Here is a 65,861-nt window from a genome sequence, read left to right as displayed (position 1 = left end):
AAGTATTAACCCAGAGTATATGCTCAAGTCCTAGAGTGGGACTTGAACCCAGAGCCTTTTTCCTATTCTTTTATGGGATGTGGGCATCGCTGGCTAGGTCACCATTTGGTGCCCATCCCTGACTGCCCTTGAGAAGGTGTTGGTGAGCCACCTATTCAATCGGCTGCAGTCCATGTGGTGTAGGTGCTGCTAGGAAGGCAGTTCCAGGATTTAGAAGGAACGGCGATATATTTCCAAGTCAGGATGGTGCGTGGCTTGGAGGGAAGCTTTAAGGTTGTGGTGTTCCCATGCATCTGCTGCGTGGATAAGTCTTTCTAATCTAGGTGGTAGAGGTCACAGGTTTGAAAGGAGCCTTGGTGAGTTGCTGCAGTGCATCTTGTATATGGTGCACACTGCGGCCACTGTGTGTCGGTGGTGGAGGGAGTGAATGTTTAAAGTGGTGGATGGGGTGCCAATCAAGTGGCCTGCTTTTCCTGGATGGTGTCAAGTTTCCTGAGTGTCGTTGGAGCCGCATTCATCCTGGCATGTGGGGAGTATTCCATCACACTCCTGTCTTGTGCCTTGTAGATGGTGGACAGGCTTTGGGGAGTCAGGAGGTGAATGACTCACCACAAAATTCCCAGCCTCTGACCTGCTTTTGTAGCCACACTATTTATGTAGTTCAGTTTCTGGTCAATGGTCACCCCCAAGGATGTTGATAGTGGAGGATCAGAGATGAGAGTGCTAGCCATAGAGCCAAGGGGTTAGAGTCAAACATGATGCACAGCTCTATGATGCCACTGTAATCAGAATCACTGCATGGTTACCCTATCTACTCTACTGTTAAATATCAGGTTAAGGACAGGCTATAAGGAAAAGTGTAAAACTAACTAATGAAATATTTCTTAATTGTGCTTGTTCTTCTGCCGCTGGGACCATTAAACTTCTTCGGTGATATTATACATGACAGCAGTTTCAGGCATCTCCCTCAGGAGATTAAATAAATTGGATCAAGTAGGTGATTGGAGAAATTATACCTGATATGTGGAAGGGTTAACTTGATGGGCCAAATGAGGATGTTTAGTACCATGTTTTACTGTTAAAGTACGCCATTAACCTCAACTGACAAGTCAATGTTAAAGTTTATTAAAGGCATTTGCTCTATTCTAAATGCACAAATTGAAACTAGCTTATTCAGAAATATATAATTCTGTTTTAAACCACTTGTCTCGTATTCTTCGTCTAACCTCAAATGAAAATGCACATACGTACATCTGCATAAGTGACTTATTACCTTGAAACATCCCAAAATGCTCCTCGCAGTGACTGTTGTTGTGCAGCATTTCTCTTTTGCAGACTGTTGGCCTGTGGAACACGAGGCGACGAAGTTTTGACTCTTCAAAATGCCAGAGTCCACCAGTTTACAGGTTAATCAACAATGGTGATATTTTAAGTTATTTAAATTAAGCCTCGCGTGTATCTCAGGCCTCTGATGTCTGGGACTTGACAGTTAATCAAGTGATGAGGTCAGTGGCGGGGCACCCGAACACGTCGGTTAACACTGTTTCGGAGGGACGAGTGGTCATTACCAGCTCTGAGGTTGTTATTTCTGTCCCCAGTAAAGCAGGAGAGTAATGAGAAACTCTACCTGCTAATGATCACCAGCCCTGAAAAGAGCGATGTCATTTTTATAATGTGTGTGTGGCCTTTCTTGCCGTTTTCCTCGTGCTGGTTAGAATTTGTCGTGCTTCCTTGACAGTCTCTTTGCAGTTAGTTTTTGAACCATCTGCACTCCGACCAGCGCAGCTTCAGCTTTCCTCTTGTATCATTATTGCCTCACCAGCTCCACGTGACTGGCTGCTGCATCTGCTTGTTTGATGCCTGTCCTATATTTCATTAATATACATCAATTATTAGCCCTCAGCTTGTAACCAAAGATCAATCCACATCTGAAAATATATCTACATGGCTATTCACAAATTGCATTATTTGTTTCACACCTTGTGAGGTGCCTCGGGATGTTTTTGCTATCTTAAAGATGGTTTATAAGTGCAATTTGTTATTAATTGAGTGTTTTTCTGAATGTGTGGACAACCTTCGATATTCCATTTACAACTAGTGCATCCAGTGAAACGTATTCTGGGGCATGTCAGACTTCTAAGTGAGAGATAGCTCCCGGTACATTCATAGTTGCATTTCAGCTAGTTACCAGGACCCTTACTCGGGCAAATTTGTAAAAAAAAATATTGTAACTAAATAGAGCCATGGTATCTGGAACCTGATCAATGCATTGAATGGAAATTCTAAAGGGTTGTCCATCCTTTCACCTCTTGATCGGGTTGCCAACTTTCCAAACTTGCCCTGGAGACTCCAGGACACTGCTATAAGCAACCTAGGAGGAAAATCGGAGGAGCAATAAGAACAATTGTGTTTTCTTTTACTTTTCTTAGAGCTCTTTGGTTTACTATTTATAAAACTATTGGACTTGAGTAAAAAGGCTATTTGACTCATAGTCAAGAATAATTCAAGCTGATAATGAAAGTTGGATGGGAAGGGGTTGAACTGTAAGGATGGCGTATTCGATGACCAATGAGAGTGTGGAGGTAGGACGGTAGGAGGCAAGGGGTCATGTGATGCCATCTCCAGGACTATGGCCAGAGTTGACATGTCTAGAGTTTCAGCTCTGCACCCTTCTCAAGTGAAAGCTTCAGACTGTAAGGTTCCCATGTGGACTAAGTTTGGGTAGGCTCATCCCAGTTTCTAGTGGGAATTGGCCAAAGTGCAAGCCTTTCATCATTAGGCACTAAATGGGAGTCTGACTCAGGAAAGCCACAAGGATATGGAGAAATGGACATCGTATGCTGGTGCAGTGGGTGTGCTCATGTCTAGGGCTGTGGAGATGGACAGAGCTTAACTTTGCACCAGGTAGACAGGACTTGCTGCAAACACCAGGGCCTGAATTTTCAGCTCAGCGGACGGGTCTGATCGGCGGGCCCGGTGTTGGCCAGGAAACGGACCGCCGGCCGCAATCGGCCCCTGACCTCGATTTCACGCTGGCTGGCCAATTACTGGGGGTAGGAGCAGGAAGAGGGCGGGCGCTGGCGTCAGTGCAGGGGGCACGGGTCAGCGCAGAGAGAAAGCTCCCTGAAGGCAGAGAGCTGCCTCAGGGAGCTGAGGACCTGAAAAATCAAAAATAAAGGCTTCAGAAGCTGAGAAAAGAGTCCACGCATCATAACCAATCACCTGAAAATTTTGGCGAATGAAAATGAAAATTTCTTTCATCGTGGCAATCTCACCCCGCCCACGCACGAGGTTTGATGAAAAATGCAAAGGCTGGCCTGGCTGATTCACCTGTCCGACAAGGATGAGCAGCGAAAAATCGGAGTCAGTCATGCTGCTAACGGAGTTAATTGCCCTCTTGATTGTCGGCGGGCACGCTTCCGAATTTTGCGCGCGCCCACCTGCCGAAATATCACCCGAGCGCAGGATGACGTCGGGAAGCTCGCCCGGCCCGCTTCTTACGCACGGTCAGGTCTGGCGCGCACCCACCCGCGAGGTGTGAAATTCAGCCCCGTGCTCCAGTAGCAACATCCCTCACCTAAATCCTAAACCGCACTGCTGCAACTGGGGTGAGCGATGGGCCTCTTGTCATGCTGTACTTTTCAAAGTAATTTCTCATTTAAAGATATCGATGCCGCGTTTACAAGTCTGAGCGTTGCAGAGTCGAGATGACTGTGCTTGAGGTTGCTAGGAGCGAGAATTAGTGGGAGGCTCAGCATGATAGCAGAGCAGGACACTGATTGCCGAAGCATTGTGACAGCTTCGCTGATGTGATAAATCACTCATTTGATGTTGTTGTTCTGCAGCAGCTTCTGAACATTGTCAGGTAATAATAGCTCTCCAGACAAGTTTGTACTTACTACTCGGTTTCATTGTGGAGCCGAATAGCAGCGCTTGTTCTCAGCCTGAGAGATTGTGACCTCAATCCTTCGCCAATTTCTTAAATGGGATGGGAGTCACTTTGCAAACCATTCTCAGTCCTACTGACAGGCCGGCTGACGAGGAACAGGGGACAGAACTCTGCAACTGGAAGGGCTGGGGGTGAAGCTAAAAAGATTACAGGGTCAGTTTTATGGGCGCTTGTAACTGGCGGGCAGGGCCGGTCGCACATGCCGGGAAATGGGAGCTTCCTGCCAACAATTGGATTTCCATTAACGTGTAGAAAATTGTGAGCATTGATTTCTTGATCTGCACAGGCAAAGGGGAACAGCTCCCCACCTGTGTTCAGCACTCTGTGACATACCTTATTCTTTCATGGGATGGTGGGCATCACTGGCAAGGCCAGCATTTGTTACCCATCCCCAATTGCCCTCAAAAACGAGTGGCTTGCTTGGCCAATTAAGAGTCAACCACATTGCTGTGGATCTGGAGTCACATGTAGGCCAGACCAGGTGAGGACGGCAGATTTCCTTCCCCAAAGGGCTCTTTTTACAACAATCGGCAATGATTTTCATGGTCACCATTACTGAGACTAGCTTTATATTCCAGATTATTAACTGAATTTAAATTCCACCAGCCGCTATGGTGGGATTTGAACCCAGGTTCATTATGGGCATTAGCCTGGTCCTTTGGGTTATTCATTCAGTGACATCCCCACAAAACCATCATCTCTCCATTAGGAAGAATGATGAGAATATGGAACTCAAAACACAAGCAGATCAGCCATGATCTTATTGAATGGTGGAGCAGGCTCAAGGGGCTGAATTGCCTGCTTCTCCTCCTATTTTGTCACATGAGCAGGGACATGTTTTTTAACACCTTAAAATTCTTTATTTTTTATTTTCAAAACTGTTCATCTCCCTGAGGCAGCTCTGTGCCTCAGGGGGCTTTTCCAGTGCGCACCTGCACACATGCGGAAATTCGCACTCACCCTCCTCCGCCCCTTCCCCCCCCACCACCACCACCACCCCCCACCCCCCTCATCCCCTCCCCACCCCCAACAGACAGCACTAAGCACTGAAGCACACGTTTTACATGGTCTGGCCCCGATCATGGGTAGTGGTCAGCTTCCTGACCACTCCCACCCGCCCCCGCCTAGCCCACCCAACAAGGGAAAAATCATGGCCAAACTTTCCTTTATTTGTAAATCAACAACTTGAGGAGAATGTTATGACAGGAACATTTTACTATTTTCGGTCACCAGTATAAACATCAAACACACCAAGGTCTAGGTACATTCGGAATTAGACAGAGAATGCACTAGCAATGGTCCATAACCCACAGTTTTAGAGCAAAAATCTTCTACTACACCAACGTAACATTTCCATTTCCATCCTAGTGGTATGTGCATACCTATGGACACAGGGTGAATTATTTTTGCACAGTGGATTTGAGTTTAAAAAAAAAACTGGGTTTAACCTAGCCAATTTTTATTTCACAAAGGATGCTTGGGCATTTAGTACAGGAAGATTCCAATCCTTTACACTGGTCTGAAATGAAATCAGCTCATGACGATGACCGTATCTTCATTTTGCATCCCTTGTGCAATCAGTATCTGGTGCATGTTAAGCTTTTTAAGTAGTTATGCTTAAAAGCGTTACCATAACGTTTCTCGGTCTTTGTTAGAAAATAGCGGAATAATACAGATTAGCTAGTTACAGACAGGAGAAGCTCACCTTATCACCATGAACATTGGTGAACAGCTACTTTACTGTTTGAGGCCTGGTATGTTGCAACAGAATCATCACCAGTTGGTTGCTACTTTTAATCTCGCAACATTTGGCATACATTACAGGGGAATGCGACCATTACACTTTATAAGGAAACCCTCAACAAGCAACATCATAGCCTTTATGGGTCCCTTTCATCATGTTTCCGTTGCCGGTACCTCCTATACTGCGTCTGGATGGTTACAGCTGCTCTATCAGAGTTGGGTTCTGTGAAACTGCCCTTTTCTTCTGACAAAGGATGTGGTGTACCTAAAGAAATAAAACGAAAACGCACTTTATTTTATTTTTTAACAAAACAATGATTTTCAATGCTTGTGACCGCATTTCAGTTTAACTTTTTAACTTAAACAATTGGGCGGACAAATGCAAAACGCTGAAGATGCTGGAAATCTGTAAAAAAAAAAGAAAATGCTGGAAACACTCAGCAGATCCGGCAGCATCTGTGGGGAGAGAAACAGAGTTAATGTTGCAGCTGGATGACCCTTCGTCCAGAACCGGAAGAAACTAAGGACTCGGCAGTTTTTCAGTAAGTGCAAAGGCAGGGAAAGGGGAGTGGTTTACTGGAGAAAAGAGCGAAGGGGAAGGTGGGAAGGAATAGGGTAATAAAAAACAAAAGATGAGTCCAGAGGAGGTGAAAATGGGGACCATCGCTAGCACCTGATGTCAAAGAAAAGGGGAACGGTGGTTATGAGCTGAAAGTGTTGAGCTCAAGGGAAACTCGAGAAATGTGGCCCCATTTTTTTTTAATGGCTGCGTTTGCTGCCAAAGCGGTGGGTGTGCAGTTATACTGTTTACTCCGTGACATCATTGGCAGTGACAGAGTATGCCATGGCCAGGACAGAAATAAAGGAAAATAAACTTATATCTTTGGTGAGGAATCTCGGATTTAGCCTTCAGTTCTAGGCACGTTTTGGCACTCTGACCTGTTAACCCAAGCTTCTGCTCAAATGCTGCAGGAGCTGCTCATTCTGCCCAGCATTTTCTGTTTTTAGTTTATTCTTTCTGTATTTTACCCTTTTGCCTTTTGCTTGTTTTGTTGTTGGAAAATTACATCAGGCAACTGGAGAGCTGACACAGACTGATATTAAAAAAAAATCTGCAGTATGAGGTGTGAATTTAAAAAAAAATATATAAAAATAAAAAGTGAAAGTAACATTTAAAACGTGAAATAAACAACAGAAATTGCAGCGAGTAACTCACCACCTGACTCCCCAAAGCCTGTCCACCATCTATGAGGCACAAGTCAGGAGTGTGATGGAATACTCCCCACTTGCCTGGATGAGTGCAGGTCCCACAACACTCAAGAAGCTTGACATTGTCCAGGACAAAGCAGCCCGCTTGATTGGCATCACACCCACAAGCATTCATTCCCTTCACCACTGATGCACAGTAGCAGCGTTGTGAACCATGTACAAGATGCACTGCAGGAACTCACCAATGGTCCTTTGACAGCATCTTCCAAACCTACGACCACTACCACCTAGAAGGACAAGGGCAGCAGGTAGGTGGGAACACCACTACCTGCAAGATCCCCTCCAAGTCACTCACCATCCTGACTTGGAAATATATCGCCGTTCCTTCACTGTCACTGGGTCAAAATCCTGGAACTCCCTTCCTAACAGCACTGTGGGTGTACCTACACCACATGGACTACAGCGGTTCAAGAAGGCAGCTCACCATCACCTTCTCAAGGGCAAATAGGGATGGTCAATAAATGCTGGCCCAGCCAGCAACACCCACATCCTGTAAATGAATTTTAAAAAATGTGGTGGGATGTTTTACAGGCTGGTCTGGCATTAGTCAACACCAGGGCTAATCTGTATGGGACCCGTTTATATTCTGACTTCTTATCTGTGTGACTGCACTGCTCCACTCATTTCATTGACCATGCCACATCAATCTACAATGGTATTTTATAATTATAAATGGCCCCTGACACAACCCAAGTTTGGAAGGACAAAATCCATCATTGGTTTTCGACGCATGGGTGGACAAGTTCGCGTGCGGAGATGGGTATCGGTGGCCATATTTCTGGCGATCTTGCATTAGCTGGGGACACAGTGATTTTTAATTTGTCACTTTACACATTTTGGCCTCGGCATGGATTTCAATAACTTCAAACCCAGAACCACTGCTTGTATTTTTCTCAGGGGGCAGTTCTACTATTGCCATTTACACCTGCTCTGGACCTATCTTTTGTTTATTGTCTTATTACCGCCCCTTTTTGCCTCATCCCTTCTTTTATTTAATCACTCCCACCCTCTACCCTTCCCTTTTGCTATTTTCTCCTCTTCCCCCCCACCGCCCTCCCCTTTTCCCCAGCTCTTGCCTTGCTTATACACCACTAACACTGTAACTTCTTCCAGTTCTGATAAAAGGTCCCTAATCCAAAGCATTAACTCTGATTCTCACTCTACAAATACTGCCTGGCCTGATGAGTGTTTCCAGCAGTTTCTGTTGTTTATTTCACTTTTTAACTGTTACTTTCACTTTATATATATATATATATAATTTTTTTTTAAAATTCAGTTTTCTCATTTTCTTCCATTTCTCCACACTCCTGTCTTCTTAGTCACCTCATCCAGGCGATTGGAATGGTCCAACTCTTAAACATCTCCACTCATCATGCAGTGCTCCTCATTGATCATACCAGGAGGAGGCAATGTTGAGTGATTAAGAGGTGGAAAAGCCAACTTCTTTGGCTAGTTTTCTCACTGATACTGGGGACCAAGACTGGCAATCAATGCCCCAAACTCCTAATGCCTGGGCTGACTGAACATAAGTGCCAGCAGGGGCGAGGATTTGAACTCCTTCTTTGTTGAGAGTTTGATGAATACAATTCCAGCTCTTTTATAAATAAAGCAAACAGCTGTTGAGCACGTTGCACTGCAAAGTATTTGTAGAAGAAAACACATCTATATTCCATTACAAAGCCGACCATTTCTGACCAGCAATTGGCAGTGTACTTCTGCAGATCTGTTATTATCTTTCTGTATTTGTACATCTCAGTCAATCTTTCCCTCTCTCTCTTGCACAAAACCTCAATCAGGCATGAGAGACAACTGGATGTGATGAAAAACACCATTTATTCACCAGAGAATGTGGTTTCATTCATGCCAGGCCATTTCTACAGATATTGATTAAGTAGTATGTAACATCATATTTATGATGGATTTTTTTTTAAAGTAAGGACCAAAAGCATTAAGAAAAGTTTAAACTAAAAATCTTTGCAGCATTGTACATCTTCTCTTTCAATTTGATACCATCCCTAACTTCCTTATTTAGCCAGCGATAGTTCATCCTTCTTAAAGGGGCTTTCCCGATAGGTTTTTCCTTTGTTCAGAATTATGAAATAATTCCTTGTGTCCGAAGTCATGAAGGGTTCGGACGGAGTAGACAGGCAGAAAGTGTTCCCAGTGGTGGAAGGGTCAAGAACCAGAGGACACCAATTTACGGTGATTGGCAAAAGAACCAAAGACGGCATGAGGAAAAACTTTAAGCAGCAGGTGGTTAGGATCTGGAATTCACTGAATGACAGTGTGATGGAGGTAGATTCAATCATGACTTTCAAAGGAGAATTGGATCATTATCTGAAGAGAAAAACATTGCATGGCTGCGAGGAAGAGGTAGAGGAGTGGGACCAACTGAGTTGCTCTTGCGGAGAACTGGCATGGATATGATGGGCCAAATGGCCTCCTTCTGTACTGTAATCATTCTATGATTCTATCCTTTTCAACCAAGTCTTTCTGGAATAATACTTACTGTTGTGAAAGGACTTTTGCTTATAATTTCAATGCTTTTCTTGCTATATAAGAAACTCAGTCTGAGCACAGGGTGAATTATGTGAATTTAGGGAACATCTTGCATCATTAGGCATCTTCATCAAGAATCATGAACTTTGTATTGTGTTTGGAAGCACAATTATAGAGGAAAAGTCAGGGACCATCCTTGAAATTCAGAGTCATTTGGGGATCCCTACTGTACTACTAACAATTCTTCTCCATTCCAGGCCTTCTTTGGGGTTTTTAATAAATAAATAAAATCTTGCAGAGAAAGAGCACACATGACTACAGCAATCCAATCAAATCAGGTATTTCCAAAGTGGTTTAAACATTTCATCTGTGCCCACGTAGTTTTCCGCCACAATCTCTTTTGAAGTATTAAGATGGTGATTACCTCCTATTCTAAATAGACGGATATTCTAAATAGACTGAAGGAATAGATGGGCCATGGTTGATAGTGAGGAAGAAAGCTGTGAGCTGCAGGAAGAAACCAATAGATTGGTAGGTAGGAAAGTGGCAAATAGAATTCAATCTGGAGAAGTCTTGAGGTGATGCATTTGGGGCAGACAAACAAAGGAATACACAGTAACTGATAGGATTCTGAGAAGCATTGAGGAATCTATGGACATGCACCCTGTTAGATTCCTGAAGGTAGCAGGATAGCTAGATAAGGTAGTTAAGAAAACATACAGGAAACTTACTTCTATTGTCCGAGGCATAGGATATAGGGAGGTTATGTGTAGTAATTATGATTTTATTTAGTGTGCAATGTACCTTTAAGAATAATACTTGTTAGGAAAGATCACATGATCTGTAGTAATAGGAGAGTAGCACGGGCTACCTCAGCAATGTTGAGATAGAGTTGGAGTTGAAAACACACGTGTAGTTGCTGCTTAGTGTGTTGCAAATAAACTTAATGATTCCACTTAAGAAGTGCAGTTCAACTCTATTACTAATAATACAACTTGGCCACCTTATAATAAAATGGTGATGAGGGTAAAACAGGATTGAACAGAAGAAATAAAGTTAAAAAGAAATTGGCACTGTACCTCGCCCAGTGATTGTAAATAGCAAGCTCTGTTCGAATTGAAGAAGTTATCCTCTCTCAAAATGCCACAATTTGGGAGAATTGATCCTTTTGAACCTGCCACAGACGATTGGTCTCAAAACCAAAAGCCTTACGTTCTTTTTTCAAGTACGCGGGATTAGGGGGGAAGAGAAGGGGCGAGCAATGCTCTTGAATACTTGTGGAAGCAAAACCTACGGTTTGATTTGAAGTTTTATGGCACCCAGTGCCCCAGATTTGAAGAATTTTGATGAATTGATGGACCTCGTGAAGGGTCACTTTCAACCAAAGCCCTCAGTCATGATGCAGAGGTTCAGGTTTAATGCATGAAATAGAGCCTTGGGTGAGACAATTACATGCTATGTGGCAAATTTGAAGCAGCCATCAGAACATTGTGAGTTCGGTACGACTCTGAACGACATGCTCAGAGATCATTTAGTGTGTAGTGTGAAAGAGGACGCTATTCAGAAAAGATTATTGCCCGAAGTGAATCTGGATTTCAAGAAGGTGCTAGAGACAGCGTTGGCCATGGAAAGCGCTGTAAGAGGTTCACAAGCGATACAGGGTGCGCAAAATGGCGCTGTCCTCCACATCGGGTGGGAAACCTCAAGCGAAAGTGGTGCGAAAAAGCAAGACTCTGCCGAGAAGCAGGAAACCGCTTCCGCTATCTGAAGAATAAAGAAAAATAACTTAGCAGTGAAATCAAAGAATAATTTTAATAGAGGTGGGAACAATCAGCCTTTTAGCGATTGACAGTTTAAAAAAATCGAATGCTACTATTGTCACAGAAATGGACATATAATGAGGCAGTGCAAGGAAAGATTTATGCAGGCTTGTAAACAAAAGAAGAAGCCCAATGAAATCTACAATGTAGAAGAGCCTGAAGCAACAAATTCAGACATTTGTTCATTGTTTAATCTGAAAGTTGGAAAGACAGAACCAATATTTGTCACAGTGAAAGTAAATGGCAAACCTGTTAAAATGGAAGTGGACACGGGAGCTTCTACTACAGTAATTGAGGAACATAACTTCAGACATTTGAATAATGGTGAACATCAATTAAGTTTAGAACAACGGCTGCCAAGCTAAAAACATATGCGGCTGAAGACATTCAAGTAAGATGTATAAGCAGAGTAACTGCCCATTATGAAAGCCAATCGGCATAGTGATCCGTGACGGTGGTAGTAGGTGAAGAGCCAAGCCTCACAGGATGAAATTGGTTAAAGGAGATTAAGTTAGAATGGGCTGAAATTTTCCAGTTGAGAGCAAGTGGGATACCAGAGCCACTTAGAAAGTACACCACCGTCTTCAAGGACAAACAGGGGAAAATCCAGGGCCTGCAGGCCAAGATTCATGTGGATCTGGAAGCAACACCTCACTTCATGAAGGTGAGACCGGTGCCATATGCCCTGAGAGAAAAGGTCGACACTGAGCTGAATAGGCTAGGGAAACTGGGCGTTATACAAGCTGCTCCGTTCTCAGAATGGGCAGGACCCATAGTCCCCGTCCTTAAACCCAACTAAAGCGTCTGAATTTGTGGAGACTACAAACAGACGGTTAACAAAGTAGCCAAACTGCACAGACACCCTATTCCAAAAATGGAAGACCTGTATGTCAAGCTGGCAGGAGGAACAGCGTACACAAAGCTTGACATGAGTCATGCTTATCAACAACAAGAATTGGATAATGAATTTCTTGAAATTGTCACAATTAATACCCACAAAGGTTTGTACCAATATACACGATTGCCTTTCGGTGTCTCCTCAGCTTGTGTCATCTGTCAGAGAACAATGGAAAGCTTACCGCAGGGACTACCCCAGGTTGTAGTCTTTTTTGATGTCGTATTGGTGACAGGATTCACTGAAAAAGAGCATTTGACAAACTTAGAAGTCTTAAAACGTTTCTTGTCAGCTGGAGAGTGTCTAAACAAAAAAGTGCACGTTCCAAGTGAGGGACCTAATCTATTTGGGTCACCGGGTAGATTCACAGGGCCTTCACCCAGCTGAGGAGAAAGTGAGAGCCACAAGAGAGGCACCCGTGCCAAACAACGCCTCAGAGCTCAAATCATTCCTAGGAATGATCAACTATTATGGGCATTTCTTACCCAATTTGTCTACAGGGCTGGCCCCCCTGCATTCTCTACTCAAAAAGAACCAATGATGATCTTGAGAGGTGCCCCAGAAAGAAGCTTTCATAAAGGTGAAACAATTGTTGCGCTCATCCAATCTATTGGCATTATGACCAGAAGAAAGAATTGGTGCTGACATATGACGCAATTCCCCAACGGAGTGGGAGCAGTGCTATCTCATCGGACGGACGTCAGCACGGTACAGCCTGTATCAAGGACGCTCACCACAGCAGAAAATGGAAACTCAAAGATAGAAAAAGAAGGCCTGTCCATCATCTTTAGTATCAAGAAATTACGCCAGTACATATACGGCTGCCATTTTACAATCGTTTCAGACCACAAATCATTGTTAGGTTTGTTTAGTAAGGAAAAGGCTGTACCACCATAGCCTCAGCAAGAATACAATGATGGGCTTTAATTCTGGCAGCATACGAATTCTTTCATACATAGGCCTGACAATCAAATCGCAAATGCCAATGCCCTTAGTCATTTGCCTTTACAAGAAAATGATGAGCTGGTCCCAGTTCCACAGGAACTTGTTTCACTGTTAAATTTCTTAGATTCTTCGCCAGTATGTGTTTGACAGATCAGAGACTGGATAAGTCGGGACCCAGTCCCATCTCAAGTATGAGAACAAGTACTACATGGTTGGTCACAGTAACCCGTATCTGATTAAATGAAACCGTTCTTCAACAGAAGACATAAAATAACCAGCCAGGATGGCATCCTATTGTGAGGAGCACAAGTGATAGTTTCTCCAAGGGAGGAAGGGAAGCCACTTTTAATTGAACTACACAGTGCCCATCCAGGAATTTCCTGAATGAAGATCATAGCACGCAGTTATCTATGGTGGCCTGGGATGGATGGCGAAATAGAGTTTAGTGAAGCACTATGTGCAATGTCAGAAACTGCAAAAGATGCCAGCGAAAGCTCTGTTACACCCATGGGAATGGCCAGGTAGACCCTGGGTGTGGTTACACATTGACTACGTTGGACCTTTCATGGGAGCAATGTTTCTGCTCATTGTTGATGCCCATTCGAAATGTTTGGGCATATATGATGTGAAGTCACCAATGTCGGGCGCTATGATTGAGAAACTATGACAGAGTTTTGCCATTCACAGACTACCAGAAGTAGTCGTTTCCGATAACAGCACGGCATTTACGAGTGCTGAGTTTCAACGGTTTACCAGCCTCAGCAGTATCACTCATGTAAAAATTGCACTGTACCACCCTTCCCCAAATGGACTGGTCAAAAGGGCAGTTCAAATGTTCAAGACAGGTAGGAAAAAGCTAACTGGTGATTCCTTGGCTACCAAGCTAGCACGCTTCCTTTTTCATTACAGGACTATCCCTCACACAACAACAGGTGTCACACCTGAGGAGTTATTGTTGAAATGCAGTCTCAGGATAAGATGGAGCTTAATAATGCCGAATTTAGAGAAGAAGGTGGAAAGATGTCAGGGAAACCAGAAAACTAGGCACAACTGGCGTAGTCGTGAGAGGAAATTTACCGTGGGAGAGTCGGTATACGTGAAAAACTCCGGGGAAGGACCAAAGTGGTTACTGGGTGAAATAAGTGCTGTGACTGGACCTCTATCATACCACGTGGAGGTGGAAGGCCTGATTATCCATAAACATTTGGATCGTTTAAGGAAGAGAGAGACAACTCTATAAGATATGGTTCCACCTGTGACCACGACCGGGTCTGCGTTTCCTGTTGAAAATACTCAACCCAGGACTGACATGTCTGATGTTCCTGTAAGAGTTGAGGATACAGAGCTGCAAATGCCCACCGAAGCACTTGATGTTCAGGCAACTCCGGAAAAGGAGATTCCTGACAAAGGACCTGAAGTTGTGGAGCTGCGATGTCCCACACATACCAGGAAACCACCTGAAAGGCTGAACTTGTAAATTCCTTACCCAATTTAAATATTACATTGTCTTGAGAAATATGTACTTGTAAATATAATATGTATAGCCAAGTTAAAGGGGGAGGAATGTAGTAATTATGGTTTTATTTAATGCGTAATGTACCTTTAAGAATAATACTTGTTAGGTAAGATCACATGATCTGCAGTAACCAATACGAGAGTAGCGTGGGCTACCTCAGCAGACAGTGTAGAGGTAGAGCTGGGGTTGAAAGCAAATGTATAGTTGCTGCTGAGTATATTTTAAATAAACTTAATGTTTCCACTTAAGAAGTGTCTGCAGTTCAACTCTATTACTAATAGTACAACTCGGCCCCCCTACAACACTCTGCTAGAACTGTATAGGATGCTACTTAGGCCACAGGAAGACTGTGATCACACGAGAGGAGATAGAGAAGATTTACAAAGATGTTGGTACAGGCCTGGAAAATTTTAACTATGTGGAAAGATTGGACAGGCTGAGGGCATTTACTTTAGAACAAAGGAGGCTGAGGGGAGATTTAATTGTTGTCTATTAAATTTTGAGGGTCCTGGATGGAGTGGATATAAGGACCTATTTCCTTTAGCAGAGATGAGTTATTAGCGGAAGGTTTAGAGGGGAGTTCAGCGATTGGAACTTACTGCCTGAAATAGTGGCAGAGGCAGAGATCCTCATCACAATTAAAAGGTTTTAGGATATATGCCTGAAGTGTCTTAACTTATAAGGCTATGGACTAAGAGCTGTGAAGTGGGTTAGGCAGGTTAGCTCTTTTTTTGACCGGCACAGACAGTATGGGCCAAATGGCCTCCCTCTGTACCATAAATTTCTATGATTCAATGAATATTTTCCTCGCAGAGAGTTGCTAATAGTGGGTAGGGAGAGCAAGAGGGGGCGGAGAGGAGGGAAGGGCTAAAGGCTGCGGTTTCTGAGCTTATCATGTTTTCTGGGAGGCTATAGTGCAAGGTGAACAGGAGACAACTCACTTAGTCCATCGCCAGTTGGTTTCCACTGCATCAACAATGAAACAAGATGCCGAAAGATTTAAGGTTCAAACCTTACAGAACCTACTATACCCTGGATGCCTTTTTTTTAAAACGTGGAGACTGCTTAGGAGGCATTCACTACAACCTTTTATTGAAGACTTTGATTTTTCTTCTGTCACGCAGTGACAATACCAAAATCATTCAGCTAAATGTACGTCCTCAGAACAGCAGTTTATAAATGACTACCAAATGGCTCTCCTTTAATACTTGATCTGTACATTTCTTTTTATACCCACCAGAACTAATTTTCTAAAATGTGCTGCTTCCCACAAAATAAAAAAAAAATGTAATATAGGTCCCCGGGGTGGAATTGCATTTTCAAAACCCATCTTCTTACTGTAATGAGCTTCTAATTCTATCATTTAAGATGCTAGGATATCTTGCATTGCCCTATATAACAATGGATTTGAAACCTTGGGATGTCTATTACTGCTGTATCACATCAAAAATAATATCTACAATTAATGAGCCAGCATCAACTCCATTTCTTGCTACTAACAGTCAAAACAATCATAATAAATTTAAAATAAACATTTTATTTTTCTGACATTTTTTTAAAAGAAGAGTTTTTTTCAAATTGCCGTTGAAGTAAATTGGGAAGTAAAGAGTTGGCAAAATTGGTCGGTCCAGCTGTAGGAGGGAGCTGGATTAATGGACACAGTTGAAACTGGGTCAAGTGCTGGCTTCATCTGCAGTGATGGGGGTTTCATCTCCCTCACATGTTCAGGCTCAGTTACTCCTCCCTGCCACAGCTCTGTGGGGTCAGAATCCCCTGCAACCGGACTGTATAAAATGTGATGGAAAACCCCCTACAGACACAAGTACTGTGAACAAAAGCCCAGCCTCAAAACAAAACACACCAAGGCAGGGCTACCCTGTGGGGCGGGGATTAATCTCAGACATTCCAATATCACAGCAGAACTGATACTGTTAAAAGGACTGGAATTTAAGACATCATCACAGCAGTGAACACCAGATAACCACTATCATGTAATCTAATTAAGAAATGAAGGAGGCCATTGTCACAACCAAATGGTCCCAGGCAACATCCCATTCACTCCTGTGACGGAAGGAGAGAAACCTTTCATATAAAGATCAGCTTCGGAGCCAGGGATACCTCACCTTGGTGGGATTCATTGTTTTCTGTTGTGGAAACAACATCAGCACGGAGTAGGTCTGTCTGGAACAGGCTTGAAGAATCAAAGAAGGTGCTAAGCACTAACCATCCAGCAGGCTGGCCTCAGGAAACGTGTTCATGATATTTCGATAAGGATCATCATCATAAAAAGGACAAGAGCGAAGGGTTTGGCACTGCAGTCAAGAAGGAAGGTCAGGAGGGGTCAACCTGGCTCACGGACCTACAGTTCTGACCGGAAGGACCAACTGTGTGGAGTATTTTAAGTTATCAGCCAAATCCGAGGGGTATTGGGGCTGATTAGAGTAACTTGAGGGTAATGACCAAATCCATGGGCGTTGGGTCTGAGCTGAGTATGGTTGGGGCAGAAATGTAGGGTTTTGCCTGTGGTTTTTCCAGTAAAGGTTTTTCCTCATAAGTCGTGGTGACTTTGTGTGTTTTGGTTGGGAGCCGAGGTTGAATCATAGTGGGATTTAAATTGGATGAACGAATCGAGGTGTTGTGTCACTTGAACCAGCTTAGTGTTTTGTATAAGGGCGTAGTGACATTTAATTCTAATAAACAGCAAGTTTGTCATTGAGCTGAACCCTGAGTCTGTGCAATTTTGTTCTATATAAAATCCTAAAGTTCAAGAAGCATTGTAGGAGGGGAATGGGAACCATTAATAGCCCTCACAATTCTAAAAGAATTCAAATTAAACATGAGACATCTAGTCTAATTCCTCTCATTGTGTGCACCCTTTATTATTCCCCTTTCTCTTTAAATTTCTGTTTTTAAAGTGCTTAAAGCGTATGCTAGAGAACACCACATTCTAATGACTTTCTATGTAAATAAGTTTTCCCCTAACCACTCCTCCAATTCTTCTTAAATCTGTGCTCGCCTTACCAGCTGTTAAGATGTGATGTGCATGTACCTTTAAGGATCCATATCTTAAACTGCCCACCACGAGACAGGAAGTCATATCTAATGCCATGATTCTGCAGACAAAACACAGCAGCAGCCATACAGGTGAGACGTGTCTACATAACCTCCCAGTTACCACTGCCTTTATACAGTCTTATCTTCAAATAAAGAATCCACATTATTGGTTTACCAATTCTTGTTGTATGATTGGTACATTTGTGACAAACAGAAGAATGCCAAACCAACCATCCAGTGAGGGTCAGTTAGCTCAGTTGGCTAGATGGGCTAGTGTGTGATGTAGAATGATGCCAATGGCACAAGTTCAATCACTGTATTGGCTGTGGTAGTTCATGGAGGCCTGTCTCCTCATCCTTGCTCCACACTTGTGGAGTGGTGCTCCTCAAGCTATATGTAACCCATTGCCTCTCTAATGGAGAGAGATATCTATGATCCTTTGTGGACAGCTAATTATATTACCAGTCAATGGAAGTAAGTATTTACCCTATCATAACCTATCAACCATTTGGGCGGTCACACATCATCCTCTCAGAACCAATGGACAAAGCCCTAGCTTGTGGAGTCTTTACTGTATAACATTACCCCTCATCCCTGGTAACCTCTTCGTGAATCTACACTGCACCTTTTCCACTGTTATTATATCCTTCCTCTAACTGGGGTGCCTAAGACACTACACCCCAGTCAAAGCCTGTGTAAGATCTTGCATAAATTCAAAACATTACCTTGATGATTTTGTATTCTATGACTAGAAAAAATTACACTTTTCATTTTAGAAAAAAAAAACACTCAATTAACTTACCTTTAAAGATATGGCTCATCATTCTAGAAACTTCCAGTGAGGAAGTGGGAAGTGTATAGTGATAGGCACGGTTTGCTCTTATTGTGTCATGCTGACTAAATGTCAAACCAACCAAAGGGCTGTGGCTCCAACTGGCTCACTTGGAATGTCCCACAAGGATAAAGTAATCCATTCTCACCTGTACGATCTTAATTAGAAAAATGGATTCTAACAGACTTTAATTCACAACCATACCATTAGGACATAGACCAATAGGAACCCAAGCAGAGGTCTTTACTGGTTAATACCAGCTCGTCCTCACACTCAGGCTCAGTAACTTCTTTTGAAGTGACTCTCCTAAAAACATTATCTGCATTACTTTCATCTCCGTATTCTAGTTTGTACATGCTTCTGTGTTGTAATTCACTGCTGGTCAAGCAACGCCTCAACTTTAAAATTCTTACCTTTGTTTTCAAGTTCCTCGATGGCCTTGGCCCTCCCTATCTCCCTAATCTCCTACATCCTTCAGAGGTCTGTGTACTCCTTCAATTCAGGCCTCTTACACACCTTTGTTTTTGATCGCTCCACCATTGGCAGTTGTGTGTCCGGTTTCCCAGGCACTATACTCTGGAATTCCCAAATCTCTCCATTTCTTCACCTCTCTCCTTCTTTAAAATGCTCTGTAACACCTAGTTCTTTGACTGAGCTTTTGGTCATCTGTCCCAACATCTCTTTATGTGTCTCAATGTAAAAACTTTGGTGTCAAAATCAGTTTGATAACTCCTGTGAATGCCTTGAGGCATTTTACTATTTTGAAGGCACTCTATAAATACAAGTTGTTGTTTTCTGGTAATCACACCTTTATAATCAGCATTGAGGCCACATAGTATTAAGAGAGAAGAGCACTGAGTGGTTATAAGATGATGTTTGTGTAGTCAGTTTATTTTTAACTTATAGGTACTATCAAGTTATACAAAATCAGAACTAGAATCAATACTGGGATATATCAATAATAACACTTCTTTTCGCTGAGAATAATGAACCTGTGGAAGTGGCTGACAGCTCATGCAACGAATGCTGACTCACTGCGTTACTTCAGATAAGGGCCGGATCTGTTTCTGGCTGGAGATTACCTTGTAAATGACGTTAGCAGCATATAACGTTCATCAGGGTTAGAGTGGTCTCTGAGACTAGTTTTGATCACCTAAGTGGGTGGAGAGAGGTTGTCCAGATTTGTCCCCTGCTGATTATCCCGGGTTTTAACTTGTTTTTCACCTCTCCCAGGAGATGACCTAACTTCCAGCTGTGGTGGGGGACATCAGCATTCTGATGCACAACAATAGCTTGCATTTATATAGCGGTAGCAAAACACCCCAAGGTGCTTTACAGGAGTGATATCAAATAAAATTTGACACTGAGGCACAAACAGAGATATTCAGACAGGTAATGAAAAGCTTGGTCAAAGATGAAGGCTTTAGGGAGGGAACTCCTCATGATGTCACAATCATGAGGGACAGGCTGAATGACAACTGGATCTTCTCCTGTCCATAATTCCTCATATATACGTTCTCTCCTTAGCTGCACAGTAGTAAAATATTGGGCAAACATCTCCAGCCTTGTAGAAAATAAGATCATATTTTGGGGAAAAATTTTCCCCCCGTTGGGAAGGAAGGGCAGGAGCGCACCAATTAAGACCCATCGGGGGTGCACCGCCATTTTATGTGAGCAGGCCAGTTAAGGCCCGGCCAGCAGGACGTGCGCCTGGAAGCGCTGAGCACTCCCTGTGCGGGCGGTGGGGGGTGGGGGGGTGGGGGGGTGATTCTCTCAGCCGGGAGTGTGCTCTTTCGCACATGCACACGAAAGAGCGCACACATGTCCCTGAGGCTAAGTGCTGCCTCAGGGGGATCAGTTCAGAATTAACATTTTTAATAGAAATGATAAAAAAAATTTACTTGGCATGTCCCCACATGTGACACTGTCACATGAGTTGGGACATGTCCATAACTTTTTTTGAAAGATTTGGTAAAAATTTAAATACCCTCATGAAACCTCATCCTGTCCGTGGATGAGGTTTCATGCTTTTTCTGAAGCCCGCCAGGGCTCCCGGCCTGCCCGCCAACCTTAAGGTTGGATGGGCAGGCCCATTAATGATTTTAGTTAGTGTCTCAATGGCCTCAATAGGCCGTTGACAGGTCGGCGGGCGCGCAGCTGACTTGGCTGCGCCCCCACCGACCTGCAAAAGGAAATGACGTGGGGTGACGTTGGGAGTTTCACTTGACGTCATCCCGCACCATTTTACGCATCGGCGAGCAGGCCCCACCCCCGCTCGCCAACCGGAAGATCCTGCCCTTGGTCTTAGTTCTACACCTATGCCTTTCTCCTGGTGAGTCCATCATGTAGCATCCTCCACGGTTAAACAGGGTTCTGGGGTTGGGACTGTACTGTTGTTTGTTGACAAACTCATGCCCCCTCCATTTCCTTCACTCCGTTCCCGCTCCAAAGTTTGCCAGTGGGTTGAAATGACTTTTGAGGCTTTTAAAAGGATCTTTCGGTGCCCTTATTGTGACACCTCCCTTTAATTGTTCCCATTCTTTCAAATTTCAATGACATAAGCAATTTGCTGCACTTGGGTGGGATTCATGCACAGGTTCAAATCTACACTTTGGCTCAGATGTAATTATGATAGTGAAGCTAACCTCAGAAATTTAGATCGAAACAGTTCAGTTCAGTTCAAGTGAGTTCGGCACCAGTCTCTCTATCATGAAAATCAACTCTGCTTTCTCTTTCTGACTTAGCACCCCCTCCACAATATTTACATTTATTAATGGATAATATAACCCCTGATCCTATGGGATTATATTACTATATTATTATTATATTACATTACCCACTCATCTTCACAACACTAGGTTATATAGCCCAGAAATGCACAATATTGATCTAAAACCTGTCTAACTCAGTCTTGGATGTATTTAATGAACCAGCCCCATTGCTCTCTGTGGTAGAGAAATACAAAGGTTAACAACACTGAAAGAAGAAATTCCTCCTAATCTCTGTCTTAAATGGGAGACCCCTTATTCTGTGCCCCTAATTCTAAACTGCCCCATGAGGGGAAATATTCTTTCAGCATCTGCCCTCTCAAGTCCTCTCAGAATCTTATATGTTTCAATAAGATCACTTTGCATTTTTCTAAATTTCAATGGGTATAGGCCCAACCTGTTCAGCCTTTCCTCATAAGACAACCCCTTCATTCCAGGAATAAATCTAGTCAACCTTTTCTGAACTCCCATCCGTGCAAGTACAGTTAAACAGAATGCGAACTTGTTCTTTTTCCATGCCTCTAGCCTACCAGAACTTCCAGAGGGTTTGGGTTCCTGCCTGAACAGTCACCTTGGCAGAGACGCGAACTTCATTATCTCACGCAGGTTTTCAGCTCAAATTCTGAGTGGCCACCAGATAGAAATTTGAAACCTACCTTCCCCTGTAATACCCTTCGAGGGGATAATGCTTCTTCGTTGAGATCCACCCTTCTGAAAGAAAGAGGAGACTGAATAAATGATGCGTTCCTTCAATGTAGATCTCACTGTTGGAACAAGCTTCATGAATCGACAATCACTTGGAACCCATTTGCACACCACACATCTCATCATAACATGTTGACTTGGATTTTCCAGTACTAATGATGACAAAACTATCAACGTTTGATGTCTTTGCTCCTCTGAAATGGAGAGTTACTTCTGTGGCTTGCACAGTTAAGTGCAGAAGTTGTTGTCAATGATTCTATACTTCCTCATAGGGTGCACTGTTGAAGTCTCCCCAAATTCCAATCCATTAGAAATCACTGAACTGATGAGAACTCCCTTCCATTACTTATAGTCTCACTGTAAAAATGCACCATAATTGCCCAAAAATTTGAGCTCAATGACATCAAAGAGAGGTCTGTCATCCTTAGTATAGAAATGAAATAAGTTAACGAGTCAGACTACATAAGCCTTTAGACAGCACCGTAATCTGAAAGACCAGCTATTGTTGTGACCAGTGTTATAACTGATAAGTATTAGCATTCAATAGTCTATAATCTTCCAATGTGTCAGCCAGGCTCTGTTGATAGCATTGTTACCTCTAAGTCACAAGGTTCCATGTTCAAGACTTACTTCGGAACTTGAGTACAGATGTTGATGTGGGCACTCCAGTGCAGTACTCAGGAAGTGCTGCACTGCTGAAGGTGTTGGATGAGATATCAACCTAAGGTCCTGTCTACCCTCTCGAATGGATGTAAAAGATGTCAAGGCATTATTTTGAAAAATAACAGAAGTGTTCTCCCTGCTGTCTAGGCTAATATTAATCCCTCAGTCAACATCACAAAAAGCAGATTATCACATTGCTGCTTATGGGAGCTTGCTATGTGCAAATTAACTGCTGTGTTTCCTCCCAGGCAACAGTGACTACACTAAAAAAAAGTGCTTCATTGGCTGTAAAGTGCTTTGCAATGTCCATTGGTGAAAGATGCTATATAAATGTAAGCCTTTCTTTTCTTTCCAAGCATAAGCCACTACCAAATTCTTAATAATTTTGGCTGCAGTCTATCTGGGTGCCTCTGAAACATACTTTAATTATTGTGCTACATTTCCGGTTTAGTGAAGCTTTAGTGTACAATATGTGAAGATTTCCTAGTGGAAGCTGTACCTCTCTGCACCCCCGCCCCCATGCCCAAACTTCATCATCAAACCCTGACTTTAAAGTACAGAAATTCACAGCTCAAAACTTTCCAACCAGTTCAATCTCAACGTAAAGATAGTTGAGGAAAGCTATCTGCTCCATTTTGACTAATCCAACCAGGGGGAGAACAAATCGACAGCCTCCCCGCCAATACATCATCTCACTGCATCGTGAATAAGTCTAAGGTTTCCACTTCGTACCTAAAGACTACTGCCAAAATGTTTATCAATTTGGATGAAGAAATTCTTCTTGCCATCAACTGGCCTCTCATTAGGTTTAGCCTACATCACTGTCGCTGGGTCAAAATCCTGGAAGTCCCTCCCCAACAACACTGTGTTTTTTTTATTCATTGATGAGGGTGTCGCTGGTTGGGCCAGCATTTATTGCCCATCCCTAATTGCCCTCGAGAAGGTGGTGGTGAGCTGTGGGGGTACCTCCACCACACAGACGCAGCAGTTCAAGAAGGCAACTCCCCACCACCTTCCCAAGGGCAACTAGGTGCGGGCAACAAATGCTGGCCTTGCCAGTACTGCCCACATCTTGTGAATGAATAAACAGAAAAATAATTTTAAAAATGCATCTTTTTAAAAATAAAGTTATCTCGGCCTATCATGGAGCAATGCTGCAATTAACCCCATCTATACCAATAACTGATCCAAAAGGAACCTCTCATTCACCTCGTTTGGGAGCTGAGCAGCCTCTTTCCAAGAGAAACATTTTATGGGAAACTATTCTTAATCCTCTAAAGGTTATTAAAAGGTTTGGTCTCTAAACGTAGATAATGCTGGTGACTTCTGCCTCTCAGAAAAGAGTTTGCTCTCTCTTGGAACTGACAGTCTGAATATATCATTAGTGCCTGGCAAGCTTTGCCTTGGCGACATCCTAAACAGGCCAAAAGATTCCTTCCGTCATTTTCCCTTGGCTCTGCTGTTCTCGCCCTGATGTTGGAAGGTCACATTACTTCTTCTGGAGATGCACAGATGGTGGAAGCCACAGCAGGGATTAAGGAATTGTAAACATGTCAGTGCTGACTGGGAACTACATCAGTCAAAGCACAAACGCAGGCTGCATTCTGGGGCCTTTCTCAGTTGTTTACAGGCCTGGGAGAAGCATCTTTATTATGCCGCTGCTTTTTTTCATTGCTGGGCTTCACAATGTTAGAATATTGTCAAGCCAGCTTCGCTGTCCGCCATGTTTCCCCTCAGTGTATCCAAAATGGATGAGCCTGTCTGCTGGGAGGTTTATCCAGGAGCAGATTGCAGGGTTTGGGCATAGTCGAGGGTGACATGGAGAAGAGTTTCATCTAGAGGAGAAACACATTTTTAATTTACTACAATGCAAAAGATCCCTTTCTCCTCCTTCATTCCATCTTCACCTTTTAAATAAGAAGCACAAAAATAACTCCATTTCACTCATTTGTTCAAGGGTTTTGCTAAAAGGTCAGCTCTTAAAAATGGAACAAATGTATTCAGAAGGAAGAGAGGGAGAGCTGAATTGTTGACAACGATGATATATGAGCGGCAATTCTACATACATGCTTTTTGCATGTTTGAAGTAATAGAAGATCTGGAGGCCGCTTTTATCTTGAAGACTGGAAGACTGTATCTTTTATATATCAATAATCCATTTAAGTGCTCCCAACGGGATCAATCCACCGATGCACATTACAGCAATAGCTTCCACTCTATTTGCACCTCAGGAACAGGACATCTCTGTTGTGCAAGGACCAAAATAATCCCAAGGCTCCAATTCGCGGATTCTCGAGAGTCTGTGAGGATATGAATAGAAAATGAATTCCCATGGATGTCAAAGTGGATCAAATGGAGGCACCAGAGATTTTGACGCAGGATTTAATTGGCTCCAAAAGCCAAGGGTCCGAAATAATGTTGCCAGGCAAACCTCAAATTAACCTCACGGGCACTGTTAACATCTGATAGTGGTACAAATTGCTCAGTATTGGGTGTGAATCATATCCAAATGCACAGTATGAAGCAATCTATGTCATGAAACAAAGCAGCCTCAGACTTCACATAACGGAGGCCTGGAATATGGTCATGCGTCCCATGTGTAGAGCGTAATAATCTCTTGCGACTGCAAGGTAACAGTTCATTGTGCAGCCTTTAACAGGACAATAGAGATGCCTTGTGAGTTGCTGTCTGAGGATTTGGCTCCCAATGATTAAAATACATTTTATGGGGCGACAGGGAATGTTTCTGATGGGGTGAATTGGGTTTTAGAGCATCAGAGTAATGCAGTATAGGCCCAAGTTTGTTTTGAAGCAACTGCATCCTGCTGATGTTTGCAACTTGGGTGTTCAATGGTGGTGGACAACTAAACAATTCACTGGAGGAGGGGGTTCCACAAATATCCCCACCCTCAATGAGGGGGGAGCCCAGCACATCAGTGTAAAAGACAAGGTTGAAGCATTTGCAAGAACCTTCAGCCAGGAGTGCTGAGTGGATGATGCATCTCGGCCTCCTCCGGAGGTCCCCAGCATCACAGTTGCCAGTCTTCAGCCAATTCGATTCACTCCATGTGATATCAAGAAATGGCTGCAGGCATTGGACACTGCAAAGGTTATGAGCTCTGACAATATTCCGGCAATAGTACTGAAGACTTGTGCTCCAGATCTTGCCACACACCTAGCCAAACTGTTCCAGTACAGCTACAAAACTGGCATCCACTCAGCAATGTGGAAAATTGCCCAGCTATGTCCTGTACACAAAAAGCAGGACAACTCCAACCCAGCCAATTACAGCACCATGCACGGCTCATGCGATACTGAAGCAGTCCATGTCCAAATGCAGCAAGACCTGGACAATATCCAGGCTTGGGTTGACAAGTAGCAAGTAATATTTGTGCCACACAAGTGCCAGGTAATAACCGCTTCCAAAAAGAGAACCTAACTATTGCCCCTTAACATTCAATGACATTACCATCACTGGATCCCCCACTATCAACATCCTGGGGGTTACCATTGACCAGGAACTGAACTGGACGTAGCCATATAAATACTGTGGCTACAAGAGCAGGTCAGAGGCTAGGGATCCTGCAGCGAGTAATTCACTTTCTGACTCCCCAAAGCCTGTCCACCATCTACAAGGCACAAGTCAGAAGTGTGATGAAATACTCTCCATTTACCTGGATGAGTGCAGCTCCAACAACACTCAAGAAGCTTGACAGCATCCAGGAGAAAGCAGCCCGCTTGATTGGTACCCCATCCACAAACATTCACTCCCTCCACCACCGATGCACAGTAGCAGCAGTGTGTGCCATCTACAAGATGCACTGTAGAAACTCACCAAGGCTCCTTTGACAGCACCTTCAAAACCCACGACTGCTACAACCTGGAAGGACAAGGGCAGCAGATAGATGGGAACACCACCACCTGGAAGTTCCCCTCCAAGCCACTCACCATCCTGACTTGGAAACATATCGCCGTTCCATCATTGTCGCTGGGTCAAAATTCCTGAACTTCCTCACTAACAGCACTGTGGCTGGACCCACACCACATGGACTGCAGCGGTTCAAGAAGTCAGCTCACCACCACTTTTTCAAGGGCAATTAGCGATGGGCAATAAATGCTGGCCTAGCCAGCGACACTCACATCCCATGAATGAATGAAAAGAACCCACAAAGACAATTTCCCATCCCATAGCCATTCAGTCACATAAATCATAAAAATTCCATTTCCATAACATTGTCAGCCTTCACTCAACCCATCTGCTGCCAAAATCTCATCTAGACTCAACTGTTCCAATGCCTGCTTACAACTACCCCGTCACCCCCCACCACCAAACCCATTAATTTTCTTAACAAAAACAAAAATACCTGGAAAAACTCAGCAGGTCTGACAGCATCTGCGGAGAGGAACACAGTTAACGTTTCGAGTCCGTATGACTCTTCAACAGAACTAAGGAAAAATAGAAAAGAGGTGAAATATAAGCTGGTTTAAGGGGGGGTGGGAGAGGTAGAGCTGGATAGAGGGCCAGTGATAGGTGGAGATAACCAAAAGGTGTCATAGACAAAAGGACAAAGAGGTGTTGAAGGTGGTGCTATTATCTAAGGAATGTGATAATAGGTGACATTAAGGGTAGAAAGCAGGACGAGCAAGGTACAGATAGCCCTAGTGGGGGTGGGGTGGGGGGAAGGGATCGAAATAGGCTAAAAGACAGAGATAAAACAATGGATAGAAATGCATTTTAAAATAATGGAAATAGATGGGGAAAGAAAAATCTATATAAATTATTGGAAAAAAAGGGGGGATCGGAAAGGGGGTGGGGATAGAGGAGAGAGTTCATGATCTAAAATTGTTGAACTCAATATTCAGTCCGGAAGGCTGTAAAGTGCCTAGTCGGAAGATGAGGTGCTGTTCCTCCAGTTTGTGTTGAGCTTCACTGGAACAATGCAGCAGGCCAAGGACAGACATGTGGGCATGAGAGCAGGGTGATGTGTTGAAATGGCAAGCGACAGGGAGGTCTGGGTCATGCTTGCGGACAGACCGAAGGTGTTCTGAAAAGCGGTCATCCAGTCTGCGTTTGGCCTCTCCAATGTAGAGGAAACCGCATTGGGAGCAACGAATGCAATAGACTAAATTGAGGGAAGTGCAAGTGAAATGCTGCTTCACTTGAAAGGAGTGTTTGGGCTCTTGGACAGTGAGGAGAGGAGAAGTAAAGGGGCAGGTGTTGCACCTTCTGCGGTTGCATGGGAAGGTGCCGTGGGAGGGGGTTGAGGTGTAGGGGGTGATTGAGGAGTGGACCAGGGTGTCCCGGAGGGAACGATCCCTGCGGAATGCCGCCGGGGGGGTGAAGGGAAGATGTGTTTGGTGGTGGCATCATGCTGGAGTTGGCGGAAATGGCGGAGGATGATCCTTTGAATGCGGAAGCTGGTGGGGTGATAAGTGAGGACAAGGGGGACCCTATCATGTTTCTGGGAAGGAGAGGAAGGTTTGAGGGCAGATGCGTGGGAGATGGGCCGGACACGGTTGAGGGCCCTGTCAACCACCGTGGGTGGAAAATCTCGGTTAAGGAAGAAGGAGGACATGTCAGAGTAACTGTTTTTGAAGGTAGCATATCAGAACAGATGCGACGGAGGCGAAGGAACTGAGAGAATGGGATGGAGTCCTTACAGGAAGCGGGGTGTGAGGAGCTGTAGTCGAGGTAGCTGTGGGAGTCGGTAGGCTTGTAATGGATATTGGTGGACAGTCTATCACCAGAAATTGAGACAGAGAGGTCAAGGAAGGGAAGGGGAGTGTCAGAGATGGATCATGTGAAAATGATGGAGGGGTGGAAATTGGAAGCAAAATTAATAAATTTTTCCAGGTCCAGATGAGAGCATGAATCGGCACCAATGTAATCATCGACGTACCGGAGAAAGAGTTGTGGGAGGGGGCCGGAGTAGGACTGGAACAAGGAATGTTCCACATACCCCATAAAGAGACAGACATAGCTGGGGCCCATGTGGGTACCCATAGCCACACCTTTTATTTGGAGGAAGTGAGAGGAGTTAAAGGAGAAATTGTTCAGTGTGAGAACAAGTTCAGCCAGATGGAGGAGAGTAGTGGTGGATGGGGATTGTTCGGGCCTCTGTTCGAGGAAGAAGCGGAGACCCCTCAGACCATCCCGGTGGGGGATGGAGGTGTAGAGGGATTGGATGTCCATGGTGAAGAGGAGGCGGTTGGGGCCAGGGAACTGGAAATTATTGATATGATGTAGGGTGTCAGAGGAATCACGGCTGTAGGTGGGAAGGGACTGGACAAGGGGAGAGAGAATGAAGTCAAGATAGCAAGAAATGAGTTCCATGGGGCAGGAACAGTTGTTTCTGCCAATCACTGGCCCTCTATCCAGCTCTACCTCTCCCACCCCCCCTTAAACCAGCTTATATTTCACCTCTTCTCTATTTTTCCTTAGTTCTGTTGAAGAGTCATATGGACTCGAAACGTTAACTGTGTTCCTCTCCGCAGACGCTGTCATACCTGCTGAGTTTTTCCAGGCATTTTTGTTTTTGTTTTGGATTTCCAGCATCCGCAGTTTTTTGCTTTTATCTTACCATTACTTTTCTTATTCTGGCCATATACTGTCTTTCCCGCAACACCCTCTTTCATTTCTTTCACTATTGGCTAAAACCTGCCCTGTTGTTTTTCTCAATAAACCACATCTCCTGTTTGTTCTCCCCTTTCAATTTTTGTCCTTCCCAGACAACAGACGCTGGAACAGGTCTCATGCTCACTCTGTTATCCAATTAATATTGCCTGACATTGTGGCAATAAAAGCAACACTTTCTATGACGTACTGCACACTATCCTATCACTGAAGCGTGTTTGATATTAAAGACGTGTCACATTAAAACACCAATAGCATACCTCAATTTTAATAGTGTTATAATTTTAACAATTTAGTGGGATCTTGCTGTGCAAATAATGTTTACCTACTTAGCAGCCTAAGCCCTGTGCTCTGAAACTGTTTTTAAGCCACTCCACCTCCCTTCCCTTTCTTTAAGATCCTTCTTAAACCCACTTTTTGATCACCCCTCCTAATAGCTCCTTGTTTTCCTCAGGACCTATTTATTTCTGATTCTGTAAAAGGGTCTTGGGCTGGTTTTCTCTGTTAAAGGTCATTGTCATATTCTGAAACGCATCTCTTGCGACCAGGCTACAAGCCTTCCGTGGTATTTAAAGCCCATTTAAAAAGTGCCAAAGAACCATCAGGAAAAGAAAGATATTCTGACCTGCATTTTCCAGCCGGCAGGCAGGCTCGGCGCGGAGCCAATCACGGGCGGCGATCGGCTCAGCGCCGCCATTTTACACGGGCGGGCCAATTAAGGCCCGCCCACCATACGACGCAAGCCGTAGCGCTCAGCGCTACCTGTGCGGGCTTGGGGGGGGTGGGGGGGTGGTGGAGGAAGAGGGAGAGTCGAGGGAGACCTTGTCACATGAGGTGGGACATGTTCTCATATCTCGGAAATTTAAAAAATTTATTTAATAAAAGCTTTAGGAAACCTTATCCCGCTCGTGGATGAGGTTTCCTAAACAAAAACGTGAAGGCCGCTGGGCCTTTTTTGCCTGCCTGCCAACTGTCAACAATTACACCCACCAATTACTTCCTTCATGGCCTTAATAGGCCGTTTAACTATTGGCCGGCGTGCGCCCGCCGAACGAAATATCGCGAGACAGTGCGATGAACCCGGGGTGCATGCCCGACGTCATCGTGCGTCATTTTATGCATTGGCGTGTCGAGCCCTCCCACCCCCTGCACGCCAACTGAAAAGATCCTGCCCACAGCGCCTAAACACATCTCAGAAACATCCCAAAATGCCTCGCATATGCTTAAATGCTTTGTTGTGTGCTGGTCGTTGCTCAGTAGGCAAACATCATTTGCATAGCAAGATCCTATCGAAATATTAAAACTATGACACTATGAAAAGGACATAGTTTAGGCTCCAAACTCAAATCTGTTCAATACATGATAACGGAACTGTCTAGTATTACAGTAAATGTGATTTGGATATAAAACTGTACAGGGTAAGAAGATGTCACAATGTCAATGTCCATCCCCCACTAAGTGGAAAAAGTAGTTCGAGTTTTACCTCACCAACCCGACTGGATTTGCGAGGCCGACTGACGTTCTGTAGATGCCAGGGCAACGGTTGGTACACCCGATAGCGGGGAGGTTCCTCCTGGAATAGTTCAGCCCCAAACTTCCAGATGACATGCAGTAAAAATTAGAGAGCATTAAAGAGTGAAGTAGAAAACAATAATGAACACTACGAGAAGGGAAATAGAAAAGGCAGGGACAATAACCTCCTTGCAACATCCATAATATTGGTTTTATCTGCCAACTAGACGCTTGACAAATTATGAAACCCTTTTATCCGTGCCCATGTGAATGTGTTGACAGGTTGTCAAGCAAATGTCGTAATTACTCAGTTTTCCAGCAACCAATGAAATGAGAAACACAAGGCCAAAGACAGAACCTTGCTTTGAGTGCTACTGATGCTATATTAACATGCACCAGTTTTAAATAACATAATTGTTTGTTTTTTTTCGCAGAATTGCTTCGTTCCCAAGAAAATAGCAAGCATGTCAGTCAGCCACATTATCCAGCTAATTAGTGGCTGAAAGCAGAATTTATCCACTCAATTATTTCGTGAGAAAGAAGGTGCAGCAGAGAAAACCAGGAGGGACAGAAGCGCAAATAACGGCAGAGGAGAAAAGCAAGAGGAAGGATGAGACTGAAAGGAAAAAAGGAGGCAAAAGCAAAATACAGCAGATGCAGGATCTCTTGAAATAAAAATCAGGACATTCTGGAAACACTCAGCAGGCCGGGCAGCACCTAGGGAGAGAAAAACAGAGTCAATGGCATGAATTTTCACCGAGTCGGGATGACTCAGGAGTCCTTTAAAAATGGCAGCCAGGATCCAATACAAGATTCCCAACACCATTCCCGGGTTTTCTGATATTTGCGAGTTCCTTTGAAGGGCTGGTTCAAGTCGAAAACCTGCACCCTGGATTCCCGATTCCCGACCTGGCTGGTTCCATTGTGGGGGCAGGCATGTCCTAGTGGTCCGCAATTTGCATGGAGTCAGGCCAGGTTTTCAATGGGTTGTGGTTCACGGCACTTCAGAAGTGTCATGGACTATAGTCTGCATGAAAGGTAAATTCAAAAGGTCCTCCTCATGACCCCCATGCCAAAGTGTGCCCCCCAAACAACACACATGGCCTCATGCCAAGATATGCCCCCTCCCACCCCTTATGCCCACTCATGCATCATTATCTATTCTTGGCTGACAGTCCAGAAACCCATTAGTGAACTAATTCACCTGACCCCAGAGAGAACATTGCTTGATTGGCAGCTCAGACTCTCCAACATTTGCTGTCAATTTCACAATACTTACTTGCACAAGATAAAGAGGTTCAAGTGCTTGCAGTTTCAGCTATTAAAACTTTAATAGGTCTGGATGATTGGCAGCTATATTGGGCTGTAATAAATAGGAGCTTTTGTTAAGAAAGTGGAAAGTTATCAATGGATGACTGCTTTTTTTTGACACATCTTACTGTCACCATAGGAATCATTGGTTCTACAGAGTGTATAATAGTACAAACATGGACAAAGGCGAGGTGAGGTGAGAGTGACTGCCCTTGATATCAAGGCAGCATTTGACAGAGTGTGGCATCAAGGAGCCCTAGCAAAACTGAAGTCAATGGGAATCAGCGGGAAAACTCTCTGCTGGTTGGGGTTGTACCTAGCACAAAGAAAGATGGTTGTGGTTGTTGGAGGTTAATCATCTCAGTTCCAAGATCACTGCAGGAGTTCCACAGGGTAGTGTCCTCAGCCCAACCATCTTCAGGTGCTTCATCAATGACCTTCCTTCCATCATAAGGTCAGAAATGGGGATGTTCGGTGATGATTGCACAATGTTCAACACCATTCATGAATCCTCAGATACTGGAGCAGTCCATGTCCAAATGTAGCAAGACCTGGACAATAGCCATGCTTGGGCTGACAAGTGGCAAGTAACATTTGTGCTACGCAAGTGCCAGGAAGTGACCATCTCCAACAAGAAAGAATCTAATCATTGCCCCTTGACATTCACTGAATCTCCCATTATCAACATCCTGGGAATTAACATTGACCAGAAACTGATCTGGACTAGCCATAGAAATGCTGTGGCTACAAGAGCAGGTCAGAGGCTAGGAATCCTGCGGTGAGTAACTCACCTCCTGACTCCCCAAAGCCTGTCCACCACCTACAAGGCACAGGTCAGGAGTGTGATGGAATACTCCCCACTTGCCTGGATGAGTGCAGCTCCTACAACACTCAAGAAGCTGGACACTTTCCAGAACAAAGCAGCCTGCTTGATTGGCACCACATCCACAAACGTTCACTCCCTCCACTACCGATGCACAGTAGCAGCAGCGTGTACCATCTACAAGATGCACTGCAGGAACTCACCAACGATCCATAGACAGCACTTTCCAAACCCACGCTCACTACCACCTAGAAGGACAATGGCAACAGACACATGGGAACACCACCACCTACAAGTTCCCCTCCAAGTCATTCACCATCCTGACTTGGAAATATATCGCCGTTCCTTCACTGCCACTGGGTCAAAATCCTAGAACTCCCTCCTTAACAGCACTGTGGGTGTACCTACACCACATGGACTGTAGCTGTTCACCATCACCTTCTCAAGGGCAATTAAGGATGGGCAATAAATGCTAGCCTAGCCAGTGACACCCACATCCTATGAATGAATTAAAAAAAGGACATGAGTGCCTTACCTTGGCATGGGGCCATGAGGGGCAATTGGAGGTGGGTGGGCGTATGAAGTTGCATGGATGGGGCGTGGTGGGTGAGTTGGAGGGCCTTTGTGTTATTTTAACTGAGATGAGGTCCTACAGCCTGTTAAACAGCCCTCCCCGGCAGCCAGCAGCCCCTGTGGCTGCCTCTGAACTTTTTCCAAGATCAGCTGGTCCGACTCCACCCCACCCCCACCCCACATAATGAAAATCCCATCTTTTGTCAGTTTCACCCTAGGCAACCGGGGCGAGCCGGTAATTTCCTCAACTCTCGCTACCTGCCTCAAGGATGAAAATCCAGGCCAATATTTCAGGTCAATGACCCTTCGTCAGGAGAAAAAAGGAGACAGACAGGAAACAACAGCGAGAGAATAAATGAGATAAATAGAGAAGAAAGAAAACAAGAAACATGGAGACAGAGTAAAGGATTGGGAGCAAGAGAATGAGAAAAAAATACAGGCAGAAAAACAGACACAGTCACATACACACGCATGTGCACACACACACATACACACATACACAGTCACACTCATATATGCACACACACACAGTCTCTCTCTCTCTCTCTCACACACACGCATGTACACACACACACACAGCCCTACACGCACACACACACAAACACACACGCATACACATGTGTGCATACAGTCACACAGATATATGTGCATACTCATACACACACACACACACACACACACAGTATCTCCCTCTCTCTCACACACACAGTCACAAACACACAGTCACAAATGTGCACACACAGTCACGCACATACACATGTGCACATACAGTCACACACACATACACACACACACACAGTCACACACACATGTGCACACACACAGTGCTGTACAAGCTCTTATTTTTCTCTCTTATCATGACAAAATGCTGTATTTCTTGTGAAGAGAAATGAGTGTGTGAACTAGAGAAAGTTCCACACCTCTAACAATGACATCTTCATGAGGATTTTACATAGAATGAGTTAAAGGCGGTTCTGATTTTGTAGCAATATAATAGTTTGAGGTCAAAAGTACAATTTTAGAAGCTAAAAAGCACATTGTGCTGGTGTGCAGTGTAGTGGCTTTGTGTTCTTGATGCCTTGTACACTGCGAGGGTTCTGTCAAGTGGCAGTAAAGCACCAGCCCACAGGGAAAAGAGGGAAGGGTCAGAAGTTTTACTTAGTGCCGCTCAAGCATCCGAGAGTGTTTGGTTTTATAATGGCCATTAGCAGAGCCTAAGACCAAATCACGTCTGCATCATCCTGGGTACAGCTGGTGCGCAAAGGCTCAAGAAATGTGAAGGGAGGGTGGGGGTGGGGGTGGTGCAGATTAATAAGTGGCCAGTGTGACTGGGGAATGCCTCTGGGAAGGTAATTTACACAGAGGAGAAGGTTATGATGCTAAAATTTTTAACTTCCTATCATTCTGGAACTCTACTCAAAGCAACCAGTAAGGATGTTTAGGAAAGGCCAACATTTGGCTGCACAATAAAATTGAATTCAGCTTTAGGTCGACCATTTTATAAAATCAATGAAACCGAAATCAAGTGTTGAAAAATGACACACTTGTTATATATAAGTAGCACCAGTATCAACGAAAAAAATAAGTTTGAATGAAATAGAAGTGGGAGATGAGTGAGAGGTGGGGAAGAATAAATCAAAGTTCAGAATCAGATGTGCTAACAGTTATCACAAAGAAACAAGGTTTAATAGCTTGTGAATACGTTTCTTAAAAATCTGTAAAAGAATTTGAATAATGTCGCACAATGTACAAACAGTCAGACAGTGAAAAGGAATTAGACAAATAATTGAGCTAGAAACAAATAATTGAGTTCAAAACCTAGAGGATTCCTTAAATAGGAGATGGATGGATTACAAAAAAACAGGCAGATAAACAAGGAGACAGCTAAAGTTTGAAATTGCTGAAGCTAATGTTTGGAACTCAAGGCTGCAGAAAAGGGCGACGTCTTGTTCCTGAAGCTTTCTTTGGGTTTCACCCAAACAGTGTCAGAGGCCCAACTGATTGGGGATGGGAGAGAAAACTGAAGTGATTAAAGCACAGATGAGATGAAGCACAGTAGCAGCATGGGACTTCTTCTATTCCCGAAGGTGCTATTGGCCGGGTTATGATTTCACAAGCTCATGACCTCTGATACCTCACCCAAGTGGTGCCTGAGGGAATAAACAATGCAACCTGGACATTCCAGCCTCCCCTGGTGGAGGTACATCCCTAGCAGGAGAGGAGTTCCATCTGACTTTCACCACCCTTCCAAATTTGGGGTCATTGCAATACAGGAGGCAAGTTCACTGCTGAGATGGGAGTTGTTACAGGCCCCTCTCAGGACTTCAGAGTCAGCATTGCCAGGAAAACTCTTAAACTCATCCTCTACCAACCTTTGAACGTGTGATTACCGGTGTCATTAGGCATCCTGTGACTCTGGCATTTAACTGACCCAGATGTCAGAAATATGTTGGAGCACATGTTTCCTCTTATACATATGATATGTGGGGAATGAGGCGATTGGAGGAGTAGGTGGAGATGGGAGGAGTGGGGGACCCAAAACAGACCTACAATTGGGTTTGCATGCCGATCACTCCGAATTGGCCAAAAGAATTATTGGAGGATGTGTGGAAAGTTTAGGCCAATTAAATCTAATGTTTAAAATAACATTTTGGGGTACAGAATATGAATAATTAGGTACAAGGCATGTGGTGAGTGTAGCATGTTGGGAAGAAACAGGTGACATTGGGTCCCAAAGCTCTTCACCACTAAGGGCTTCCTCACCTCGTATCTAGTCTGTTGGAGACTCATTGATAGCGACTGATCACTACGATTAGTCAACAACTCCATTATAGGAACTTAGGACTTAGGAGCAGGAGTAGGCCATTCAGCCCTCCGAGCCTGCTCCACCATTCAGTAAGATCATGGGTGATCTGGTTGTGGTCTCAACTCCACTTTTCCCTCTGCTCCCCATCGTCCTGAATTCCCTTATCTATCAAAAGTCTGTCTAACCGTATCTTGAATAAATTCAATGACCCAGGCTCCATTGCTTTCTGGGGAAGAGGATTGCACAATCTAACAACGCTTTGAGGGAAAAAAATTCTCCTCATCTCCGTCTTAAATGGTAGACCTCTTATTCTTAAACTGTGCACCCTGGTTCTAGTCTCTTCCAGCGATGGAAACATCCTCTCGGTATCCCCCAATCGAGTCCCCTCAGGGTCTTATATGTTTCGATAAGACCACCTCTCATTCTTCTAAACTCCAAATGGGTATAAGGTCCAACCTGTTCAACCTTTCTTCAAAAAATAAGCCCCTTATCCCACGATGAGTCGCCGGAGCCTTCTCTGAACTATTATTGCTGTAACATGTGACTACCAGGATGTTAGAAGGTGAACTAGATGAACCTTGGTTCTTATTGCTCAGCAATTCCTATGAATATTTCACTATAAAAGCCACACATTCAGGCCTGATCTTATCTGCACTCTAATGTGCATCAAATAGAATGTTCAGCAGGATTGTCGCTGGACAGCAATCGGACTGATTACTTGTGTTGCTGCTGCCTATCTCAGGTGACCTGTACCAAATGTTATCCTGGCAGACATTGGCACAGGTAGGGGCTCAGTGTTATAGTGCATTTGATAAACAGTGGCAGGGAGAGGGAGGATGGAAGTGATTTTACGCGAACAAACAATGGGAAGGAAGGTCCTTTTAAAAAAAAATCACACTTGTCAAATGATTCCATCCAGTAGCTGCCACAACAATTGATAGTAATTGTATTAGTGGGAGGCGGTGGCGTAGTGATAATGTTACTAGACTTGTAATCCAGAGGCTGATGCTCTGGGGACACGGGTATGAATCCCACCATGGCAGCTGGTGGAATTTAAGTCCAATGAATAAATCTGGAATTAAAAACTAGTCTAATGGTGGCCAACAAACCATTGTCGATTGTTGTAAAAACTCATCTGGTTCACGAGTGCCTTTTAGGGAAGGAAATCTGCCATCCTTACCTGGTCTGGCCTACGTGTGGCTCCAGACCCACAGCAGTGTGGTTGACTCTTAAATGGCCGAGCAAGCCTCTCAGTTGTAGCAAACCGTTATGAAGTCAGAAAGGAAGGAAACTGGATGGACCACCCGGCATCGACCTAGGCACCAGAAACGACAACAGCACACGCGACCCTGTCGATCCTGCAAAGTCCTCGTTACTAACATCTAGGGGCTTGTGTAAAAATTAGGAGAGCTGTCCCACAGACTAGTCAAACAACAGCCTGAAATAGTCATACTGACAGAATCATATCTTACAGATAATGTCCCAGGCACCATCATCACTATCTCTGGGTATGTCCTGTCCCACCAACAGGACAAGCCCACCAGAGATGGTGGAAGAGCAGTATACAGTCTGGAGGGAGTTGCCCTGGCAGTTTACAACATCGTCTCTGCAACCCATGTAGTCTTATGGCATCAGGTCAAACAAGGTCAAGGAAACCTCACGCTGGTTACCACTTACTGCCCTCCCCACCTCAGTTGATGAACCAGTACTCCTACACATTGAAAACCACTTGGAGGAAGTGCTGAGGGTTACAAGGGCACAGAATGTACTTTGGGTGGGGGACCTCAATGTCCATCACCAAGAGTGGCTCAGTAGCACCACTACTGACCAAGCTGGCTGAGTCCTAAAGGGCATAGCTGGTGGACTGGGTCTGCAGCAGGTGGTGAGGGAACTAACAAGAGGGAAAAACCTACTTGGCCTCACCCTTATCAATCTACCTGTCACAGATGTATCTGTCCATGACAGTATGAGTAGGAGTGACCACCGCACAGACCTTGTAGAGATGAAGTCTTGTCTTCAAATTGAGGATACCCTCCATCGTGTTGTGTGGCATTACCACAGTGCTAAATGGGATAGATTTCAAATAGATCTAGCGACTCAAAACTGGGCATTCCCGAGGCATGCTGGGCCATTAGCAGTTGCAGAATTGCACTCAGCCACAATCTGTAACCTCATGACCCATCAAATCTCTAACTCTAGCCTTGCCATCAAGCCCAGAGGTCAACTTTGGTTCAATGAAGAGTGCAGGAGGGCATGCCAGGAGCAGCACCAGCACTAAAAATGAGGACTCAACCTGGTGAAGCTACAACACAGGACTTGCCAAACAGCAGAAGCAGCAAGTGACAGAGCTAAGCAATCCCACAACCAACGGATCAGATCTAAGATCTTCAATCCTGCCACATCCAGCCATGAATGGTGGAGGACAACTACACTAAATGGAAGAGGAGGGTCCACAAATATCCCCACCCTCGATGATGGGGGAGCCTAGCACATGCTGAAGTGGTTGCAGCCATCTTCAGTCAGAAGTGCCAAATGGATGATCCACTTTGGCCTTTTCCTGAGGTCCCCAGCATCACAGATACCAGTCTTCAGCCAATTCAATTCACTCCGCATGATATCAAGAAACAGCTGAAGATACTGGATATTGAAATGGCTACGGGTCCTGGCAACATCCCACCAATAGTACTGAAGACTTCTGCTGATAAGTGGCAAGCGACATTCACGTCACACAAGTGCCAGGCAATGGCCATCTCCAACAAGAGGGAATCTAACCATCTCCCCTTGACATTCAATGGCATTACCATCGCTGAATCCCCCACTATTAACATCCTGGCGGTTACCATTGACTAGAAACTGAACTGGACTAGCTATATAAATACTGTAGCTACAAGAGCAGGTCAGAATTCTGCGAAGAGTAACTCACCTGACTCCCCAGATCCAGTCCACCATCTACAAGGCACAATTCAGGAGTGTGATGGAATACGCTCCACTTGCCTGGATGAGTGCAGCTCCCACAGCACTCGAGAAGCTCAACACCATCCAGGGCAAAGCAGCCCACTTAATTGCCATCTACCCATCCCATCCACCACCTGAAACATTCTCTCCCTCCACCACCGATGCGCTGTAGCAACAGTGTGTACCATCTACAAGATTCACTGCACCAACTCCTTCGACAGCATCTAGAAACCATCTAGAAGGACAAGGGCAGCAGACACATGGGAACACCACCACCTGCAAGTTCCCCTCCAAGCCAAACACCATCCTGACTTGGAAATATATCACCGTTCCTTCACTGTCGCTGAATCAAAATCCTGGAACTCCCTCCCTAACAGCACGGTGGGTATACCTAGACCACATGGACTGTAGCGGTCCAAGAAGGCAACTCACTAGCACCTTCTCAAGGGCAATTAGGGATGGGCAATAAATGCTGGCCTAGCCAGCGATGCCCACATCCCATGAACGAATAAAGAAAATTTACAGTCTTCGAATCTCCCAGTTCAACTCACCTTCCCAACTGCCCTGACAACAAGGAACAGCACTGTCATTAGAGTGCCCAGCATCTTCTAGCCCCTCCGTCTAATTTTCTTCCTTCTAAAGTGGTTTTGGTGATTTATACACGGCCAAATGCTTCGCTGAGTGTATGCGGCAGACAGGTCAGTCCCAGCAAGACTGTCTTAAGACCACTAATGAGCTTATAGGCCTGATTTAGAGCCTCTACGTAATCTTTAACTGCTTGTCCTGTGTCCTTGTATTCACCCTTGGGCAGTGTTATTAAAAGCAACTCAATGTTTGAATCAGCTGAGTGTGTTCAAGGCTGCGAGCAAAGGTAATGAAGTGGTGCTTTTCTCATCCATTACATGATTTTAGAGAAAGAGACTGCATCCTAAACACTGACAATTTGTCGTCAATGTGGAGTGTGGAGCTATATATCCACTTCATCATCCACTTCTATCGCTGCTTCTGTCCCTGCCTCATCCTTGCCTTTCTTGCTTCTAGACTGGACTAGTTCAACGCTCTCCCCGTTGACCTCCCATTTTCACGTCCTCCCCATGAACATGAACCATCGAAAACTCTGCTGTCCGTGACCTCACTCACACCAAACCCCTCATTGCCCATCACCCCTCTGTTTCTTAAACTTCTGTCTGCTTTTCTCCCCCTTTAAGGCGCTCCATAAACTCTACCTCATTGATCAGGTATTTGGCCACTAGTATCTAATATCTCTAATAGTACCTAATATCTCCTTATATGGCACCTCAGTGTCAAATTTTGGTTTGATAGCATTCTTGTGACATGCCTTGCAGTGCTTTAACATGTTAAAAGGCAATATATAAATGACATGTTATTAAATGTTCCTTCTAACTGACTGCCAAATTCCTGCTGCTCTTAGAATTAGAAGACTTCCTGCCTCTAGATACACATGAAGCATATGCTTTGTTTTCCATGGAATAGGTCACTAGCCTTAAGATTTGCCTTGAGGGGTGCCACTCCCAGGAGACTCGCCCACTCTTACCACCTGCCAGAGGCATGTTGGAAGGGTTTGTAGGTTGATAATCAACCTGTTTGGCCCATTATGGGCACATTGTCTTTGGTCATCAAGTCCTGGTGTGGGACTCAAACCCAGAGCATCTGGTTCAGAGACAGGGGTGCTACCACATTGCACCACGAGACCTCCTTTCTCCCAGCCCAGAAAGGACTGTTTCACTGAAGATGTCTCCCCATATTGCATGCATCGCCTGTTCAATTTACAGCAAGTCAGATTGGAACAGTTCATACAAAGATGGGGGCGCATCATCATCGAAACAAATCTTTCGGCTGGATGTTGAGAATTTTCCCTCTAAATTTTAATTAAGTGGGAAATTCTTAGTTAGAATTTGTTTCAACTAATGTGGTGAAGTTACTCCATGAATATTAATAATGCATGAATGTTTATATGAAATTCCTTTGTCCAATTTTAACAGAACTGTTAACTCATTTAATTTAACACATACCACAGTGCAATTTCTTTTTACAGGCTTTACAGTTCACCAGGAGACTGCTAGATTTTTTTTGAAAAGTGGACTTTGAGAGGAGGGTAATGCTGTCTTTATTCTAGAAAGATCCCTGCAACCGAAAATGGTATCTCTAGCAATCCACTTGTTTTTGACATATTTCAATTTAAACCACACTTTGAAGAAAGATGATTATTGTTAGAAATCTTATTCAGTACACAGTAATACCATCACTTTACAAAAGAACGTTCAACATCTTTGAACTGCTATGAATAGATGGGGCAAACTTGCCAAAAATGCAAACAGATAAAGCAGGTGCCTCCTCCAACAATAGCTCACAATAACTGTTGTCACTCGTGAAAGGATGCAAATTAATTTGCGAATGCCATGACAAGATGTCAAAATATTTTTGATCCACATCCTGAACCAACTATTCCATTCAAAATCGCTACACAAGCTGGATGAGACATTAAAACTGAGTCTGCCCTCTTAAGTGGATGCAAAAAGATCCAATGAAGAAGGGGAGGAGAATGCAATGCCTTGATTAATCAGGATCAACCTTCCCGGTTTGAATTTGAACAAAACAGTTAACTGTTTTATGTTGCATTCTCCATGGCAACGCCTCTATCAATCAGAGTCCACTTGCCAACCAATCAGCACTCTCTTCTCATGCAGTATGAATTGTTGTTCACTTTAACTGTTGGTATCCTTGCAATTTGTCCTGATGAGTGCAAGGCGAAAAGCTTAGGCAGTGTGTCTCTTTTTTCAGCAATACTGAATACAGGAGTTATCCCCTGTTCCTGGGCAATATTTATCCCTCAAACAATGCCAAAAAACAGATTATCCGGTCATTATCACACAGCCGTTAGTGGAAGCTTCCTATGTGAAAATTGACTGCTGAGTTTCCTGCATCGCAATAATGGCTACGTTTCATTGGCTGTAAAGCTATTTGGGATGTCCTGAGGTTGTGAAAGATGGTCTTCAAGTTCAATTCTTTTCTTCAATAAGGACAGGTCCATCGAACTTGTCCCATATAATGGTGATGATTTGCGCACCACAATGCATACACTCACCTGCCTACCTAGAAACCAGATAATCTTCTAAGTGGTGAAAGAAATCAGATAAAAACCGAAGCCAATTAGGGGGGGAAAGAATCTGGAAACATTCCTCTCCGACCCCAGTTTAGGCAACGAAAAATAATCCAGGGGACCACACTGGCCTTGATTAATGTTGTACACTACCTGGTGTAGGAGGTAATCCCTGTCCCAAAGAGAAACAGATCCAGCTCTCACATTGAATGAATTCACTGACAGTAATTTGAATGTCACAGAATCAGCTCAGCTGATGAAGTGAATACAGGGGGTTTCTATGATCCAAGCATGAACAGCAATCGGGGCAGTATAGCGACTTTATTGCTTTTGTACCCTTCCCTTAGAGAATAGAGTGAAGGGTTTGCAGGTTGATTAAGATTCTGGAGGCTGAGATGCGAACACTCCTTCCCAGGTCCATACCTTTCTACCCGCTGGCAGGATGGTTAGGCCAATGTGGCGAGAGGATTTCACGGGCTCCTATAACATAGACACTGCAGAGAGGGAGTCACCTACATAAACACCACTGTCCTGCTGGATATCAGCCCAGGATTCAGGGCTGGAGCTCCAGTCTCCACTTACCGTGATTGTCTAGACTGAGGTTCAAATAATGCACTAATGATTCAAAGACAGGATTGCTATCGCCAGGCCAAAGGTTCTGTCAATTTTACTGGTGACAGTAGCTTTGGTTCAAGAGGGGAAGAAAGGGGAAGAGCAAAATAGTGAAATCATTGAAGTTCCCTTTCTTGTTCATTTTCCAAATGGTTCATTCTGGAAATATTAGGAGATGCTAGGACAGATGATCAAAAGCTTGGTCAAAGAGGTAGGTTTTAAGGAGCATCTTAAAGGACGAAGGAGAGACAGAGGGGATTAGTTCCAGAGCATAGGGTCTGGCCCACTGAAGACATGGCCACCAATGATGGAGTAATTAAAACCAATGATGTAGAAGAGGCCAGAATCCTTTTATTCATTCGTTTATGGAATGTGAGTGTCACTGGCTAGACCAGCAGTTTTTGCCCATCCCTAAGTACCTTTTAGTAGGTAGTGGAGAGCTGCTTTCTTGAACCGCTGCAGTCCATGTGATGCAGGTACACCCACAGTGCTGTTAGGGAGGGAGTTCCAGGATTTTGACCCAGCGACAGTGAAGGAACGGTGACTTATTTCCAAATCAGCTTGGTGTGTGACTTAGGAACTTACAGGTGGTGGTGTTCCCATGTGTCTGCTGCCCTTGTTCTTCTGGGTGGTAGAGGTTGCGAGTTTGGAAGATTTTATGGAGCCTGGGCGAGTTTCTGCAGTACATCTTGTATATGGCACAGGCTGTTGCCACTGTGTGCCACCGGTGGAGGGAGTGGATGTTTAAGCTGGGGAATGGGGTGTGGCTCAACTGGGCTGCCTTGTCCTGGACAGCGTCGAGCTTCCTGAGTGTTATTGGAGCTGCAGCCATCAGTGCAAGTTTTTGGAGGGACAGAGATCTCAGGAGGTTTAGGGCTGGAGGTAGGAAGCTGTGAGACTATGGAGGGATTTGAAAGCCAGGATGAGAATTTTAAGATTGTACCATTGAATAGGATTGAATATTGGTCAACAATCACAGGGGTGCTGAGTTAGGAAACTGCGGCCTTTGATAAACAGCAATTTTGAATATTGTAAATCTGCATGTGTATCCCCAATATCCACAAGTACCATTAGAAGCAGGCTTCAGGGAGGCAGTAAAATTAATTTCATAGTATGTCATTGGGCTATAAATACCATAGAGTGTGATAGCAAACATGATGATCACTCTAATGATACTATATGCACTCCCCATTCAGTAAAATGTTGGTTTATTTTACTTTAAGTGCTTATTACCTTCAGGTAGAAGTGGAGTCAGTAATAAAACAACTACCTCACATGTGGTTTGACTCACTGGGATCTCAGCTTTCTATTCCAACCTTCAAGTTTCCTGCAATCGGTGTCTCTTTGCTGGGATCCTGGTTCATAAGCCCAGGAACCCACTGATGCTTGATCCAAATGGTCACTCTCTGTGTATGAGCAGGGGCAATGAGTGTTGACAGGCAATATGACAGAGGAAGATATCTCAGCCAAGCTTGATCTGATCGTCACTTGACACTGTGCACCCATGCAGCAAGGCAAACGTCATTGGATATAAGTGTAGATCAATATTCATTATTCTAACATCAACTTGTATTTTTTCTTGTGTTGTCCCGTCAGAGTCAAGAATATTTTACTGTGTTTATCAGAGTCATGGAGAACATATTTTTCTGTTGAATATAGGTGTGGAGAACAATTAGCACCAGCCCTGGCTCAGTTGGTAGCATACTTGCCTCTGAGCCAGAGGGTTCTGGGACTTGAGCTCAAAATCCATGGTTGACATGTATTCCAGTGCAGCACTGAGGGAGTGCTGCGCTGCTGGAGATACTGTCTTTCAGATAGGATGTTAAGCTGAGACTTTGTCTGCTCTCTCAGGTGGATGTAGAAGAGCCTAGGACACTGTTTTGAAGAAGAACAGGGGAGCTATCCTTAGTGTCCTGGCCAATATTTATCCTTCAATCAATACAATTGTGGTAATTTGATGTCTAATATACCTTTAAGAAGAATGTTATAATGGAAGATCACATGATCTTAGTATCCAATAGCAGAGTAGCATAGGCTACCTTCGTAGTCAGTAGTCAGTAGTCTAGAGTTAGAGTCTGTAATGTGGAGACAGGATTTGAGTTGTGAGCACACAGGTGTAACTGCTGAGTTCCTTTGTAAATAAATAGAGTGTGTTCTACATAAGAACTGTCTGCTGAACTATTCTATCTATGGCACCAACTCGGCCATCCCGAAACAAGCGTGTAACCCAGATCCATTAGTCCAACTAAACTAGTGACCAGGACTCAACAAACTGGCGATGAGGAAAAAGCAAGGAAGGAAATCAAGTGAACCGAAATCAGGCCGGATCTCGCACCGTAAGTAGAATTTTCTTCCTAATCGTTGAGGCAGTCCCCTCGAAGCATGCCGCAGTTTGGAAGAGTTGATTCTTTCGACCCAACCATGGACGATTGGTCTCATCATGTTGAACAGCTCGCATTCTTTTTCCAAGCTAACAACATTGCGTGGGAGGAGAAGAGGCAAGCGATCCTCTTATCCACATGTGGGAGTAAGACCTATGGATTGATTTGAAGTTTGACAGCATCCACTACCCCAGATTCGATAGGTTTTGATGACTTAGTGAACCTTGTGAAGAGTCATTACCAGCCCAAGCCCTCAGTAACGATGCAACGGTTCAAATTTAACTCAAGAAATAGACCCCCAGGGGAGACAGTTGCTTGTTTTGTGGCAAGTCTGAAACAGTTAACAGAATATTGCGAGTTTGGTACATCTATAAATGATATGCTTAGAGATCGTTTGGCGTGTGGTATAAATGAAGATACGCATCAGAAGAGATTACTGTCTGAAACAAAATTGGATTTTCAGAAGGCGCTAGAAATAGCACTGGCCATGGAAAGCGCAGTGGGGAACTCGAAAGCCATACAGGGAGCGCAAAATGGCGCCGTCCTCCATGTTGGGCGGGGAGCCCCAGCCAAAATGTGTGCGAAATTGCACAGCTGATGAGAAGCGGGAAGCAGCCGCTGCTTGCAGGTAAATAAAAAGCAAAGGCTTAGCAACGAAAACATGGAATAAAGGTTAACAGAGGTGGAAGCAGACAACCTTGTAATGAATGGAAGTTTAAAAAAATCAAATGTTTTTACCGTCATCGAAATGGACACCTCACGAGACGTTGCAAAGATAGAATCAGGCAGACTTTCAAACAAAACCCTGTGAGATCCATAACGTAGAACAGCCTGAAGTAACAGATTCCGATATTTATTTGTGGTATGATTTAAAGGTAGGAAGAATTGAGCCAATCTATGTAACAGTGAGGGTGAATGATAGACCCACCAGAATAGAAGTGGACACAGGATCTTCCACTACGGTAATAGGTGAGCATACATTCAGATTCTTGAACTATGGAGAATGTAAATTAAATTTGGAAGAAACAGATGCTAAATTGAAAACTTACAACTTTGAAAAATCAAAGACATAAGCAGGGTTACCGTACAGTATGGAAGTCAATCAGTAAAATCACCCTTGATGGTGGTAGCAGGTGAGGGGCCAAGCTTCCTTGGATGAAACTGGTTGAAAGAAATTAAATTGGATTGGACTGAGATCTTCCAGCTGAGAGCCAGTGGGCTACCTGAGCTTCTACAAAAACACACCTCAGTTTTCCAAGATGAACTCGGGAAGATCCACGGGCTACAAGCAAAACTTCATGTGGATCCAGACTCTAGTCCCTGATTTATGAAGGCAAGACCAGTACCTTATGCAATGCGAGAAAAGGTAGATGCCGAATTGGACAGATTAGAGGAGTTATACAACCTGTGCAGTTCTCAGAATGGGCAGCACCAATAGTCCCCGTACTTAAACCCGACCAGAGCGTTCGAATTTGTGGAGACTACGGATTTACTGTTAATAAAGTGGCTAAGTTGGACAGACATCCTACACCAAAAATTGAAAACCTGGACACTAAGCTGGCAGGTGGAACTGCCTATACGCAGCTTGATATGAGTCATGCTCATCAACAACTGGAGTTAGAGAAGGCGTCCTGGAAATTTGTCACTGTGGCTCTTCAGCGGTGTGTTTGGGAGCCCCAGCCATCCCTTCTTCCTGAGGCTGCTGCTCCTGCCTCTGCGCAGCCAGGATCCTCAGTCATTCTCTCCTCCATCTTCTTCGCACTCTGTAGGCCATCAGGTAGACAGTTAGTTCACCAGGCTCCATGATCCTGATGTACTCCTCCTGCAGGATGAGAGAGAGAGAGAGAGAGAGACACACATGTGGTTTGCGTGGGTGTACTAAGAGCCTGTCCTGGTTAAGTGTGACAGCACCTTAACGTTTCCAGGAGAGTGCTGGTCACCACTTGGATGGCCAGGGATTATTGCGCTGCAAGGCTGCCCTGTTAGTTTGAACTGTGGGCGAGACTGGTCCAAACCGGGATGCTGACATTGCAAGAGGCTGTGAGCACCTCCAGCAGTGACTGCTCCATGGTCAGCTTTAGCGAGGAGATTGTACAACGTGCGCAGTCCAACTGCTCTGCATCTACTAAAGTGCTCATGAATTTTCAGTCTGTACTGGGGGGTGGGGGTTGGGGTGCGGAGGGAGCTCTGCAGAACTTGGTGGCACTTTGATGTCTCTGAGTTGCTTGAGTGGGCAGATAAGATAGGAGCCCGACCCCAGTCATATCAATGTGGCTGCACCTGAACTGTCTCAGTTGTAGAGAAATGGTCACTTTCTACAGGTTTCCTGAATGCTTGGCCACTTCCCTCACCCACCCTACACCCCACCCTGAATGTTTGTGCGTTATATTCAATGGCGAGGCTGCACTTGTCCCCCGCTTCCCCTCACCCTCAAAAGTCACCTCTGAGGCAGGGCGACACTGAACCCCGACTCCCCGGCGCCCCTGAAGCCTGCAGAGCAACAGGTGTTCCTCGCGAGCTCTGCAGAGCATTGCTGTTCACTCACCTCCAGTTCGTCCAAAGTGAAGGCCGCCAAGTGCACGTCGCCTCTTTGCCGTTGTGAAACACTCCGGCGTGCTTTCCCGCCGACGTGGACAGACGATCCAACAGGAGTTGCTGAGCCTGGCGGGATGGCCTGATAATGATTTGCTGATGTGTTACAATGAGGTTCCCGATGACCGATGGCGGGAAACATGGACCGCTGTCGGCGGGCTGAGCGGACAATCGCGACCTGCCTTCCTGCCATTGTGAAACCGATTGCGCCATTTTGTCCGCTCACGCCACCCAACACGCCAGCGGGCACGGAACATTCCGCCCAATGTCTTCAGAAAGGAGGTTGAGGAAAGTTTGCTCAGGAACATGGATTTAAGCTTCATATATGGCCTCCCAATGCAAACCGACACCATGAAAGGATTGGACAGCCCTTGTAGGCTCACGTAGGAGGACCGAACAACATGGGCACCAGAATTCTGCCCACCAAAACAGAATCCCTCCGCAAACATTGTGCACGTTAAGAATTGTTGCCAATTGCAAACCAGTAAATGGGATTTTGCAGCCATGTTAATGTCTATCAAGGAGGTTGGAAAATGAAAATAATCTAGAAGCTTCTGTGTGATTAGCAAACTGTTTAGGCCCCTATTGCAGGAGCATTATTGAACTGACTGGGTTAGATAGCACCATCACTAATCGCAGCAGCTTCAGTGCTCCTCCAGTCAAGGAGTCAGGTAATCAAATTCAATTTCCTCAATAATTTGACAATTTAACTAGAACCTCTGTTGCAGTAAATGTGGTACATTGTCTCCTACTGACTGTTAGAAGATGAATGGCACTGATGCCGTCACAAGGTGAGATTATTAGCATTGGCTTCTATGCACTGGGGATCACATTACACACAGGCTCACTAGCAAATGCAATGTGATTATTTTGCTTTTAGAAAAAGTGCAAAATCCTATTACGGTGAAATAACTTCCAGGTATCAAAGATATACCTGTGAGAGAAGGTGCTCAGCGTGTTTGCTCTGGGTTTAAATACATCTCCGACTGATGGGATAGAAGAATTGTCTTTATTCAGCCTCCATAGTCTTACTCCAAAATGAGGTTGAACACATTCTCAATGAAGTATCTACTAAGTGTGTTATGTCTCAGTTGGTAGCACGCTTGCCTATGAGGCAGAACATTGTGGGTTCAAGAGCCACTCCAGAGACTTGAGCATGAAAATCTAGGCTGGGACTCTAGTGCAGTGGTACTGAAGGAGTGTGCAGAAAAGGACCTTGTACCTTGCTGGTCCTGCTTTCTACCCTTAATGTCACCTATTATCACATTTCTTAGCTAACACCTCTTTGTCCTTTTGTCTATGACATCTTTTGGCTATCTCCACCTATCACTGGCCCTCTATCCAGCTCTACTTGTCCCACCCCCCCTTAAACCAGCTTATATTTCACTTCTCCTCTATTTTTCCTTAGTTCTGTTGAAGAGTCATACGGACTCGAAATGTTAACTGTGTTCCTCTCCGCAGATGCTGTCAGACCTGCTGAGTTTTTCCAGGTATTTTTAGTATTGTTTTTATTTTTGATGTGCAGAAAGGGATGCTGGGTGAAAGGCGATCAGGGTCATTTGCAAAGGCCGTACAAGCTTGCTCACAAATGCTGGATGGCCACTTGGGTAAGATATTAAAAGGTATTTTACTGAAGCAAGGAACCAGCACCTACAGGGGAAAGAGGGGAGGAAGAAATTTGAAGTTAAGGAAGGTGTCACAATGGTAAATCCATCCAGTCCTTGATCCATAAAATATATTGGTTAGAAGATTAAAATTACATTTTTTTTCTGTTTATTCCCTCAGCTTTTTATTCCAAATGTATTTGTAATTACTTCTGAAGTGTTCTCTTGTGTATAACATATATATCCCGGTTAGTATTTGTGTTCTGCTTGAACACAAAATGACTTAAAATGAATTCAGTACAAAATCAGATTTCAAGTGAGTGTTAGTTGCCATCTAGTGTTGGCAAGCATACCTTTTGATTTCACAGAGTGCAGTGACACCTAGTGAAGATGGGAATACCTGAACTGAACTGGTTCAGGGTGTTGAATAGCGAGGAGATAGATGGTTTGGCCTCAGGGCACTGTGTGTCTGAAAAGGGACAGTCTTCTGTTCCAAGATGGATGTGCTAAAGCAAGCTTTCTGACCCTACACAAATAATGTGTGTAGGTGGGTAATGGCCAATTTTGTGGAAAAACTCCACAGAGGTTAACGGAATCATGTACAGGAAACAGTGTGTGTTCTCAGGTGTGCAATGTGTATTGAATGTATTGAAAGGCACGGCTACAGACCTCAACCAGGCCTTCCAATATGAGAAGCGGGTTAAGGGCTAGGCATTCAGCCAAATGCCAAGGGCACAAAGCTGCAATACCATTTCCCGGAGATTCCCACCAGACAAGCTTTGATTTGAAATGCCACAAACAACTTCATTTCATTGGCAAAAGAGATAAGTGTATGCATATTAAAAAGAAATGCAAAGTGGTAGATCGGAAATGAGTGTTTTACCCTCGAGATGAGAATTAGATTAAAGATCTGCTCTTTGCACAGAGATTTGTGCATTTGAAATTCAGGAGCAGAGGTTGGCGCAAATCAGGGATTTGCTGAATGGCAAATCCCATATCTGCACTGACCTCTGACCCAGATTCCCAATATGTACTCCTACTCTGTGAAACTCTGTGCAATTTATATCAGATCTAAAAGGAAAGTACCTTCAGTGCAAGGCAATTTGGTACCCGAGACTTTGCTTTTGACCTCACACTGCCTTACACACACACACAAACTGACCTCACACTGGCCCACACACGCACACACAGACCTCACACTAGCGTACACACACACTGATATACAGACACACACAAACACACACACACAGACCTCACACTACCATACACAAACAAACTCTGATCTCACACTGCCATACACACACACGCACTGACCTTACACTGCCGTACACACTCCGACCTTACACTGTCATACACATGTGCACTGACCTCACACTGCCATACACACATACACTGACCTCACACTGCTATACACAAACGTACTGCCACACACACACACGCTGACCTCACACTGCCACACACGCACACAGATCTCACACTGCCACACACACACGCTGATCTCACACTCCCATACACACACACACACACACGCTGACCTCACACTGCCACACACGCACACAGATCTCACACTGCCACACACACACGCTGATCTCACACTGCCATACACACACACACACACACACACGCTGACCTCACACTGCCACACACGCACACAGATCTCACACTGCCATACACACACACACACACGCTGACCTCACACTGCCATACATACACACACGCACACAGATCTCACACTGCCACACACACACACGCTGACCTCAATCTGCCACACACACACCGACCTCACACTGCCGTACACACACACACACAGACTTCACACTGCCACACACGCACTGACATAGACACGCACAAACACAACACACACTGACCTCACACTGCCGTACACACACTCCGACCTCACACTGCCATACACACGTGCACTGACTGCACACTGCCGTACACACGTGCACTGACTGCACACTGCCGTACACACACACGCTGACCTCACACTGCCATACACACACACACTGACCTCACATTGTCATACACACACTGACCTCACACTGCCATACACACACTGACCTCACACTGCCATACACACACTGACCTCACACTGCCACCCCTCACACACACACTGACGTCACACTGCCATACACACACACACACGCTGACTTCACACTGCCATACACACACACACACACACTGACCTCACACTGCCACACACACACTGACGTCACACTGCCATACACACACACACGCTGACTTCACGCTGCCATACACACACACACACACACGCTGACCTCACACTGCCATACACAAACACCGACCTCACAATGCCACACACGCACTGACATAGACACGCACAAACACAACACACACTGACCTCACACTGCCATACACACTCCGACATCACACTGCCATACACACGTGCACTGACTGCACACTGCCGTACACACACACAGACCTCACACTGCCATACACACACTCCGACCTCACACTGCCATACACACACACTGACCTCACTCTGCCACCCCTCACACACACACACTGACTTCACACTGCCATACACACAAACACACACACTGACCTCACACTGCCACACACACACACACTGACGTCACACTGCCATACACACACACACACTGACCTCACACTGCCACACACACACACAACCACTCTGACCTTACACTGCCACACACACACACACACCCATTCTGACCTCACACTCCCATACACACACACACACCAACCTCACACTCCCATACACACACACACACATCCCAACCTCACACTGCCATACGCGCACACAGTCACACTGCCACACACACACACACACACACACACACACAGACCTCACATTGCCATACACACACACACACACACACACATCTCACACTGCTATTCACATCCAGACAAAATACACAGGGCTTCAAATGAATAACATTTTATTTTGTGTTGAACAAAAAACCCAGAATGCTTTTGAAGTAGTTTCTTAGAGCAGCATGTTCTGGAACCAACCATAAAGCAGGTTATATTAGACTTGGTATTGTGTAACGTGACAGGATTAATTAATGACCTCAGAGTAAAGGCATTGCTAGGTAGCAGCGACTACAATATGATTGAATTTTATATCCAGTTTGAAAGGGAGAAGAGTGGGTCCAAGACTAGTATCTTAAACTTAAATAAGGGCAACTATGTGGGGGTGAAAGCTGAGCTAGCTGAAGTGAACTGGGAAACTAGGCTAGAGGGTAGATCAATAGAGAATCAGTGGCAGACACTTAAGGGGATATTTCAGAGTACTCAGAATGAGTACATTCCTACTATAAAGAAAAATTCTAAGGGGAGGACCAACCATCCGTGGTTAACTGAAGAAGTTAAGGAAAGCATCAAACTTAAGGGAAAAGCATACAACTCCACAAAGCTGAGCGGCAGGACAAATGATTGGACAGAATATAAAGAATGGCTAATCAGGAGAAAGAAATTGGAATATGAGAGGAAGCTAGCTAAAAATGTAAGAACGGATAGCAAGAGTTTCTACAGGTACTTAAAAAGGAAAAGAGTAAGTAAAGTGAGTGTTGGTCTTCTAGAGAGTGACAGTGGGGAGTTAATAATAGATAATAAGGAAATGGCGGAAGAAATGAACAAATATTTTGCTTCTGTGTTCACTATAGAGGGTACAGAAAAACATTCCAGTAATAACTGCAAATCAGGAGGTGAATGGGAGAAAGGAACTTGGTGAAATTGAAATCACTAGGGAAACAGTACTGAGCAAATTGATGGAGCTGCGGGCTGGCAAGTCTCTGGGTCCCGATGGGCTACATCTTAGGGTCTTAAAAGAGGTGGATGAGGTAGTCAATACGCTGGTGTTAATTTTCCAAAATTTGCTAGATTCTGGAAAGGTTCCATCAGATTGGAAAGTAGCAAATATAACCTCTCTGTTCAAGAAGGGAGGGAGGCAGAAAACAGGAAACTATAGGCTAATTAGCTTGACATCTATCGTGGGGAAGCTATTAGAATTGATCATTAAGGAGGTTATAGCTGGGCACTTAGAAGAGGTCTAGCAATCGGGAGGAGTCAGCATGGTTTTGTGAAAGGAAAATCATGTTTAACCAATTTATTGGAGTTTTTGAAGGAATAACATGCGTAGCGGATAAAGGGGAGTCTGTAGACGTGCTGTAGTTGGATTTCCAGAAGACATTTGATAAGATGCCACATCAAAGATTATTACAGAAAATAAAAGTGCATGGTGTAGGGAATAACATATTAGCATGAATAGAACATTGTCTGACTGGCAGAAAGCAAAGAGTATGCATAAATGGGTCTTTTTCTGATTGGCAGGATGTGATGAGTGGAGTCCCACAGTCTGTACTGGGGCCTCAACATTTTACGATTTACATCAATGACTTAAATGAGGGGAGCGAAGACATGGTAGCTAAATTTGCAGATGACACAAAGATAGGTAGGCAAGTATGTTGTGAAGAGGACATGAGGAGGTTTCAGATGGATATGGATAGGTTGAGTGAGTGGGCAAAGATCTGGCAAATGGAGTTTAATGTTGGAAAATGTGAAGTTGTTCACTTTGGCAGGAAGAACAAAAAAGAAAATAAATGGAGAACGGCTGCATAATTCTGAGGTGCAGAGGGATCTAGGTGTTCTAGTACATAAGTCACAAAAAGTTAGTATACAGTTACAGCAAGTAATTAAGAAGGCTAATGGAATGCTATCCTTTATTACGAGTGGGATTGAACATAAAAAGGATGTAATGCTTCATTTATACAGGGTATTGGTGAGACTGCACCTCAAATACTGTGTGCAGTTTTTGTCTCCTTATTTAAGGAAGGATGTAAATGCATTGGAGGTGGTTCAAAGGAGATTTGCTAGATTGATACCTGGAATGAGTGGATTGTCTTATGAGGAAAGGTTGGACAGACTGGGCTTGTTTCCACTGGAGTTTAGAAGAGTGAGGGGTGATTTGATTGAAGTATACAAGATCCTGAACTGCCTTGACAAGGTAGATGTCGAAAGGATGTTTCCTCTTGTGGATGAGTCCAGAACTAGGGCGCACTGTTTTAAAATTAGGGGTCGCCCTTTTAGGGCAGAGATGAGGAGAATTTTTTTTCTCTCAGACGGTTGTGCGACTTTGGGACTCTCTGCCTCAGAGGTGGTGGAGCTAGGGTCATTGAATATTTTTAAGGTGGAGGTAGATAGATTTTTGTTAGGCAAGGGAATCAAAGGTTATGGGGGTTAGATGGGAATATGGAAATCGAAATACAAGGTCTGCCTTGATCTTATTGAATGGCGAAGCAGGCTCGAGAGGCCGAATGGTCTACTCCTGTTCCTATTTCTCATGTTCTTATATGTCTTAGTGGATCAACAAGGATGGTCACTGTTTAATAATCCATGTTTTACTGAAAGCTTTCCTGGCTACGTTAATAATGTAAAGACAGGACAAATTTATGAAAGTGGTTAATTTGCCATTTCAGTGTTTTTCCTCAATAATAATGACACATCAACAAGACATGAAAGAAATCAAAACTGTCTGCGTGGAACTTAGTTCTTTTTTCACTATTTTAAAATGGACGTTTGCCGAACCAAAACATAGCTCCTGCAGGGCTCATGACCCACAGGATTGGCCATCTGTCCTGGGATCTACCAACAGAAGTTACACAAACATAAGAGTTCCCCCCTCATCCTTGTGGAATCTCACACCCCATTGTAAGGGGATTATAATCACAGAACCAGGGGACTCGCAAAGATCAAAACTCGTTGTTCCTGCAGAGGTGTTAACAGACTCATCTCACACCTGGGACTGTCCAGATCCATTTCATAGGGAACCATTGAGGGGAAAATGGATGTCATTTGTCATTTGCATCTTGATAAGCTTGTCCCTCTAGTGGAGTCACAGGGTCTGCCCAGACAATGGCTCCCCCAAAACAAGATCCTCAACATGGACGGTGACTCTTTCAGAAGTTAATAACTGGGACATTATAAGCTTTAAAACAAAAGCCAGACCCAGACACCAGGTAAACATCCCTTTTGAAATCATTGTGGAGGAAGGAGCTCGTATGGCTCAAGTGACCATTTTGAAATCTCTATATTCAGCTGAGAACTGAGAAATAAGCAGTCTGCTGATTTAACACCAGCTGGAAAGAACATCAGCAGAGCTCCCAGCTGACCAAGCAGCCGGCCATTATCTCTCAACTTCTTGAAGCTTGTTTTATTTTAAAAGCACCTGACCATCACCTGCCAAGCAGTCTATGTATAGTAACCTCATCGTGCTGCATTGTCACTCCCTTTAAAGGACTTTTGTGCTGCTGTCTCCTGCCAGACTCACCTGAATTGAACACTTCCACGAAGGAAGCTCCCTCTGGGCTTTGACTTTCTGGACTCTGGAAATCATGTGAACTAATATTCATTCCCGTGGTTCTTTTGCTGTTATTAGCCATAGTTGTAAAATTCACTCTTTCTTCTATCCTGCTACTGTATATGTGTGTGCATGTGCCTGAAGTTGCGTACATCCCCCACCCCGCTGGGTTTGAATGTGGAATAAGCTAACCATTTTCACACCACTTCTCCTGGTGAGGGCCGTGGTCGCAGTAAGCTGAGCAGAGCTGAACAGACTTCCCTTTCCACAGCCACAGATTCCAGCTCCTCCTGGGGGATCCCCCAAATGTTCCCAAGTCAGCCGAGAGATGTAACCACCCCTGGATCGGCCTCAAGGTCTCCGCCCAGTGGGCCGCACCTGGTACAGCTCCAGTGGGAGCCTACCTGGGATCATCCTCATCACCCATGTAACCCGGCCGGGCTCAGCCCGAAATGGCTCAGTGGAGCCGCCTTGTGGGCCCACCACTCACAAGGTGAAGGGTGGGGGTGCGGTGCGACACCGGTATGGCAGTGAGCGACAGCGGGACAGGTCAAGACGAACTAGGCCTTGGCAATGGAATAAACTAACCTTTTGAGCTCATCATAAAGAGAGTTTGCTACGTGTTACTTATAAAATTAGGCCACACAAACTAAGGTTTTGGGGAAACACGCCACAGCTTACTTTAAAAATAATTCAAAAACACCTCTGCTTACGACAGACGGTGAGAGGATAAAGGAGTTCAGTTTACCTCTCTCCTGTCCATAACACTAACGTAGTTTAAATTTGTGTATTTTAAGAAATCTTTGAAAAATAATTTCAGAATTTACCAAGTTTTTTGAAGAAAGACTTACATTTGTATAGCACCTTCTACAACCTCAGGATGTCACAAAGCACCTTACAGCTAATGAAGGTTTTAGTTTTGAAGCATAAACACCATTGTAAGGTAAGAAATGCAGCAGACAATTTTCACACAGCAAGATCCCAGGAGCAGCAATATGATAATGTTCAGATTTTCTTTTGTTACTGATGATTGTTGAAGATAAATAATGGCCAGGACATTGGGGAGAACTCCCTGCACTTCTCCAAATAGTGCTGATGCCTATTCTTCTATGTTCTTCTGAACATCAAAGTTGAAAACAAAATAAGAACCTCAACACAAAAGTAAACATGTTCAAGTGACTCTCTCAATGATATGGGAGCTGTGATAAATAATTCCTTGTGATAGCAGGCGACCTTGGTTGGCAGCCATGTGTTCTCCTAAAACTACAGTGAAGGGTGCCATGAAGTATTTACACCACTTGAGGGAGATATATATCCTCAGTATTATAACAGAGAACCAAACTGTAACTTGAGGTGTTGTCATGATGATCTCAAAGCAATGACAATTCCTAAATACTGGATGCTAATTTCAAAGTTACCTGCTGGTGGCAAGGATTAGCTGTACATGGTCAGGAAATGATGGTCAAACAGCCGCATCTCTTGCTAATGTTGCGTTGGAGAATGTCCTGGCCTACTTAGGACCACAGGCGCCATTTCATGAGAAAATTGCAGAGATAAGGCTGGGTTTTTTCATGATCAATCTGGTAGCTCTACTACCTAGAAGGACAAGGGCAGCAGATGCATGGGAACACTACCACCTGCAAGTTTCCCTCCAAGCTACTTAGCATCCTGACTTGAAACCATATCGCCGTTCCTTCAATGTTGCTGGGTCAAAATCCTGGAACTCCCTGCCTAATAGCACTGTGGGTGTACCAACACCACATGGACTACAGCGGTTCGAGAAGGCAGCTCACCACCACCTTCTCAAGGGCAATCAGGATTGGGTAATAAATGCTGGCCTAGCCAACGATGCCCACATCCCATGAAATAATAAAAAAAGCTGATTCTATGCATATATCATTGAGAAACAGTACGAATAGGAGACAGTCAGGTGTAGAACCTTGAGGGAATCAGATATGCGTTAGAGAATCTGGAACCTGAAATGAGAAGCGACACCTATCCAGAAAGATTGAACAGGCTGGGGTCTTATCTGTAGAAGAGAGTATGCTAAAGGGTGACCTTTACAGTTCTTTAAGATTATAAAAAGGTCTGATAGGATAGACATAAAGACTCTCACTTTCAGATGAGGAGCCATAAATATAAGATAGTCAGTAATAGCAGTAGGAAATTCAGGAGAAACTTCTTTACCTAAGAAGTGCTTAGAATATAGAAACGATTACCACCAGTTGAATAATAGAGATGCACTTATGGGAAAGCATATGAGGGAAAAAGGAATAGGGGGATATGTTGATAGGTTAGATCAAGAATTGTGATAAATTGCTTATGTGGAGGGAAAACACTGGCATGAACAGTTGGCTTGAGTGGTCTGTTGCTATTCTGCACTTTGTAATTGTCATCCAATGCCGAATGTTTGCTTGTTAAATTAAGATAGGCAGATAGAGCCATAAAAGGGCTTTGCAAAGGAGAAACATATGAGAGTTTGACGGTGCTGATAATCACAGGAAGTCGAGGAGTAACAGCAGGCCAATGTCGCAGTCACTCAAGATATCACTGATGACCAGGGTAGTCTCAGTGCTGTTGTCAAGGGTGCACTGAAGACAAAGAGGGTGCAGCAGAGATTTACTAGAATGGGACCAGGGATGAGGGACTGCAGTTATGTGGAGAGACTGGGGTTAGCTGGGGCTCTTTAGAGCAAAGGAAGTCAAGAGGAAATTTGATAGAGGTGATCAAACTCATGAATGGTTTGATGAGTAAGGAGAAACTGTTTCCAGTGGCAGAAAGGTCAGCGACCAGAGGACAAAGATTTAAAGTGACTGGCGAGAGAACCAGAGGCAACATGAGGGAACTTCTTTTTAAAAAATGCAGCGAGTTGTTATGACCTGAAATACACTGTTTGAAAGGGTATTGGAAACAATTTCAGTAGTAACTTCCAAAAATGAATTGGCCACATAATTGAAGGGAAAAATTTGTAGGGCTATGAGGAAAAAGCAGGGGAATGTAATGAGCCAAATAGCTCTACCAAAGAGCCAGCACAAGTATGTTGGGCTGAATGCCTCTCCCTGTGCTATATCATTACCACGATAAGTGCAAGGGATAGGTTTTTTTATTTGCAGAGGATGATGCATAGCTGGATTAATTGTCATGAATTGTAGACGCCAGCACACTATTTAAGGTGGATGGTGTAATGAGAAGACAGCAGGTTGAGTATTCTGAAAGAATGAAATCAAATGAATGGAAGGGTCCCTTCATGAGACCCACCAATTCTTGGTCTGTTCAAACTTAACCAATCTCAGTTTGGATAGCTACGATTGACCTCACTGCTGCTAGGGAGCAGGATATGGGAGTGGGTGTTGGTGGGGGGGGGGGGGGGGAGGAAGGGAAATCAGATTCTTCCTCCTGATCGCTATGCAATAATCCTTTCTGCAAAGTGTGCAACCGTGAGTGTCAACTGAAGACAAGTTGGTTGGCCTCCATGTTGAATGCCTTGATAATTCTCAATGTATAAGCTAAAATATAAAACAAACAAGTTTCTCTCTCTTCCCCTACCCAGGAGTTATTGCTGTGCAAATGCCACTTGATAGCATTGTCGACAATGCCTTTCATCAATTACATAACACCGTTCTGTGATTCTATTTATGATTAATTACTAAGTTTGTATGAAGTCAAGCAACAGGAAGTGGAAAATGCACTACTGCCTTGGGGTCAAAGTGCCACAAGGTTAAATGGCAGACCTTGTCTGACAGAATGTAAGTTCACATGATTCTCTGTACGCCAAGAGTCCAAATTCAGCTACGCTTTCAAACAGTGCACACCAAACTCTTGCCCTAGCTGCTTCCCAGCTTCTGTTTTCTTTTTTTGATTTAAGAAGTGTACTTGAAACCTTTTCCTTGCAATCTGTGCTTCTGTCCATGTTGTCTTTTTTGGCTTCTCACTTAGTAGCACTGCAGTTTCCTCCTTAGGCACAACCCAGAGGTAAGATCTGAAAATCCACCCAATTTTGTCCTTATTTTTCCAATGTTAAGTTACACCCAAGTATTTACCCAAATCTCATTAGAATATATCTGAACTTAAAATGGCTCTAAATGAGTAGGAATCACCATAAATAAATCAGGAAATGTAGATATTTATTTGCCGAGTCTGAAATATTTCAGTCCGTTTAATCTATCATTCATGACCCTGAGCACAACATGTTTAAAACCTTCAACTGGGGAAACTTTTCCATTTTTAATTTGATTTACAGTCATGCCATAAAAATGCACTCAATGAATCAGAAAATACAGAGCAGGTCTCAGTGAGGATATATTTTTTATAAATGCTCGAAAAATTACAATGGAAAGAGCTGGCGGTTTGGTTACAGCATTGAGAGTTCTCGACTCACAAACAAGCACAAATAGAGGATACTCACATTTGAAAGTTGGGTGGAGGGTTTGATGTGAAAAATGGACTTGGGCATATAGTAGTCACATGAGTAGCTCACACCCAAAATTCCAAGAGTTATCTCACAATCTTGCAGGCTGATTGATGAAGGAGAAACACAGTTGCTTACCATATTCACCAGGACATTACCAGCTCACACTGCCAGCAACTTGCCACATGAAAAATTAAAACATCTAAACATGAGCAAGCAAATCTATGGGCAGATTCCATCAGATGCCCGGCTACGGCGAAAGTTGGGTGATAAGACTCTCATCAGTTGTTGGTGAAGCCTCTAAATGTTAATGTGGCTTTGATGAGAGATGTTCTACCTCATTGCAGAGAAAAATCTCAATGGCACACCCAGAACAGGGAGAACCAAAGGTAAGATCCCAATGTGACATATGGTGATTGGAACCGAATAGTGATATGTTAATTTACTGACTGAAAACCTGTCAATAATTATTGGATATCTTGAGTCATTAACTACCCAAAATAAATTTGTATGAGTATTTTCTGTGCGACATTTCCAAATGTGTGTTCAGTTTTATATTTCAGGTGCTCTCAGTCCTAATCAAAGTGCTTGATTCTTTGATTACTCATGACTCATTTTTAAACTTTTTCTTTTCTCTGCATTGAGTGCCTGTCACATTAACTACCTCAACAGCCAAGTTGGAGATGACCTTCCTACCCTTACCAAAGCTCTGATACAGACTATCAAGCAGTTCCAGCAGAGAGGCCTGTTTTATTAAGTATCCCCACTTTCTTCGCTTCACCATTGATGGCTGTGTCTTCAGCTGCCTAAGCCCCAGACTCCAGAATTCCCTTTCTAAACATTTCTCTTTCACCTCTCTCTTTCTTTGATGACATTCCCCTAAAACCTACCTCTTTGTTATCCCTCCTTTGTTTTAGTGTCAGTTTTTGTCCTGTGAAGCACCCTGGGATGTTTTCTGATGTTAAAGGTGCTATTTAATTGCAAGTGTGTGTTATAGTAAGGACTAGAAATGTTACACACTTACTTTGACATGAGTTCTATGTGCTTTACCCACTGTTCTCTTTAAACTTTGCTTTTACAGAGATTCCATTTGAATCCTGAATCCTCCACCTGGATGGAACAGATATGCTGCATTGACAGGGAATTCCCATGCGTCCGATCCCTGTAAGTGACAACAGGTTTAATATGTTTACATCCTGTTGATAGAGATTGAGGGAATTTGTAAACAAATGTACAAGAATTTTTCTCAATACTGGTATATCTTGTAGCATTGCTAAAGAAAAGCATTTGTTAAAAATTATAACACACAGTGTTCCTCAACCAGAGCAGTGACATAAATTAATAAATTGGACTAGTTTCAAAAATGTTTACTTTATATGCTGCTGTGGCTTTTTATAGGTATTAAAATTTAGACCATCCAATACATCATTGCAGACAAAAAGAAAGCAATGTATACCTCTTGTCCTTCTCTATTACACAGTGTGCCAACAAATCCTTCATTTCTAAATATAAAAGCATAGGCTCTGCCTCGATGATCCCGCCGAAAAATCTAGCCAGGAATTTAAATGACAGGTTTCTCCTGAGTTGTAAAACAATTTATATAAGCTATATTAATCTAAGTACATTATGGTCCTCGACTCTCCTCACGAAAATAATCCTCCCAATGCCCATGCATTTTAACTCCAACCACCTTGATTCTGTAAGTTAACGCTTTATTCCAAACAAAAAAGCTATCAATCGCAGTTTGAAATTTTCAATTGACATCCAGCCATAACAGCTTTAGGAGAGAGAGATCCAGATTCCCTTTATGTGAAGAAGTGCTTTCCGACATCACCTCAGAACAGCCTAGTTTTAATTTTAAGGCTAAACTCCCCTTTTCCTGGATCCTTTCCAATTCACCCCACATGAGAAGAAATAGTTTCAATCGACTCAATCCACTCCTATGGTCATCTTCAACACCTCAATTAGATCACCCCATAATCTTCTACATTCATGAAATATAAGCCCATAATGTCTGCATAAATTAACTGTTCTGTCCCCAGTAACATTCTGTTGTAGCTGTGCTACAAACTCCTCCAAAGCCAATTTATCCTTCCTGAGGTGCAGCGCTCAGGACTGAACACAATTCTCTAAATGGGGTCCAACGAAATCCTGTCCAGTTGTCATTAAAATGCCATTCTTCCTTCTGAAATAAAGGCCAGCATTCCATTACCCTTTCTATTGATCTTTGGAGCCTGTCCACCAGCTTAGCTTTTAGTAATTTCTATATGTGTACTCCTAAATGTCTCTGCTTAACCAAGTCTATAGTTTTCACCATTTAGAAAAGAATTTCATGTACCTTTCTTAAGTCCAAAGCGGATGACCGCACACTTTCCCCACATTGAACTCCATCTGTTAGTTTTGTCCATTCACCTAATCTATCAAAATGCCTCTTTGCAACTTTCTGCTCCCATCTACTCTACTTAATATGCCACCTGCCTCGTGTCATCTGCAAACTTGGATACACAGCTTTCCATCATCCAAGTCAGTTATAAATATAGTGAAAATCAGAGGCCCCAGTCCAGATCCCTGGTTACACCCTGCCAATTTGAATTGCTCAGAATTTCCAGCTCTTACCTTTTGTAGTTGATGTGTGAAGTATTCCCAAATATACCATTCCTTAAATTTTCCCAAGATTAAAGGGCAGCAAATGTAGTTCATAAAAATGTACTAAAATATAATTGGATCCTGCCACTAACAGTGTCTCTACAACTTCAAACCAGGATAGGACTTTGGACCATGCAGTTAGCATCATAGATGTTGAGATGGTTATCCTTTACTGGGCTAAAACTGGCTTTTCAATGGGGTAATTTTGTGATATATTCCGAGATTCTGGGACTCAATCGAGGATTGTCATATACAATACAGCCCATTTCCTCTAAAAAACATAACTGGGATCAACAATTTTGTCCTCATGAACAAATACTCACTGATCATAATTATTAATGGCAGGCTAGGGTGGATTTGAACCCAACTCATAGGTACTCAATAGAACACCAACTCCCCTTAGATACCACTTCCCCTATAGGGCATAATGGAGTTTCCATATACCTTTTTCATAAATCTTGGTCAATGACTTTAATACCTGGTCTCAGGGTTCTACAAGAAGTGCTTAATTCCAATATTGTTCAGGGAGGGACGAAGCTAAACTACTCAAAATATCCAACTTCAGGGCAAGAAGCTGGTGAAAGTGTGAGAGAATGAGGACTGTGTAGTTGTTCAATGTCCCAGCAGCAAAACTAGCTGGAAGACTCCGGACTTTAAAAAAAATGAACCATTACTGAAAAAGAAATCACCAATGGCCACTGAAAAAAATCTATATGACAAACACCAAGGGCAGCATCTTCTGGTTGGCGAGCAGGGGCAGGGCCCACTTGCCGACGTGTAAAATGACGCGGGAATATGTCAGCTGTGCATCCCGACGTCACCCCGCATCATTTAGATTCTCAGTTCAGCGGGCGCGCAGCTGAATCGGCTGCGCACTGGCTGAACTGTCAACGGCCTATTAAAAAACTAATTAAGATGATTAATGGACCTGCCCGTCCAACCTTAAGGTTGGCAGGCAGGCCAGGAGCCCAGGCGGGCGTCGGAAAAACATGAAACCTCATCCACGGGTGGGATGAGGTTTCATGAGGGTATTTAAATTTTTATGAACTGTTTCAATAAAAGTTATGGACATGTCCCAACTCATGTGACAGTGTCACATGAGGGGACACGACAGGGAAATTTTTTGGTCACCTTTATTTAAAATTTTCAATCGGAGCCGATCTCCCTGAGACAGCACTTTGCCTCATGGGGATCTGTGCGCTCTTTTGTGCACGTGTGAAAGAGCGCACTCCCAGCTGAGGGAATTTACCACCCCCCCTCCCCCGCACGCACAGGGAGTGCACAGCGTTTCCTGGCGGACATCACACTGGGCAGGCCTCAATTGGCCCACCCACATAAAATGGCGGCACCCCCCAACTGGGGGCACCGATTGGAAGGCCACCCGCACCCACACGTTCCCCCCTCCCCCCCCCCCCACCCAATGGGAGAAAATGTTGCCCCAAGTCTGTGGGTTAATCATTTTCCCTGTTAAAATTGTACATTTTTATATATATACTTGCCTGGTTTAGTGCAGCTATAACACTCAAGAAGCTCGAAACCATCCAGGACTAAGCAGCTCACTTGATTGGCATCCCATCCACCACATTAAGCATTCACTTCCTCAACTACTGGTGCACAGTGGCAGCAAGTGTGTGACATCTACAAGATGCACTGAGGCAAGGCTCTTTCAACAGCACCTTCCAAATTCACAACTTCAACCACTTGGAAGAACAGCAGCAGCAGAAGCATGGGAACACCATCACCTGCAAGTCTCCCTCCAAGTCACACACCATACTGACTTGGAAACTATATCACCATTCCTTAATTTTCACGATCAAAATCCTGGAACTCCTTCCCTATTAGCGCTAGGGTGTACTTACACTACTTGTACTGCCACAGTTCGAGGCAGCTCATCACCTTGCCAGTGACACCCATATCCCATGAATGAATAAAGTCTCTCTCAATAACTCAAAAGTTTTTGGAATTGGGGAAATAAAAGCTGTCAAGGGAACCAAATTAAAAAGGAATTTAGTATTAAAAACTAATCAGTAAAAGATTCAAATTAACCAACTTCCAATTAGGCGTAAGCTAGTAATTCGTTTTACTGGGGCATTTTCTTGTGTTTGTGTTTAATCAGGCAGGGGTGGGAACAGTGGCTTTCTGCCCCCCAGAGAAAGCCAACTATCTTAGCCACTGTTGGGTGAGCTTTAAGTGAAAGGTTGCAAGACATAGGCAAAAATATAAACTAGTCCTAGCAGCCTGAAGCCTGCTGCCACCTCACCAATTCCTTTCCAATACAGTTGTACCTTTTCCTTGCTAGTTGGTTACAAATGTAAAAAGTACATGCGGTCAGCATCTATGTTACTGTATTGTACCAGCACACTTTTCTTTTTAAAGCAGTGACGTGTTCATTACTAGTGCATGACGAATGTGTACACATCCTACAGCCCATCCAATGGAGAACTGCTTCCTGAGGCAGTTACTTTGCTGTGAAAAATGTTCCATTTATGTTGTCAGCTAATTTATACTGTGTGTTTGCAACAATATAGGGCATATTTTAAATGGGGGCACAAACACTACACTCTGGTGTGCTGGCATTAACCAGTTAACTTTTGGCAGGTTAGTAGTGCTTAAAAATGAATGGGGAAACATCCATCCAATGACCTGAGTCTTCATTCATGAACTTTGTCAGTTAGGGAAAAAATCATGTATCTTGGGCAATACCTACACAATGAGGGCAGCAACACATCATGCTGGTTTTCAACAGACTAAATATACATTTACAGCCAACTCTTTATATACATTTAGAGTGCAGTACTTAAAATGAATACCATGGCTTAGTATCCAGAAGCCTGAGGGAGTATGCACCCTGTAAAATAAACAAGTGATGGACGAGCATTGATA

The 65,861-nt window shown here is 44.0% G+C and overlaps 1 protein-coding gene and 1 long non-coding RNA gene across 2 annotated transcripts; both read right to left on the bottom strand.

Moving 5' to 3' along the window:
• Nucleotides 1-5,120: 5,120 nt before the first annotated feature.
• Nucleotides 5,121-39,992, bottom strand: LOC144690995 (uncharacterized). Its single transcript, XM_078558949.1, has 4 exons — nt 39,823-39,992; nt 30,775-30,885; nt 21,947-22,001; nt 5,121-5,957 (listed from the first exon to the last, which is right to left on the bottom strand). The coding sequence occupies exons 1-4, from the start codon at nt 39,874-39,876 to the stop codon at nt 5,830-5,832; spliced, it is 348 nt and encodes a 115-aa protein (XP_078415075.1). The 5' UTR covers nt 39,877-39,992; the 3' UTR covers nt 5,121-5,829.
• Nucleotides 39,993-60,031: 20,039 nt separating this feature from the next.
• LOC144670305 (uncharacterized) lies at nt 60,032-61,494 on the bottom strand. Its single transcript, XR_013573848.1, has 2 exons — nt 61,357-61,494; nt 60,032-60,438 (listed from the first exon to the last, which is right to left on the bottom strand). It is a non-coding gene; the product is annotated as an uncharacterized LOC144670305 (long non-coding RNA).
• Nucleotides 61,495-65,861: the final 4,367 nt, after the last annotated feature.

This window comes from Cetorhinus maximus, chromosome 2, assembly GCF_964194155.1.
Source record: "Cetorhinus maximus chromosome 2, sCetMax3.hap1.1, whole genome shotgun sequence".
In the NCBI taxonomy this organism is placed as follows: domain Eukaryota; kingdom Metazoa; phylum Chordata; class Chondrichthyes; order Lamniformes; family Cetorhinidae; genus Cetorhinus; species Cetorhinus maximus.
This window is presented reverse-complemented; position numbering and strand designations above follow the sequence as displayed.

Excerpts from the sequence above, each read along its gene's own strand:
- LOC144690995 (XM_078558949.1), bottom strand. The coding sequence starts at position 39,876 with ATGCTGGGCACTCTAATGACAGTGCTGTTCCTTGTTGTCAGGGCAGTT. Across the intron at positions 30,886-39,822 it reads TTGTCAGGGCAGTTGGGAAG|TTTGGGGCTGAACTATTCCA; the intron begins GTGAGTTGAACT and ends GTCATCTGGAAG. Across the intron at positions 5,958-21,946 it reads GAAGGGTATTACAGGGGAAG|GTACACCACATCCTTTGTCA; the intron begins GTAGGTTTCAAA and ends TTATTTCTTTAG.